At 31.4% G+C, this 72,089-nt stretch overlaps 2 protein-coding genes, 1 non-coding gene and 1 pseudogene across 4 annotated transcripts in view; 1 reads left to right on the top strand and 3 right to left on the bottom strand.

Annotated features, from left to right (window-relative positions):
- Positions 1–16,765: 16,765 nt before the first annotated feature.
- On the bottom strand, positions 16,766–19,090 carry LOC113868084 (annotated as a pseudogene).
- Positions 19,091–35,794: 16,704 nt separating this feature from the next.
- Positions 35,795–58,771, bottom strand: LOC113866902. Its single transcript, XM_027501700.1, has 3 exons — positions 57,749–58,771; positions 57,227–57,616; positions 35,795–35,878 (listed from the first exon to the last, which is right to left on the bottom strand). Exons 1-3 carry the CDS (start codon positions 58,769–58,771, stop codon positions 35,795–35,797), a joined length of 1,497 nt encoding a protein of 498 aa, XP_027357501.1.
- On the top strand, positions 58,278–58,384 carry LOC113868304. Its single transcript, XR_003505325.1, has one exon. It is a non-coding gene; the product is annotated as a small nucleolar RNA R71 (small nucleolar RNA).
- An 11,654-nt stretch (positions 58,772–70,425) lies between the features above and the next one.
- Positions 70,426–72,089, bottom strand: part of LOC113867913 (ethylene-responsive transcription factor ERF113-like) — a 2,327-nt gene continuing 663 nt past the window's right edge. Inside the window, exons 1-2 of one of the 2 annotated variants that reach the window (XM_027503421.1) lie at positions 72,073–72,089; positions 70,589–71,340 (exon numbers count right to left, since the gene is read on the bottom strand). The exon at positions 72,073–72,089 is cut by the window's right edge and continues 663 nt beyond it. In XM_027503421.1, the coding sequence (XP_027359222.1) occupies positions 70,721–71,340; positions 72,073–72,089 (637 nt within the window). In that variant the 3' untranslated portion in view covers positions 70,589–70,720. Of the gene's footprint in view, positions 71,341–72,072 lie in introns of both variants that reach the window. The other variant, XM_027503423.1, reaches the window with a different exon arrangement.

Here is a 72,089-nt window from a genome sequence, read left to right as displayed (position 1 = left end):
AGAATTAATTACATACATCAACCGAATGATATGTAATCAAACAACTGCACAATTATCAATTCAAATGAAGAACTTCAATTCGAAATCATAATTAGCAAAAAGAGAAAGAAGGAAGAGATGAAACTGATTTTGTTGTTGAATAAATTACGAAACCGATCCTCAAGAGTGTCTCAGCCCTTTTTTAATCCTTGGACTAGATAGAAATCTAAGCCTCCATGGATGGAGGGAAACAATTCGTGAAAGGGGAAAAAAAAACGAAAACAGAGAGAGAAGAGAGAAGAAAAGGGGAGAGGAGCCAAATTCAAAATTCAAAAATTTCGTTCGTCACTTTGTTCCTTTTTTTCGGCTATTAAAACGGCCTCTTTTTGGTTCGTGGCCTGAAGGACAATTGTAGCCTTGGACGTTAGCTTCAAAATGCCACTGGAATGGGCTTAATCGGATGTCTGTGGACGGAGATATGGCCCAAATACTGCACCTTACTCAGGATCCGCGACTGCAGCGTTTCGACTTTTTCCAGGCCCAGTTTCAGCTTCTTATCATCAAAATTGGTTTCTGACCTCTCATAGGAATTGTTCACCTTTCTCTTAGCTTTCCTACAAATCAAGAATCATAATAAAATGAGTTCTACAACTCAAGATATGATCTAGAAATCAAAATAGTATCAGAATTTGCCGAATACTGGAAAAATTAAATAAAGTCCAAATAAAATTCAAACATCATAAAATGATCCAATTCAAACCAATTAGGCACAAAAGATGATTAATGAGCTAGGAATGAGAGGAAATAAGGTTATAAAAATCCAATTGATCAAATTTCCCCACACTTAGCTCTTGCATGTCCTCATGTAAGACACAGTCAAGTAAATAGAAACATGTAACCTAAAAATCGCAGAATAATCAATATAAATAAATTTTCCAATGAATCCTTAGAAGTGCTGAACTTAGGAATACAAGATCAAATAAAGCATCAAGAGTTCTACAACAATCAAACATTTAACTCCCAACCTCTCAGAAATGCAAGCCAAGCAATATCATTCAAAGTGTATAGATCAAGCATGAAAGATCTCACAAAATGGTGTATACAACTCAACTCTCAAGTGTATGGTTCAAAGTGTTTCACTCAAGTGACCTCAAAAGACAATGCATTACCATAAGCTTGTTAATCTTCTACTTCTCCACTACTTACAATCATATGCAAACACAAATCAAGAGGGCTTTATTCAATGGTTGTAATGGGGCTAATGTAAGGATAGGGAAATATGAGGATATGACAAGATATAACCGAAGAGAATAGGAATAACATTGGTCCTTAGACAAATCAAGCCATAACACACATTTACTTTCCTTGGACTTTCTTTTCCCTTTATAAAAAATTCTCATTTTCTTTGTAAATTTATTATTATTATTATTATTATTTATTTATCTCTCTTTTTTTTTCTTTTTCTTCATTTTTTTTCTCTTCTTGCATTCTTTCCAAACCCCCACACTTGAAATGCAATAACATTAATGAAACCAATGCACTCCCTATTCCCTAAGGTTAGGTATAACATGATTTTCTACTTAAAGCTTATAATGTGCTAGAAGCCTAATGGTCAATAAGGCTCAAAGGGGCTAAACAAAGGGCAAAATACAAGGTAAGCCATATGGCCAAGTGGGTAAAAATTTGAAAGAAATGCCTCTATTATGTTCATAATTGCATATAAAAATTGTAGCCTCAAAGAAGAATCAAAACAAGTTCTAGAATGACAAAATCTAAGAGGGAAAGCACACAAGAAAGAAAAGAATGGCATGAATTTCAACCATCCAAAAATAAGGCTCAAAAGCTCACAAAGGTAATGTCTAACATACTTAATCATACAAATCAAAATCAATCAATTCACATATATCAAGAGGAAGAAGCAAGAATGAAATCATGTAGGAACTCTATCCTCCTTAATGACTAATGCCTTAACAACTTCCAATTCAACAAAGGAAAACAAAACAAAAACAATGCTAAAAAAAATAAAAATATTTATTTATTTATTTTTTATCAATAACCTATCATTCTCCCTCCCACACTTCAATTTTACATTGTCCTCAATGTAATGTATAATGGAAATGTAAGTAAAATATAGTAAGGGAAGGAAGAGGGGAACTCCCTAATTAAGCATAAGTGGCCGCTAGTAAGCGGACCTCCTCAATGGTCTCCAAGGGTACGTCCTCATGAAATGGCTTTAAGCGGTGGTCATTCACTGTGAGTACTTTATCTGTTCCAAGCTTCAAAATCTGCATAGCAGCATAGGGAAAAATCTTAGTCACGATATAAGGACCAAGTCACCTAAAACGAAGCTTACCAAAAAAGAACTTGAGGCGAGAAACTCAAATGCAAGACCATTATTGAATGCAGAAAATAAATTGAAAACTTCTAAAAGAAAAAAAAATAATTGTGAGTTGTATCTCTAGATATTCCTCCTTTTTCTCATAAATTTGCAGCACTTCATTTAATTGGGAACATGGAAGAAATAGTCGCGGAGGGATTTCCAGCTGCTTCATGAACTTAATAAGCTTCTCTTCATGCTCTTCATGCTGTACCTAGGTTGCTCCCTTGAATATACAATGATGTAATATTTATATTTCAACTGCTCAAGAAATGACTTTAACTCAAATGCAGGAGGCAACTTTAGAGAAGGAGGCAGTGTAAAAATTGGAGCTGAATTTGCCGTGGATGCATCATGATTTACTTTTTCAGAATCTGCAATAGCTACATCAAAATCACCATAAACATATGTATCAATCTCAACACAGATGCTACATTTTGCAGAATCATTACATGCATCACAAGTAAAAGAATTAGGATAATTGGCTAGGTTTGGATAATTAATACAATCTAAAAATTCAGAAAACTTAGCCAAATTATCATCAACTAAATCATTCAACAAATTATCATATAAAACCGAATGAAATGGAAGAGGAACAGATTGCTCAAAATTTTCTTCTGCCTCGGTAGAAGTGGTATGAGCAGTAGGAGCAAATTCTACACTTGCTGGGCTGCAATCACTTGTTGGAGCAGTAGAATTAAGATCTTCATCTATTGGTTGCTGCTCTTGCGAGTCTTGAATGGTCTTTCTTGAACTCAAAGTAACATTCTCTAGTTCAACAACTGGTTGTGCAGAAAGATTACTAGGACCTTGAGACTTCAGCTCGTTTACTGTTGTTGCCAACTGACCAATCTGATTTTTCAAGTTTTGAATGAATGCTTCTGTTTTTAGTTGGAAATTCAGATCGTTAATTGCCATCTCCCTTATCAACTCTTCGAAGGAAGGCTCATTCTTGGAAGGTGCAACATTTTGTGGTGAGGGTTGATATTGTTGCTGCGTAAAATTCTCCCATCCCAAGTTTGGATGACTCATCCAACCTGCAGGCTCATACAATGTCGGACAGAAATCAGTATGATGTACAGGTAAATTACAAATTTCACACAACATTGTAGCCATTTGTGACAATGTCAACTGCTTGATCAAATAAGCTAAATCATCGAGCTTGTTCTCTAGTCTTGTATGATCAGCCATATAAAAAATTCTCTGAGCCATAATATCTAAATAAGAATGAAAAGAAATAATTTTTTTTTTCAAAAACCACCAACCGGCCTCTGACCTATTAGCATTGCATAAATCTCGTTGAGCTATATGAAATGCATATATTACAATAAGAAATAGGAGTTGTATGCAAAAAGTATGTCACTTTTAAGTTTGGACAGAGATCTACACGTTCAGATACACAGCCATGTACTTTTTCGATGAATGCAGAATGCAAAAATGCAGAAACACAACACAGAATACAGAGAAGTGAATGATGTAATACTAAGCAAGGATAGATGACTATCTACTATGTTATTCAAAGGCTACCAAAACAGAATGTAGAGACACAATTATGTTAAAGGAAAAGTGTTAATTATGCAGAATCCTAATTCGATAAAGACTGCTAATTATGCACAATCCTAATTTGACGAAAAACGCTAATTATGCAGAATCCTAATTCGATCAAAAAATGCTACATAGAGCACGCAATGCAATCACACTAACATAGAATTACTGAATCAAATAACATCATCATCCCCGGCAACGGCGCCAAAATTTGATTGCGAGTGTCGCTCTCGGACAAATTAATAAAAATTGAATTGCATAAATATTATGTCGTAAGAGGTGCAATCCGAGTCATCTCCCAACGATGATAACATTATACGATTATAAAATTTTTATAGGGGGTTTGATTTATAGAATAACTAATTAGAATCAAAAGTTAAAAATAATTAAAAAATCTAATTCAAGAATTTAGAAGAACTACGACCACTTTATCACCGGATTCTAAGAAGATGCATCAACCAACAAATTAGTGATTAACATTAAATTCGAATGAAACCTCAATTCAAATTAAGCATTCACACGACAACCCTCATGCATTCGATTAACACACAATTCGCTCAAAGTTCAGAAACCTCTAGAACCTAATCGATTTGTGTTAATTTAATTCACCAGTGCCATTAATCTTAGATCTCAAACCTGAAAATCTAATTCACACTCCTTCAAGAATTAATTACATACATCAACCGAATAATATGTAATCAAACAACTGCACAATTATCAATTCAAATGAAGAACTTTAATTCAAAATCATAATTAGCAAAAGGAGAAAGAAGGAAGAGATGAAACCGATTTTGTTGTTGAATAAATTACGAAACCGATCCTCAAGAGTGTCTCAGCCCTTTTTCAATCCTTGGACTAGATAGAAATCTAAGCTTCCATGGATGGAGGGAAACAATTCGTGAAAGGGGAGAAAAAAAATGAAAACAAAGAGAGAAGAGAGAAGAAAAGAGGAGAGGAGCCAAAAAAATTAAAATTCAAAATTCAAAAATTTCGTTCGTCACTTTGTTCCTTTTTTCGGCTATGGAAACGGCCTCTTTTTGGTTCATGGCCTGAAGGAAAATTGTAGCCTTGGACGTTAGCTTCAAAATCCCACTAGAATGGGCTTAATCAGATGTCTGTGGACGGAGAAATGGCCTAAATACTGCACCTTACTCAGGATCCACGACTGCAGCGTTTCGACTTTTTTCAGGCCTAGTTTCAGCTTCTTATCATCAAAATTGGTTTCTGACCTCTTCATAGGAATTGTGCACCTTTCTCTTAGATTTCCTACAAATCAAGAATCACAATGAAATGAGTTCTACAACTCAAGATATGGTCCAAAAACCAAAACAGTATCAGAATTTGCCGAATACTGGAAAAATTAAATAAAGCCTAAATAAAATTCAAACATCATAAAATGATCCAATTCAAACCAATTAGGCACAAAAGAGGATTAATGAGCTAGGAATGAGAGGAAATAAGGTTATAAAAATCCAATTGATCACTTTACTAAGCATGATCTTTTACCTGAGTAATGAATTTGACACAAAAATGAGCATAGGATAAGTTCAAAGTAATGAAAGGATCTAGTGTGAATAGTTACAAAGATACATTAAGGGCATAGAGTCTAGAGATGATATGGAAATATGGGAAAAACATAGGATGATGAGCGACATTCGTGTATGTGTATACACTCTTTTTGAGAGCATATGCATCACATGACCTCAAACTCGTTTCCTAACTCAACTACTGATTATACCTTTGTTAAGGGGCTCGTTATTGTATATGTTATATTTGTGAACATGGACTAACCGGCGACTATTTGCTTAGCTATGTAAGACCTCAAGAAATATTGGAGGCATCGAGTGTTGATGAATCCATATTTTACTGATATTTTAGCATAATTCTAACTCATTTGATAAGGAAAATTCATGAGAAAAGTAGAAAAACTTAGAAAAATATAATGATTTCAAGTGTTCTTGTAATTGGTAGTTATTTTAGCAATTGTGGAATTTTTTCTTAGAAATTAAGTTTTAATCTTCTTTTTGTAGGAATAATCTGGCTAAGGTTCATGGAATTAGAAACACAATGGAAAGGAAAAGCTAAAGTAGCAAGTCTGGACTCCAAAACATAAGAATAAGGAAATGCAGGCTGGGAGTGATCACTATTGTCAGTGAAAGTGATCACTCCAGAGCTCAAAGAAGAAGTGAAGCCTAGACGTTACCACTTTTATCAGTAAAAGTGAGCGTTCCAGAGAGGCAAAATATCAGGAAAGTTCCGCATAACCACTATTGTCATCGAAAGTGATCGTTCCAGAGAGCCTTCAACTTGGCGAGTTGTACGTAGTCACTTTTATTCATAAGAGTGATCACGTGCAACTATTTGAGCTCTATGGTGACACTTTTATCAGCAAGAGTGATAGTTCCAGAGAGCTCTTAATTCAGCAAAGTTGCGCGTAGCCACTTTTTCTCATAAAAGTGTTAACGCGCAACCAACCAACCTTCTGCTTAGCTACTATTTTTGAGGAAAGTGATAATGCTCAAATCTAGGAATCTTTATAAATACCAGAAGTGCTCAGATTTTCGGAGATTCAGTTTTATTTTTCTATTTTTCTGTTAGATTGTCGTTGAGAGAGAGTGAGAGAGAAGATTGGGGTTAAGTCTTGAAGCTTCCAAAAAGAGGAATCGGATTGGAGCTCTCGGCCATGGCTTCTTGGAGTTTCTTCTTCTTCTTCTTTTTCTTTCTCTTTCTCTTCTTCCATGTCTAAGTAGTTTCTTGTAGTTAGGGATTTATGGAACTGGTATTGATGTATTAATTCAATTTTTACTTCTAAACTTTTGAGTTCTTTGCTTAATTGAGTTGCTAATTCTGCACTTTACATAATCTTTGAATGGGAATTCAATTGATTAATTAATGAGAAACCTTTACCAATGGGAATTGGACTTGTTTTTCTGATATGAATTAGCAATCAGAATTAGGAATCTCTTAGGGATAAGGAAACTTAATTATGCAATCTTCAGTTCTAAGTCTTAATGCAATATGCAATCAAATTTCACCTAAGGGATTAGGGATATTCAGTTTATCGTTAGGGTCATTGATTTAAGGAATTAAACTTGGCTATTGATAAGAGAAACTGATTGGCAATTAACTGAGTGCTTGAATGTTCAGAGGTATTATTGAATTAATATTGATATGCTGGTGAAATAAATTCCTAACTACTTTTCAATCCATTTCTAATCTCACATTTCGTTCATTGATCTATTTTTCTGCAAGCTTTTCTTTACTATTAATTGCTTTGGTTTATTGCTTTTGTATATTACAACTCTCCTCCCAAATTCGTATGGTTCAAATGGTTACAATTTTGTGAATTGATACTTGAAATCTAAATTCCCTGTGGAGACGATATCCTGTTCTTAAAAATTACTCATTACTTGCTGCAATCCTAGTGCACTTGCTAGTGTTTAGATTGTAAACAACAAGTGTCTATGATCACAACGCATTAAGAGTGCATATTTGGAAAGAAAGCGTGATAGAGTATGTACATGTTTGTGTAAGAATTGTTGATGTATTATTTTTGTGATTAATTTGGTTATGTTTCCTTTTATTCCATAATTACAAGTATGTTGTAATATTAATAATGTAATTTTGTTATGTTTGATGACAAGATAGATGCTCATCCTCTAAATATTTTAGGGAACAAGGATGATGGCCCTACAAAGACAAATTAGATTAATGGATTATCTTGTTAGTTATAGAATGAACTATGAATTTGTGGAGTATCAGCGTTTTGTGTACTTTATTTTCAATATGGACTGTGATGATGGACCTAGTAACGTATGGATGTAGAGATAAATTTAAGTTATGATGTTCCGTTTGATTTCCCTGTAAATAGACGTATTCGCTATATCCTTAGTCTTTATTGTCAGGCTTGTGATTTATTATCAAGTAATCTATAATATTTTATACTTGTTAAATGTTAATTGAAGGATTATTTAGTATTGGAATAGATTTAGATGGAGTTTGAAATTTAAAAAAAAAAAAATGTGAACAGTACCATATGAACAGTGTCAATGAACATTAAAACCGCATACAAACCGCGTATGAACAGTAAAAACCGCATATGTATAGTGACTGCTGACGTCATGGCTAATGTCACATACGCGTACAGTGTATGTACAGTATGCGTGCACAATATTTCAGGTATGAATAGTATCCTGAACAGTGTTTTCAGCGTGAAGAGTAAGGTGGTGAACAGTTTTTTCAGTGATGAACAGGGGGCTTCACACAAAATTTTCATTTCTTCACTCCTATTCAAGGTTCTCAAAGGTTCCAAGGCCATATACCACAATTTTCTCTCATATTAAACCCTCTTAAACTTAAATTTCTCGCCAGATATGAGATTCTACTTCTATTCTGAAGGATTTGAAGTAAGTTTCTATAAGTTTGAAGTTAGATTTACCGTTCGTTTCTCTTCTTCTTCTCTTTCTTATAGATAGTTGATGATATCTTAGGAGAAACTTCGTTCTAAAGCCGAATTTTTGGTGAATCTTGCATTAAAACAAGTAATATTTGGTAGATCTGGTGTGAATCATCGTTCTAAGGTAAAGGGAGCTTACTTTAACTTATGAACTACTTTTTGAACGGTTTAGTATGCTATTTCAAGATGTTTTGATATGATTTTGTTAGATCTTTTGAATAAAAGCTATTTTCTAAGCCGTAACTGTTGTTAATTGATTTAAAATGCTGAGATTTTGGCTGGTCTATTATAAACTTGCCTTAGCTGAGCTGTTAAAATAATTTTAGCAGTGTGCATCATGCTGAGATATATGTTTTGCATCATTATAACGCCGAGTTACATATTTAGGTGGGTAGACGTGTAACAGTAAGTTCATGCTGAGCTGTTGTGTTGTACTGTCTAGATCCAGATATCGGAATGGGTCGCTCCCGGACCGGTTCGGTTCCTTCTAGATTACTTAGGCTATGAAACCAGTTAGAAACCGATTTCATGCTGTGCATTAGATGGGCTGGTAATGCATGGGGCTGTTGCTGTGAGTAATGTTTTGTTTTATATATACTATTTTAGTTTTTTTTTTGTAAGCTCACCCTTGCATTTCTTTCTATGTCGTTGTGTGTGTGTGTACTGTGATGATCGTATGGTGGCACGTGAGCAGATGTAGCAATGGAGAAATGTTAGAAGCTAGAGTCGAGTAATTTTGCATCAAAGTCCTTTTTCCTTATATTTTGAGACTTCATGTAGAGGGAGTTACGTAGTATAATTTTGGGTATTTTGAATATTATGAACTAAATGTAATATTATGTTGTTTTATTGGATATTTGTTGTAAGAAACTTTATTTTATATTGAATGAGAAGTAAATTTTATACTTATATTCTCTATAATTTATTTATCTTAAATAAGTATGTGATGTGGAAACAATGTTCTCGGTTCCTTATAAAAGGGGTCATGACATTTATATCTACTGAGCAACAGTTAGGCCCCCAAGAATTGTAAATAATGTCTTTACTTTCCATGATCATGACCTTTTTGGGAGACTCACCCTATAACGTCTTAAAATTTTAACTTTCAAATTACACACTATATTTATATAGAAACAAGATAAATAATATAATTTTCATCTTTAATAGATAATATAAAAATATGAGTAATTAAACTATTCCATGGATAAAACTATTCACAAAGTTTGATAAAGTAATTAAAGAAATATAGATGCTAAACTTTCATTTACATGTAATAAGTACAATAATTTACAACTGTTGTTCACAAAATACTGGACTTAGGATAATAATTACATAACCCAAAATAAACTAAGTCTCAGGGCAGTCATGATCCACATCCAAAATACTGAGAACTCAATGCTAGTCATCACCATGCCATCCCTTTGAAAAATCCTTGGAATCAAGATTCTCATATGATCTGAGATAGAGGTCTCTAGAATCAGTCATGACCTCAACACCTGGAACCCGCTCAAAAGTTACTTGGGTTGACCTTTCGAAATGATTGTGATCATGGTAGGTACACCACATGTCATTGTTGCCAGAGTCCTAATTGTACCTCTATAAATATAAATATACAGGGTGTGGTGGATCATATTATTTACAGGAAAATCTAAGAGAATACTATAATATAATATCATCTCCAAAATATAGATATGGTTGGGTATATTATCACAATTTATAGTCATCTCAAAGTAGAAAATTCTCTTATATTCATTAAATACATAATTTAACCTACATTGCGCAGAACTATCTATTAATCTAATTCGTTCTCGAGGTATGACCATCCTTGTTCCTTGAAAAGTTTCAGTAAGAATGAGCATCTACCTTATCATAAAACATACATTCATATCAAAAGTTAATATCACAACATATTTATAAGCATAAGATATAAGAACACTTAATAAGTTCAACCATAAACAACATAACAACAATCTTCACAAAGTCATAATACATAATTTATCATAAATCCTCAAATCTCTCTCTTAAATATGTACTCCCAGTGTATTGTGATCACAGATATACGATGCCTCCATAATTTCTTGAGGTTTTACTCAACTAGGTAAATAGTTGCCGATTACCCATGCACACGGATACAACCTATACAATAATAGACCCTTAACAAAGGTATAGTCAGAAAAAGAGTGTGAGGCCATATGGTGTGTAATGACTAACCTACTATTATTGCATGCAATGAAGGGAGGACATTTTACCAAGTTAATAAACACAACACATTCTATGAACAAGGGGGTTAACGTGTAAAATATATTATTAGCCATTTTCTAATATCTTTATTATTCAAGAATTTCGGACAGCGAAAAAATAAAAATCAATACCCTCTTGCAAATCAACAATTCTCCCTTATAATTCCTTAGGATCCTTATTTCAACATTTGCGATCATATAATAATCATACGCAAGGCAAAAAGGTTTATCCCTAAAATCAACAAAATATGTACATGCACTCAATTTCACGTCAATTTGTCTGTACTAAAGTTGTTCATTCTCAAAAGAATGCAATTTACAAGGCATAGTAAATTACAAAATTTCAATCTCCTGTGAATAATGGTGGTCATCAACACATACTAGTCACACTTGCCTTCAAGGCATTACACCATCAAATCCGTTGTTCATAAAAAAAGAAGAAGAAAAAAACACTCTCAAGTAAATCTAGTTTCAAGTCTCTACATATTTTATAATAACATAGGGCATCATTTCTAAGTTCAATGTAAGCATATGGAAGAGAGATTAAACACCATGCAAGGAATTATACATTCATACACATAGGTAAACACAAATATATGTATTTACATATTATACTCTAAACATAAATATATCCAAAATATGACCAAACAGTTTACAACAAAAGATAATCCCCTATTACAATGTTCAACATGTTTAAGACAAAATAAAGATCCATACTAAGAGCAGTTCCGATATCCATGACATAAAACAAAAGTTACATAAAATTCTCCAATAGAATAAAATCTTCACTAGGATCAGATTCTATTCCATCAGAAGATGACGACTCATTTTCAACTTGATGTTGAGGAGAAGGTGGCAATTTATCATCACTATCTAACTAGCCAAATAAAGGTGGTGGTGAGCGTAATGCTAGTTGAGGTGGATGGGTGACGTATAAAGGGTCCTGCTTCATCAGAGAGCAAAAAGGGCATTGTCATGGGAAAACGAGCCACTAGTCATATGGATGACTCAACCACCTCTATGTCTTTCCATTCAGGCTCAGGGAGTAGTGTGTGGGTTTGCAGTCATAAGGGCTTTACCAAGATTTCTTCGTGACTGTGGAAGAGATGTTTGGTCTGGGGGTTGCAAAGGAGGAGCAGGTGAAGAAAAAGTGATATGCCACTTCGACTCTGGTAGAGGAATAGATATCTCGGCCAAAATGCTATCATTCCAAAAAGGTTTCCAGCCTTCCTTAGTCACAGGCCCCCACCATCATGGTGATCATTCCCCTGTAGATGCGTCGGTGCTTCTCCGGCTCATACATCCAAACATCCTCTTCACTGGGTAGGACCCATATTTGGGCCTAGTTGGTGCATATTTGACATAGGCATACAAATATAGAACAAGGAAAGGAACAGTCCCAAACCAAAAAGCTAAAGCAAAGGGTGATTCCAAAGATACCAAAAATAATCAACAGGAGAATCAAGGTAAGTACATTACAATAAGAAAATTTCCAACAATCATCATTCATCAAATAAGGAGATATTAACTAAAGTATCATATAACAAGATAAATATACACATGATTTGGATGGATGTAAGATGCATGTCACTCACCTTGTTCTTTTTCTCCTCTTTCTGATTTCATCGTCCTTCCAGTCAAGGCGGTCGGAGGGTCCCATTCTCTACTATAGTGACACAAGTTATAATTGATTTATTCCTTTCTATGCCATGAGGCATTCTTTAGAAATGGGCCTACCATAATCCTAGTAATGGGTGTCCGCGTCAAGAATAGTAAGGGCTTATTGGCGATGTGACCCGATTGCGGTGAGCCACTCTGCACCATTGGGTCATCCCCCTCACTACCCCTAAGGTTTTTCTGTGAACCTAAACATAGGCATTCCACAGTTGTGTCGTTCTATTACCTTGACTCCCTTTCTTTCCTTCTATATGCATGATACATGAGGATTGTTAAAGCAATTTAACATATCTATTCCACAGCATATACTCAATTTTATAGCTACAATCATTGTTAAAAGGAACAGATTTTGTCTAGACCATTTCATCAAAACATTGCATATTTAGGTACATTAGATAATCACTACCCAGAGGTTTATGAATCCTATATCTTGGTTTTGTATTTTCTCACTTCTAGTTAGTCTATCCTGAATCTTAGGGTGTTCATCTTATTAGGTCCACTGTCATATACCACTATACTATCTGATTAGGGAAATGGGGTCAGCTTTATTAAAAGTCCTTTGTTTTGCAATTTCTAAAGTATTCGGTTCCCTTTAAAGCTTAGCAGTTAGTGGCAATTTTATTCCCTCTAATCAAAGTCCAAGGGTGCAGTAAAATATTTATTCACACTTTGCAACCCATCAGGAAAATACACAAATTTCATAATTTAAAGCTTATATTAAAATAATAAAGAAATCACCATCAACATATACTGCATTGAACAAAATGTAAATTGCAAGGAAGATTCTAACTAAAAAGAACTTCCATTATCAACTAAATTCTATGAATATTCTAATAATAGAGTAGACGATCTATAATTATAAAATTTTCTTTGGAATCTAAAGCGGAAATGGTCGCATCATAATTTCCATCGCTGGGAAAATACCAAGTTCTCTTACCAAACATATACCAAAAGCATGAAGAAATATAAGAAAATTTTACCATCTTTCAGGACCTACATATGGAAGTATATTAAAGTCCTATAGCGCAAAACATGGTAATTAGCACATATGTAGTGGTTGGCTAAAAATTAAATAACACAAGTTAAACCTGAGAATTATATCAATAGAACGTGAACTAGAAAGGAGATATTAATGAATTTTATAATATAAGAAGGATGGGGAACATTTTATAGGATATTACAATTTAATGTGTTACGGTACCGTACTGTAAGGTGTTGGTAATTTGGTTCAGTTTTGCTAGAAGATAGATATATGTAGCCTCGAAAATAAATGGCCAAGAGAAGAACAATAGTGCAGAATTTTATAATTAAGAAAAAGTTATAAGGGTGATTGAATTTAAGTTATTATATTTGGACATTCAGTTGGGTTTAGGAAAAAGTTATAAGGGTGATTGAATTAGTGTTTTGCATAAAAAAAATTTGAATATTATTACACTAGTGAATAAGATCATGCAATGTTATTGTAAAACTTGAGTAAGTGCTTTTCTGTTTTTGTATGAAGTGAAAATTTTGGGTAAAATATGATTCCTAACTAATTTCTCTTTGAATTTTAGCTCAGTACTTAATTTCATTCATCTATTTCTAGATTTTCAAGTTTATTCTTTATTTTAAATGTCAACATTATTCGTGATAATTGTGTTTTATGAACTTCTACTTCAATTCTAAAAGGTTTTCTTGCACTATAAGCTAACTTCATTATGTGCTTATATATTTTATTAACACAATCTTCATGTTCTAAGTTTTGGTTTCCAAAGTTGATAAAAGAAATTCCTTTAACATCCTTTCAAAGTTAGTGTTCACTAATATTTATACATATTGCTAAACTGAGAATATAATGATTGGTGCACTTTTCAAATTTGCATTTACCAATACAATTGAATCAATAAAGGACATTCGCTGCATGAAGGTTTGAAGGAACTATAAATTCCATCTGCAACGAGATCATTTGCATCAACATTTGTATATATCTTCGCTGTGTAAATTTATGAGTTGAGTATATATACCAGTGAAAAAAATAATGTAAGCTATTTGGGTGTATTTAGACATTGCAGTTTAAATCAAATATAATCATTTGTATTCTCCACGTTATTTAGATGTCTTTGCATGTGGACATAAGCTATTGAGTTGAACACATTAATTACAAATACTTTCGTCTTATTCCACATCTTACTTTAACAATAACGAAACCTTATATTATATTAGTTAAGTTGATTTTCAATAGAAATTGAGCTTAATAATGGTTATCGACTTTACTATTACAACTTAATATTTTAAACCTTCCACAAATGAATTACGATTGTGCTTATCAATAAAGGCAAAGCTGCAAACGTTAACCCCCTCCTTTATTTATAATTAAAACTAAAGCCTCAAATTTGTTTAAAAGACACTAAGAGTATGTTTATTTTCATTTTTAAAAAAATTAAAAAATAAAATAAAAAATACACTTAATTTTTATTTAAAATAAAAACAAACATACTCTTAGTTAACGCATTTCTTTTAATAGAATATATTTTTTTAATACTCTATCAGTCATGGTGTGAAAAAGAGAAAGATAAAATCAAAATGAAAAATATAAAATAAGAATAAAAGTAAATAATGAGTTTACATAGAATGTAAAAAAAAAGAAAAAAGTCATCCTTAACCATAAAAAATATCACATTACTCTATAAAAAGAAATATAAATTTCATTATTGATATGAGTCCTTTAAAACACATTAGTTTTTAAAAAAGAATATAATATTCGTTGTTCTTTCATACTAGTGAAATAAAAAATTGCTACTGTACACTATTTCGAATATATTCTTCAACACATCTTTTCTTTTTAATTTTTTTTAAAAAAATAACATTTACCTCATAAATTAATATTTTTTAAATTACTTTTACTTCTTAAAAAATTCACCAATCAAATAAAGTATTTTAATGAGTGTGTATAAAAGAATGTATTACTATGATTCCTTGTGGTGAAATTATGCATCTTCAATGGACTAATATTTTCAACTTTTATTTGCTTGAGATTTTCCAGCATCCTTTCTTATTACAAAGCCAATGTCTTCAGTAGAAACGCTTTCTTGTTAGCAATCTGAAATGTTAAATCTCTGTTCCCCTACATCTTTTCAGAATTATTTAAGTTTTTGGTAGTAGTTATTTTCCAGGCAGGGAAGAAGCACCTTTTTGCACTGGTATCAGCTTGTCAAGTGAGGCCTTCGTGCTTGCCATAACCATAACCATCCCAGATGTTGGCAATAACTGGCTGAAGTCCATTGGCATCAGGGATGACACTGAAAATTTACATTACACTTCATTTTCTTTTTTATTATGGTTATTGTGATTTTGTTTCAAGGGAGGTTTACCTACGAGAATTATTATTGTATTGTTGTTATGCTGATTCTGAGTGAAAATGATGGTTGCGGATGATGGAACCTTGTCAGAGATCATTGTTCAAGGAAATGATCAAGAAGAGCAAGTGAGGAAGGAACTCAAGCTGAGTGAGAAAGTCATGGTATATATTAAAGGCATCTTTGAAAGATGACCTATTTCATGAGGGAGTAGAATTAGAGTGTTAAAATTATTATAATAAATATATTTTCTATTTTAAAAAGAAAAGTTTATCCAAGAGTAAAAAATTATATAAGTTCATTTTCTATTGAAGAAGACTTTTAACCAAAAGAAACACAAATGAAACATAAAACTATCTCAACTAGTCTTTCCATTAGAACCAATGCCTTGACCTTCAAAGTATATTTAACTAGTCAATTCATAGTTTTTTATCTTTTAAAATTTTTAACATCTAAAAGTTAATTTTAACTCTAACTACTTTTAGTCTAAAAAAATGAATGCATAAAGCTTTGTTTGAAAATTTAGAGATTAAAAAAATAAAAGCGTTTGAAGAGTAAGAGAAAAGAGCCGAAAAAAAAGTTAATATAAAATTCTTCAAGTTAGGGGAATTTAAAAACATGAGATTAAGAGGATTTTAGAAGATTTATAAACCCTCATCTCCTTCTCTAAAAATTCTCAAATAAAGATAATGATAACAAAATTGTTCCCCTTCCATTCCTTTCCCCTAAAAAATCAACTCTTTGAACAAAGCCTAAGAAAAACTCACACATTGCTACACAGACCAACATATATTAGTTCTAGCTGACAATTTTGTGATGCTCCACAGTTTACATCATTTAACTAACTACACTAGTTCTAAGTGTTCAAGAAGTATGTAACCTGGTCACCAGATACTAAGCTAAATTTGAAAATGTTGTACATGATGCAAAATTAATATACCTGAAGTCAGCAGAACCATGATGAGTAGAATCTAGGCCATTATTGATATAATTCTTGCCAAAAGGCATTAGTTACAATTTCCAAGAAATAAACCATTTACTAAAACACAGCCAATAAGGACTTGAAGGTAAAATAGTCCAAAGGCACATTATAAGATTATCCAAATAAATTAAAGAAATTGTAAACTCATCTCACTAGTATGCAGAACCATCATTTTCAACCAATCAATAACTTGTTTTCATCCAAGAAGGTATAAGTAGGAACCTCCAGATTGTATGGTGCTGGTCCCTTCCTAATTCTGCCAGATATATCATAATGTGATCCATGGCATGGGCAAAACCATCCACCAAAATCACCAGCATTTGGCAATGGAATGCAACCCAAATGTGTGCAAACTCCAATCACAATGAGCCATTCGGGGTCCTTCACTCTATCGGAATCTGGTTGGGGATCACGAAGGGATCCAACATCAACACTGTTTGCCAGCTTAATATCATCGTCTGTTCGGCGGATGAATACTGGCTTTCCACGCCACTTAACAGTCACCGTAGTGGCGGGTTCAATGCTAGAGAGATCAACCTCAAGGGAAGCCAGAGCAAGAACATCCTTACTTGCAGACATGCTAAGTACAAACTTGAGTATAAGGAGACGGACCAGTGAGGCATAAGCAAACCTACCACCTGTAAGGACAAAGTAAGCAAATGCACTCTTGCTTGGGTCGCCTGGGGGAAATCGTTCATGTTGTGCTCATCATACCTAATTTTAGAAGTAGGATTCTTAATAGCAGTAGTAGTTGCTGGAATCTCAGGAATAATGCTGTTTTCTTTGGCGTGCATCAGTGATTCAGAGGCATAACCTATACAAAATCATGTTACATCAATACCTAGAGTTTCTTTAGTTGAATTAAAACTAATATATCAATTGTTGGACAAAGAAAAATGCTTCAACCTAATTGAAGAACCCAAAGACTAGGCACAAGCATAATTAAAAACTACAAATCTGAACCCCCGGAGTAAAATAACAAGTGAATAATATTTTGTCCTTTTTACCGTAAAAAAGTTGGTCCAGCAGAATTCAAAGGCCTTACTAATGAATAACAGAATTATTCAACAGATGATTGGTTATCCCATTGATATTGATGAGAGGCAGCTTAAAATAATGGCAGAAAAAGATACCACACATTTGGCAGTCCCAAACTCTGACCACATTAAGGCAAACAAATATGTTCAGCCTTCCTCCAAATAAACATTTTAATTAACAAAAGAGAGTAAAAGATATAAGAAAGAAAACAAATATGTGATTCACAAACTATTCAAATCACAACACCCATTTATCAAAGTAAAAGAGTTATTCAACATTTTGATTTGAAGTTGAACTACACCATTCCATGCTATGTTTATTACAACAAAATCCACACGACCATTACTATTGTGCCAGGCTTGACCCTGTATGGTGCATTCTCCTCCTACCAAGAGACTATCTCAGAAAGGACAAAATTTATGTGTGGTTCTTTAAGTGCAATTTATCAAATAAAACTAACGTTTTATTTTAATAAAATATTTGTATTTGATGTTGGTTGGAGTTCTAGGAACACACTCTTTTCAATATATTCTCAACTTTTAATTACAAGTTATTGAAAAACACAAAGGGTGTAACTAACATGTTTATTGTTTTAATAAATTTTAGCATATAATTTGGCGTTTCTTTAACATTACTGTAGATTACTAGGGATAAGAATGATAAAAAAGCCAGACTTAAGTTTTGAAGAAAACCTTTCAGGCCAATTAAATAATTATAATATTTTATAATTTATATTTATTTATTTGTAACAATTTATGTAATAGGCAAGGCCCATTTAACCTTCAAGTGGATTACCATGGTAAAACTCCAATTTTAATTACAAACAATACTAAAAATACAAAAAATTTGTACTTCTGGAAAACTACCAAAATAAATTTCACATGTTGCGAGTCTGTGACACACGTTTCAATGTAAAACCTATGGTTGAAATTAATTTGGACATACATTTAAATCGCTCAAAGTCAATTGTATCAAAATTTAAAATAAAAAGACAATAAGTGTAGGTTTAAATAAAAGAAAAGGAAATGAAGTTATTTTATCAGCAAATCTTCCTCTTTCCTCAGAGTTTATAAAAGTGGGGAAGAAAACAAGAGAATAATCATACGATCATCCAAATAAAAAATCCTCACTTTAATGAACATTCAAAGTAGACGATTTTAAACATACGAAGAGAATGAAAAGTGTTATCTTCTTTTCCTTCCCTCTCAACATGCAAACACACCCTTAAAAATTCATTATTTTACTTATATATATCATCAGCAGAATACCTTCCATCCAAAACTTGAATGAAAAGAGGGACAAAAGAGTAAAACTCTAACCTCTGAAGGGAAGAAAGAAAGCAGCGGATTTGTTGCCATGGACGACAACGTCGTTTCGAGAAAGGTACGTAGAAGCGGCGGAGTTGGCTCGCCACTGAGAGGAGGAGAGAGAAGAGAGCCTCCTAACTGCGACCCTCATCATGTCGTTTTTTGTGTTCTTTTACTGCAGAAAAAATGGAAGTGGTAAAGTATAAGAATACAAAATTGCGTGTTCTGATGTGCCTCTTTTCTAATTACAATTCATCAGTCATCATCGTCGGCTAGTGATTTGTGTCTGATTTTGACAACTAAAAACAAAAAGAGCCACTGAAATAGACAAGGCTAACGAAATCGACACTTCCTTTTTGACATTGTGAAGGACCCATCCATTAACTTTCTTTTAAGGTTTGATTATAAATGAACCGACACGATAAAAAGAATTAATTTACTGGTTACTGGATTAGTAGACGGTAAATTCTCCTCTATCCCTTCATTATTAAAAGAGTACACTACTCTTTCTAAATTTATTAATTTTAATTTTATATTTAAAGGGTTTAAAAAAATTTATTTACTAATTAATCTTTTAAAATATTTAGTTATTATTATTATTAAATGATCCTTTCTTTTAATTTAAGATTTAAACATTGACAAAAATTTCAGTTAACTTATTCTTTTTCTTCTATTTTTATTCTTATTTACAAATTTTAATCATTATTCATTTTCAGTTTCCTTACATTAAACTTCAATATATTTTATTATTATAAATTGAATAAATTTTACTCTTATTTTTAATTATTGTTATAGATTGAACAAATTTTTGTATTTTATTTGTGAAGCTCTCTTGCTTAAGTAATTTGTGAACGTGTTATTTCAGTCTACCATTTATATAGTTAATAGATTTTATTTATTGGTATAAATTCAGATTGTTACTAGTTTTTTTTTTTGCAATTAATGTATCGTGATTTAGGTTGACTTCTTCAAAATTCTTTTTCTATTAGTGAGCTTTTCTTTAAAACCATCTCGGAATAGTTTTAAGGAAGTAGTTGCTCTAACTTTAGGAATTCACAAATTTTTAATATCCTCGTGCGGTTTCTTTTTCTAAGTTTGTGGGAGAAAGAATCATGCACTCATACCTTTTAATTTATACATACATCTATAAAGAATCGAAGAAAGGATTGGCCCTCAGAGATGCCTATTTCTCTTTGATGAATGTGGTCTCTTTTTCTAAGCTTGTAGGAAAAAGAATCATGTACTCATATCCCTTAGTTTATACTTAGACAAATTTATTATAATATTGTAAATTAAAAAATAATTTATCATTTTATAGTAAATCTGAAACAATTTCTTAATCTGTGATTTTTTTTGCCACGTGGATCAATTTTTCGCCATAATGGCTGGCGAAAGTAATTAATTTTTAAATTTTTTAATCTTTATTTCGCCACAAAAAGTACGAAATAAATAAGATAATAGCACGTGTCAAACACATATTAGTTTCACAACCTGATTGGCAAAATAATTTCTAAGTTTCGCCACAGCCAAAGCGCAATTAATTGCATGTTGACACGTGTCTCAAACGACTATTATTTCGCCATTTGAATAGCGAAAGTAAATAAAATTAAAAATAAATAATAAAAATGAATTTAAAATGGACGGCTGGAGAGATTTTGATACACGTGGCAACATCTGAGATGATTCGCGCTGCTACTGGCAAAAGTTTATTTAGTCCTGCAGTTGGCGAAACCGTTCAGGCATTGACACGTGGCCAATTGTTCAGTAACTTTGACCGACGTCCTTCTTCCTCCTCCGTGACAGTCCTCCTTCGTTTCCATTTTGCTTTTCTCCATCTCTGCTCATCCATCATCGTCCAAGCTGAAGTTTCAAAATTTGTTTTGATTTGTAGTGTAAAGGGTCAAATACTGTTACTAATTTAAGAGGTATGGAGTTATAATATGCATATATATATATATATTATTTTTAGTTTGATTTTGTTAATTGAAAAATCTGATAATAATATTGTAATTTTTTTAAACTGTATGTATGCAGGTGATTTGGTAATTAAGTGGGGGTGAGTGAAAAATTTGCTGAAAGTTTATTAAAGGTTAGTAAAAAGGAATTTAAAATTTAAATATTTTTTTATTTATTTGTATATAGATTAATATGTTTTTAGAAAAAATGAAATGTGATATAGTTAATTAAAATGTAAAATTATAATTAATTGTTAAGAAGAAAGGTTAAATTAAGATTTATAAAATTTGTTTGCAGGAATTATTATAGATATTTATTAAAATATAGAATAATAAAAATTGAGTTAAATAAAATAATTATATAAAACTAAATATAATAATTTATACTTAGTTTGATTGTAATAAATAATTTTTACACCTATATTATAAAAGAAGTAAAATTTTAAATGCAGTAATCATAATTTATATGAAATGTATGTATAAAATTTGTATGTAAATAATAAAATTTTTTACTTTTAAAAACGTAATATTATTTATATAATTATAAACTAAAAGTAATTTATGTAGATTTAAATTGAAAAAATAAAAAAATAAAAAAATAATTTAATTTTATGCTAGTAATTAGAGTTTTGTATTTATATAAAATTTATGTAGATTTAAATTAGAAATATAAAAAAAATGTAATTTAATTTTATACAGTAAGTAGAGTTTTGTATTTAAATAAAATTTGTATGTAAATAATAATATTTTTTACTTTAAAAAATGTAATAAATGCGTCAGTTTGGTATGGTTCAACACATACCAAGGACTCCTTACCAGCCTAACCAGCTACATGACCTTACCCTCAGAGGGAAGACTGGAGAAGATTGGTCAGCCAAGTTCAGTGCTATGTTAGAAATTTGGGAGAGTAGACGACTTTGGGTATTGACTAATGAGCCACAGTATGGTTTACTTAGCTCAAATTCAGAGTACATGCGATGGTATGTTAGTCATACTCGTCGTTGGATGACCAGGGAGGCAGCAGTATCAGCTTTGTCGATATGTTTACAGAAATATATACTTTTTTCACTATAACTTTCTGTTTTATATACAAAATTACAGTAATGGTTACTTTTGACTATTTTTAGGGTGATGTGATGGAGAGATTGCATTACTTGAGCACTGATGGACAAGATTCTTTTACCTTTAATGAATTAAAGGACTTGTCTGAGACTCTTCTGTCACTGAAGAAGGAGCAAGATCGCATATTAGAGCCTGTTTCATTCTCAGATCCTCTAGTACAAAGTGGTAATCCCGTCGATCCAGACTTACACATAGATCAGCTGCATCAACGAAGAGAAGGAAGAGGCTTGGCACGTCGACAGAGACAAGTGCAGGTAGCAGAGTGGGCTGTCCTGATTATGCCAGAGCGACCTGATGGTGTCTTCCCAATACCATCACAGTTTCCTTTTCAACCATCTAGTTTGATGACAACCTCGACTTATTTCCATTCATCACAAGGTACAACCATCCATCACAACACCCATCATCACCTTTTACAGGAATAGAAGATTACATCCCACGACCTGATTTCTTTTTCACACCTCCTCACGAGCACCATTCGCTTTTGACTCCAGGTGCCCCATACAGTCAAGTTGACCCTATACCATCAGACATACATCCTATAGAGTCAGGTATTGATCTTAATGCCGAATTTAGTGCAGTTGCTGATTTAGGATATGTTCATCGGAACCCTCATCGAGGAGCTCGAGATAGACAGAGGCAATGCATATTGACACCAGAGGATCATCATCACCAGGCACACATGGGGGGACATCAATGACATGTTTTTATGTAGCAACTTATTTTAGTTAACATATATTACTGTTCGTGACTTTAATGCTTACTCTAATTATTAATTTGTTTGTGCCTTTACTTGATATAGCATTAATGGTTTCATTACAATAATTAATGACAATTACGATAAATAACAATATCACAAGATAAAAAAAAATACAAACACCAACATTGTATGATTTGGTTAACCAACATTGTTTTGTTGAGGACAATGACGTCGATTATGACCTACTTCGTTACACTTGGAACACCTTTGTCTAGTTTGTGATTCAACCCAGTCCATTTCATTCCTAATGCGAGTTGATTTTGGTCGGCCTTTACCTCTTGCTCTGTCAACATCAGGCACTAATTTCCATTCGCAGTTTGTAAGGATGTTGCATTCATTTCCCAGAGGATTGTACTATGGGGAGTATGCATTTACAACATATTGCATTGAATAAACAGGATCCACATATTGCCAAAAATCGATACTCACGGCTATACAAGCGGCTATCACATGTGAACAAGGAAATTGATAAGACTGAAATCTTCCACATTCGCAGAATCTTCTATCCAATATAACTGTCCATTTGTGTCCACCCCTTTGTGTTATTGGATTAAAAGCTTCTTCAACCTCAAAACTTTTTCTTTGTATGTCATACTGACGAACTTGGTGTGATGAAGCTTCTTGTTGATTTTTTTGAATTTGCAACATAACTTTACGACAAAACATGCTTCCATTGTGAAGGTTAGACATGGCCTCTTCTCCACGCTTCACAAAATATTCAACTAATCGTCCATAGGTAGCTTTAACTAGTGCACATATGGGTAGGTTTCTAGCACCTTTCAACACTTTATTTACTGATTCTGAAAGATTTGTAGTCATGTGTCCATAACGCCGTCCTTCATCATCATAAGATAATGCCCATTTCTCTTTTGATATACTGTCAATCCACTTTTCTATATCTTTAGATTCATTGCGAAATCTAGTTAACTTTTGCTGAAAAATGACCTTCAATGGTGTATAACCTACATATACAACATTCAAAACATTAAAAGATCTATCCACAGATTCGATGGATATCTAAATAATTTAACAATAATCTAGATAAGAAAATAAAATATACCCAATTTGATGAGCTCTTTCTTCAATGCTATATTCTTAAATCGGTGATTAAAGTTGCTGGCAATATGACGAATGCAATATACATGATACGCATTTAGAGGTTGCCACCCAATGTGTGGATTTGACACAGCCCCTTTTATACTTTGATGTCTATCTGATATCAAACAAATTCCTGCTCTATTGGTAACATGCAAACGAATCAATGCCAAAAACCATTCCCATGCTGACAATGTTTCTCCTTCAACAATTGCAAAAGCTACTGGAAGAACACAATTGTTTCCATCTTGAGTTTTTGCAATGAGCAACGTATGACGATACTTACCATATAAGAACGTCCCATCCACTTGTAATATAGGTTTGCAGAATTTAAAAGCCTCATGACATTGTTCGAATGACCAGAATAGTCGTTCAAATACTCTACACCTGTTATTCACTTGATGACCAACCACATACTCTTTTGTTTCAAGTTTATAAACAGATCCAAGAGAATGTAATTGCATGTATTCTAACCAATGAGGCAAGGTAGCATATGATTCATCCCAATCACCAAATACTTTTACAATGGCTTTTTGCTTCGCCTTCCAAGCTTTTTTATATGAAATTTTATATCCAAACTGAGCACATATTCGCTCTTGTATCAATGAAATATGTACTGACGGTTGCTCATTCACCATTCCTACATAAAATAAATTTTCTCAAGTTAATAACAATGTCATTGTAAAAATAAAATAAAAAACTTGATATTTTACTTACCAAGAATGCATGAACAAATTAACTCAGAATCTAACTTTTGATGATCTTGAGAAATTCTCATGAACCACCCCACCTAGTAATTTTTCACTTGTTTGAATTCTTCAACAATGAAGCCCTCACTCTCCATGGACAACCAGAGGTATGATTTAAGCATTTAACGTACAAACATGTTGGTTTAGACTCAGCCACAAAATAACTTTAATGAATCTTCATTGCGTAATATTTTAATGCATTCTTCACATCTTCTTTACTGTCAAAATATAAGCCAACAAATAAAGGATCTCCCTTAACCCATGAATTGACTTCTTGAAGATGTTCTTCATTCATTTCTTGATCAGGATATTCCCAATTAATATACTTATACTTTGGAGTAACATTCCAAAAAGGAATTACAGTATCTCGTGCATTATATTTTATCATTAATATATAAATAAATAACCACAAAAAACAAATTCTTTATAATTGTTTCACATTACCTCCTACATTTTCAGTTACTTGTATATGTAAGTTGGAATTAAACTCGCCTTCAACATCAGTAGAAGAAGAACTGCCTAACGAAATTTCTGCTTCATCATCTCCATCAGTGTAACTCTCATAATCTGAGTGTTCATTATCTTCATCAGCATCATTCCTAACTCCTTTATTGCAACAAATTTATCAGTTTTAATTCAATCAATTACATATATTACTTAAAAGATATTAGAACAAAAATAATTTTACCTTCATTATAATCACGACTCACAAGGGTCCTATCATTTTGTTGTGAAAGTGATAAATTTAAATTCATCGTCTGTAAGGACATTGATGAACTTCCACCAATAGCAATATCTACGTATAACTCAATAATGTTTCTACTAGATTGTTGTTGAAATGCACTTATCATGCAATCAATATCTTCATCATCACATATATCCAAAGTTGTATACTGTCTAATATTTTCATCAATTAAAAAACAAGAAACTAATCTACAAATCACTTGATTATGATTAAGATTGAGTTTCACATGAATTTTTCTTTTCAATGTTTCATAACTTATTCCTCATTTTATTTGAATTACTTTTTTACTTCCTTCAAAACTTACTCCTTCATTTCCTTCATAGATTCTACCATTCCAATATATAATAATAACAATCCCACTCATCCTGCATTTTGTACAAATATACTTTATTTAATATTTAAACTTTACAATATTAACATAAATAAAATAAACAATACTCATTAATTAAATATAACTAAATTCATACATTCAAAATTAAATAATAAAATTATTAAATAACACATACCTGATTTTCTTCTAATGTGCCCTTCTGTGGTGAAAATGAGAGGAGGGTTGGGGTATATATAGTGTTCAAATTTCGCAATTCGAGTGTGTAAGTTTCGCAATATTGTGGGTGATTTTTTGATAATTTCGCCACTAAAATGGGAAATTTAGACAACCTGTTGACACGTGTCGGTTTCTTATTTGTTTCGCCAGTCCAGTGGTGAAATTAATTTAAAAATATATTAAAAAAAATTTTCGCCATCAAATATGCGAAACTATGTCAAATTCTTATACATTTTGCAATTTGGTTGGCGAAATTAATTTAAAAATATATTAAAAAAAAATTTCGCCGTCAAATATGCGAAACTTTACTTTACGTGACACGTGTCAAATTCTTATATATTTCGTAATTCGGTTGGCGAAATTCAAAACAATATTATAATTAAAAATTACAATCGCCAACGATTTGCCGAAACTTGTCGACACGTCACCCCAAAATCCCCAAAGTGGGAAATTGTTTCAAATCAGCCATAAAGTGATAATTTGTTTTGTAGATTACAATATTCAAATAAATTACCCGTGATAGACTTATGGAAGTTTGCCTCAAAAACTCAAAATATATTTATTTTTTTAAATGACAGCTCAAACTTAACTCATGTGTAGTGGGCTTATGAGATTCAATTTATATAATTATAATTTACAAGGAAGAAAATAACAATGAATAATTTTAAAAAAATATTAATAATTTAAAGGAATGAATTTTGAAAAAAAAATACACTAAGGATTTTGAATTTTGATTTGAGAATATTATTTTTAACATAGAGTGAGAATAAGAAGAATTTGATTCTAAACAAATCTATTTTATGAAAAATTTAATTATTTTGTCCACGCTATAATTATCTATTCCAGTATACAGTTTTTATTCATACTTTACTTCATTTTTTATTTTGTGATATGTATTATATAACACCTTAATTTAATTTTTAAATAAATAAATTTTACAAAAATAAAAATAATAATTTTTTTATTTAAACGGTTCCCAATGCATATTTTCAGTAAAGTATTTTAAAATGAGACAGGGTTACAAATTGCATTAAATGAATGCTCCACAACCAAATCAAATACATCACAAATTTCAAAGATAAATTTCCTAAGTTTTATAGCAATTTCATCCCTTTCCTTCACTGAGTCTAGTGCTGATCGTCTTGGTCACCTGAAAAATAAATGTAAGAGTGAGTACCGTACACTATTACACACAAGCACAGAGCCTCATCTCACACAAGACACCCATTTATTAACATAATTCAAAACATGCATTAGACAAACGCGAAATAACACTTTCCAACATTTCATTCAAAATTCACATACAGTTGCGCTCATTGTACCATCAAATAATCCACATACACGTGTGCTCATTGTACGTAGTCATGCTCACTGTGGCACTGTGATCACAGATTCCTGATGCTCTCAACCTCAGGGACTTACTCAGTTTTACACCATGAATGGTCGTCGGATAGCTCCTACTCCACAATTACAACGTGTGCGGTATTGAGCTCCCAAGCAAAAGCGTTAGTCAGAAGCTGAGTTAAGAGGAGAGTGTGTGGCCTGTGGTGCACCAATGCTCACTGTTGGTGTCACTATCACCCTCTCTTCCCCAAGGTAGTTTCTACAGCTCCATCTTCCATACCCCCAATTTATCGCTGAATCATTCATACACTACAAGAAAAAGATAGTTTACCCATGATTTTATATGACATTAACGTTATCGCGGTTATAAAATCTCTATTAATTAACAACAGTTTTGGACAACTGCAGGTAATTTTTGCATTGCCTGCAGTTATCTAACCCCCATTAAATACTTGCATTTTAATTGCCTGTGATTGCGTAACCCCCACTAAATACATGCACTAAATTATAAAATTTTTATAATTAAAAAATTGAGCTTAATTTTTTTAATTCACCTATATATCATAAAATTTTTACATAAAAATTATATAGTTTATCTTTAATTGATAAAGATAACAAAATTTAAAAACCACAACATCAAGACATTTATATAAAATCAAAAGTCATACATGAAGATTTGTCATAATACACTTTTATAACAAAGTTGTAATTAAAATAAAACATGTTATGTCTTTAAGAGCATAGTTAAACTACTACTATAATCTTCAAAAGAACTACTCTTCAATTGGAGAATTTGAAGAAGAATGTTCAGTCATATTAGTTGGTTGTGCACTTCCTTGATCAGACACCTGAGATGTAAAAATTAAGAACAAGTTAAAAATATAAAGTGTCATCAAATCAGCTATGTAATATTAATAAAACAATTCAATTTAAAAAGATTACCAATGAAGTTTGAAACATAGCTAAGTCTGGAGGTAGCTGACATTGAAAGTTTTGAATGAAAAAATTCATCATTACGTCAAATTTTTTATTTTGTTCATCAATCTGTGACTTCAAAATAGTTACTTGATTTTGTAATTCCCTATAAGAAGGAAAAGATAGGGATATTCCATTATATGAACGTGAAGGATATCCAAAGACTTGAGATAGACAAGGACCCAATCCCAAACCCCAGACACGACCACAATGCTCTTTACTTCCGAAAACATGAGCAAGTGAATCTTGAGTAGATATTTCTTGGGATAAAGATGTGCTTGATTCATATTCTTGAATTTTTTCTACAAAAGCACCATTAAAATAGTTAAGGTTCCAAGATCAGGAAAAACACTAATAGTCCACATCACTGCTACATGCATGTTAATCACTTCATTGCTATATGAATCAAAAGTTCTAACACCAATATTCCGTAAATCTTTCAATTCTTCTATTAATGGTTGAAGATATACATCAATATCATTTCCCGGTGCTTGCTTACCAGGAATGATCATCGACAGAATAAATGAACTCTGTCTCATGCACATCCAAGGAGGAAGGTTGTACGGTATAAGCATAACTGGCCAAATACAATAACTTGTGCTTAAATTGCCAAAAGGATTAAAGCCATCAGTAGCCAACCCAAGGCGTACATTTCGAGGGTCTGAAGCAAATTGAGGATACATTAAGTCAAAATTCTTCCATGCTTCATAGTCTTTTGGATGCCTTAATATGCCCTCAGTAGTGCTTTCCAATCCATGCTATCGCATATGCTTTGCAGTTTTTGAAGACATAAACAACCTCTGCAAACGTGGCTTTAAAGGAAAATATCTCAAAAGTTTTGCAGGCACCTTTTTTGTTTATCAGTGATGAATTCACTTTTTATTATATTTTTACTTGCCTTTTTGGTGCTCCTTAATAGAAGAAATGGACTTAGATAGTGCAAATAATATAGAAATCACATTTTGAGTAAATATCATAGGTTTATTAATTTTTGGTTAATTTGCATTTAATTACATAGATATAGATTACAATTTTAATTATCTTGATGATTTTACAGAATGCCCAAGTTAAATTTGAGAAATCTTGGTCCTTGGATGAAAGTTGCCCCCAAAGTAGCCACTTTTGGGAGCAAAAGTGGCAACTACAGCAAGTCTGGGCATTAAAAGTTCCAAAGTAGCCACTTTCAAGACCAAAAGTGGCAACTCCAGAAGCTCCAGGGACGCTAAATTGGAAGCATGATGCGCGTGGCTACTATTGGCTCTCAAAGTAACCAGCGCACCAAAGTAGCTACTATCAAGCCCAAAAGTGACAACTCCAGAAGCTCCAGGGACGCTAATTTTCAAGCCTTCCTGCGCGTGGCTACTATTGGCTCTCAAAGTAACCACGCGCACCAAAGTAGCTACTTTCAGCACAAATAGTGGCAACTCCAGAGAAGCGGCAATCCTTCCATCCTGCGCGTGGACACTTTCAAGGCCCAAAGTGGACACTTTCAAAGGCAAAAGTGGACACTTTGGTGACATGTCATCCACTATAAATAGATTTTAGGAATTAAGGTACGAGACTTTTGACACTTTACACAATTTTCTTTGTCAAATTGGGATAATTTCTTACGACATTGGAGTCTTGGGTGACAGCCAAGGGTCCTCTATAGGTTTTAATTTCCAATTTCTCTTTTGTTTTTTGTTGAATTTGCACTAATGGTGTTTACGTTCTTGCATTTCTTTCTCTCTTTTGTGAAACCCATCCACATGGAGGGCTAAACTTCCTTGTAATTCCTAGTCAATGCACATGAATCTTGAATTCTTGGGATTAATTGCAATACAAATCTTTCTTTCCTTGAATTTATTAACCCTAATCTCTGAATGAAATGGAATGGAATTTGCATGAAGGGAACATTGCTTAATGAACCCTAATTTACCTAACGAAATTCTAATTCAAAATTGCTTAATTTTGATTAATCCTTGAGGTTGCTTAATCTTAGGGATAGAGATTGGAGCCTATTAAGATGCTTAATTTTAATTGGGATGTTAAAGTTAGTCTTCGCTTGTTAGATTAACTTAATTCAAGGGAAAGAAAGGGGATTATTGAATCATTTGAAAGAATAATGATGGAACTCATTGCTTGACTAGGGATTACTCATTTTAATTGATTGAATTTCATTAATTTACATTTCGTTCTTGATTAAAATCCGGAAATTGACAAACCTCCCCCCCAATTTACTTGCTTTAAAATACATGTTTACACTTGTTCGATGTATGTTCCCAACTAAAAATTCCTTAGAGACGACCTAGGATAACACCCTAGCATTGCATTCATTTCTTTGCATATTTGATGAGGATTAACGACAATCTTTTGCATGACGAATAGCCCAAATATCGTTTCATCAATCAGTAGTACTAGTATTTGCACCCTTATCTTTTGACTTCTACCTAGATCGTTTGCATGTCTTACAAGTATCCCTATTTGCATCCTCTCTAAAGTATAACATACAATCCCTCGGATAGGCATGAATTTTGGTGTAATTAAGGCCAAGTTTGGTAATAATTTTTAAGATGGAAAATTAGCATGTTCAAAAGCATCATCCAACAGCTCTAGGATCATTGACATTGCCTTGTCACTTACTTTACAAAGACATTTAATGTGATACAACTTGACCAATAATGAAAGTTTTGAATATTTATTACATCCTTCGTACAAACTTTGTTGACCATACCTAATTAACTCCAAAAATTCTGCATTGTTATCAGGCAAGGCTTGGTTTGATTGTGGACACATATCATCATTTTCCTGTATATCATCATCACTTATATGATTTCTAAATACATCACTGACCATGTCGCATAGTAATAACTCTATCTTCAACCTCCTGAGACATTAAAGGTGTTTCAACTGTAGTATATGTATTGATTATCTCTTCGTGTCTTAACCAAACTATATACCCTTTTGGAAAAGGTTTTACAATCAAATGGTTGTATACTTCTTCTCTAACTTTCCATCTATTAAACTTGCATTTAGGACATGGACATATTATCCTACCTTCAACACCCTTATTGGCAAATGCAAAATTTAAAAAATTATTCAATCCTTCAATATATTGTGGTGTATTCCGAGGCATGTTAATCCATGACATCCATTATTTCTGAAAAGCAAATAAAATGACTAAATTGAGTTTCAATAATACTAAGTATAAGCACCCATAAATAAGAGAGAATCAATTTATAAGAAAACATTCCTAAATAGATCAATTACTCCCTTATCTATATATATATGTAGGTCACTTGAAAACATGTTACATTCCTAACTACATGAAAAATAGCAAATAAATAGTATTCCTAAAAGTGGTAAAGATACACAAGTTATGGTTGCCAGCCATTATCACAAGTTAACCTCAAAATAGAACTTGAAAAATTGCTAACTTTGCAATGTAGCTAATGTAACTCACCAAGATGGAAAATTTTCTAACTTTGAAATGTCCTTGTTGTAAATAGAAACTCAACAAACAATATTGATCATCAAGGCACCAAAGGAGGGAAATTAGCTTGCAAAAATTGAATTATGACAATGAATAAGCTTAAATACTTTTAGAGGTTATTAAAATTGAGAGAAAATAATATAAAGACAAATAAAGTTAAGGAGATCATTCATAACTTCAAGCATTACATTATGCAGATAAATAGCAGAATAAATTCAACTTCAAATTTCCCCCACCCCCTTCCTTCTTTCACTTTTATGAAAGTAGCTGACTAGATAGTTTTGTATAGAAAGCATGATCTTGACATTTGGATTAAATCTTGTATATATTTTTTATCTGAAAGTCTAAGGGATCTTATATAAAAAGAAAACTGAAATTGTTAAGAATTAGGAGAATAGATGAAAATTTGGGAGCCTTAATTAACAAAGACTTCAAAAGAGTTAAAGACCAAACCCCTTTCATCTCATAGGACAAGGGACAAACAGAAAAAAGCAAACCAAGAACCAGGTTTTGGTTCAACAATAGGTTTTCGTGAATAGACAATGCAGAGGACAAACAATAATGATGAGGAAGTCACTAAGACAAATTTCCAATGACTTGAGGAAGTTAAATAATTTGCAGCCCTCACAATCCATTCATTCTCAAGAAAATAATGTTTGCTCTGAATAACATGATATACAATACTAAATTACATGATGCCACCTATTCAAATTGTCATGTTTTCAAGGCAAGTGAAAAAAAAAAATCAGTAACTACTATGATCTAGCACTTTCTACTTTACTTTAGTCTAGAGAGTATTCAAGCATTGAAATCAAACCTTAAAACATAACATCTCAAGTTTTAACACTAAGAATAAAATATCACATGCCCAAGAAACAAGGAAGTAACTTCTCCACTTTTTGAATCAAATGTTTACTAAAAGAAAGATCCAAATATTCACTATTACACAAGAAACATTATTCAAGGAAAGGACTTGTATAAAAACCATTTTGGAAACCAACAAAGATGAAATTCATAAATATTTGTTCCTTGAAGATTAAAAGTAGTATGATTCTAAAATATAACAAGTAGTCTGACTTTTTTTAATTGTTTGTTAATTTCCTTAACAAAGTTATAAATACAAAAAATTAGAAGAATGGATACAAGAGATGGATGTTTTCCACATACTGAAAGATGACCATTATTGTTCACTGACAACCACGTCGTAATGGTTTCAAACAAAACTAGATTTCTCATATAAGCATGCAATATAGGGAGTAAACCTAGGTCATCTTACAAGGACACAAATTCATTCTATTTCTAATTTTAAACATGCAACAGCGATTAATTTGGAGGTTTGTGATTTAACGATGAATTAAAAATGAAAGTAATTCAAATGAAAGTGGATCAAGATAATAAAAACGAATCTAAAAATAAATTTTAAAAACGAATTTGAATTTAAAATTTAAAAACAAATCTAAAAAATAAATCTAGAACCGAATTTGAATTTAAAATTTAAAAACAAATCTAAAAATAAATCTGAAAACGAATTTGAATTTAAATTTGAATTTAAAATTTGAAAAGAAATCTGAAAAAAATAATTGAGAACAAAAATTGAAAAATGAAAATTAAAAACAAAAATTGAAACAAGAACAATTAAAACTAACACGAATTAAACCCACGAACCACAGACGCAAACTAGGATTACTATACCGAATTTATCCAAAACTCAAATGCAATAGAAAACAATCGATCGATATTACATTCAAGAACAAAAACCAAATTCAATCAAATTATGTATGCACAAATCTTAATCAAGAATTGCGAGAAGGTAAAAAGACAAACTCGGAGCACTCAATCGATCTAGTAATCCACGCTTGAGAGAAGATGATTCGCAACACCAAATAATTAAGAACACAGTAGGATCTGAAGAGACGCAAGCGAATGGAACGATACAAATTTACTCTTAAAAATGGAAAAGTGTCTTTACAGAAAAATGAAATTATTAAAAGGATAAGAAGAAGTGTCCAAAATCAACCTTTTGACCCCTATATATACTAGTCTTAAATGAAAACAAAAATAAATGGGCCAAGGTCACACCGCAAGTAAATAAAATTAAAAGCCCTAAATAAAAACCCTAAATATAAAAGATATGTTTTAAGTCTGATCTTCAAAAATTAATAAAAAAAATAGGTTCGAGCTCCAAAAAGCATGATCCATATGTCCAAATTGAAGCCCAGGAAATGAGGAATCATTGCAAAAAGAATTAGCCAAAAAAGAGATCTACAGAAAAAGTTATGACCAAAATAGTGGACAAAGGTCAGAATAGCAAAACTATGAAATATAAGGTAAAAATAATAAGTATTTATGAAAACTCTAATTTAATGCAAGAAATGCAAAAACATGCTAAATGAAATAAATAAAAAAAAAAAGATATTTTGAAAGATGCAATAAGGCTATAAATGTTACTACAAAATATGAGTCATCATTCACTCTTCAAGAAAGAAACATTATTCTACCCTACCCTTTCCATAATTAATTTTGAATATAGACCCTACATCAGGTGTGTGGCATAACTTTCCTTGGTCTATTAAGAGAGACTGTCCCTATAGCTACAGAGAAGTACTAATATACCCTTCATGTTACATATTACACATATTTATATCATGGTTCTGCACCAAATCTACTTAAATTATGGTATATCTCAACGTTATGGGTTATAATTTTTATATTGAAATATGATTAAATGTAATTTTATTAAATTTCTAAACATGTATTTTAATATAAAAACTCTATTAATTACAAATATATTATATAAACAAACTTAAATACGATGATCAACTTAAAATTTTAAAACTATTGAATTAAGAGTTCTTATATGTTACTCATCTTCATCTTCTTCATTTTTATCCAACGTATAGTTGACTGCCATGAAGTTTTGTAGATGAAGTTCTAATTTGGATTGTGGAAGTTCATATTCAACAAAGGAATGTTTGACAGAAATCCAGTTAGACACAGTTTACATACACATCAATTCAATCATGTGTAGATAACAGGCATTGATTGATTTACAGATAACAACACATAAAATTCACTTAATATATGCCTTTGCTATGTACAGTTTATTATGCATTAACCATGCAGAAACATAATGTCGTATTCAATGACTCATTTCTATATTACTAGTAATTTGGACATCAATTCAAATTCTCTTTATAGCGGAAAAAACACATTCATTACATTTAACAATGTGATACAACATGAATAATTAGACAAACAAGTTTAGATGTATTTGACCATTTAATTAGTATGGATATTTTAAACTTGATAAGATACTCGAATTGAATGCTCAGAATTACAGACTGTTTCAGTATAATAAATGAATTGATATCATAACTTGAATATAATATTTTTATTTAAATTGGATTATATATATTTTTTAAAATTTCAAGAAGTTAATCTAATAACGATGGCAAACCAGTATAAATGTTAACCATATTTAAAAAATAAATAAAATTTAATAAAATTGTAAGCAGTTTATAAAACATTTTATTTTACTTGATATATTTTAGTATTTTATAACTTTTTTTTTTTTGAAAAAAATGATCCTATTTACGTACCATGTTATACTGTTCCCATAGATAAGGGAAATTACATCCAAGGAAAGGACTTGTATAAAAACCATTTTGGAAACCAATGAAGATGAAATTCAGAACTATTTTTCCTTGAAGATGAAAAGTAGCATGATTCTAGAATATAACAAACAGTCTAACTTTTTTTTATTGTTTGGTAATTTACTTAGCAGCGTTATAAATACAAAATGCTAAAAGAATGGATACAAGAGATGGATGTTTTCCACATAATGAAAGATGACTATTAGTGTTCACTCTTCAAGAAAGAAACATTATTCTATCCTACCATAAGCAACAAAAGACTAAAATAAACTTCCTTTCACTTAGGAAAGACATATAAACTTATGTCATGCAATTAATTAAAGGAAGTAAAAGAAGCCAATAATTTAAAATATCCTTAATGGTAAATAATCAAAATGATTAGAAAGAAACTTTGAGCATGTTACTCTAACTAAGAATTGGATACTCTTATAGAAAGATCAGCTAAAGAATGCAAATGAGCATATCCAAAACTAGCATCATGGTCATGGTCTCCATGGTTACCGTGAGAATGGGAGTGTTCTCCACCTACAGTAAAAGAATTTAGTTATGTCACAGAATAACCATGCTTTTAGAAAAAGAAACATTATTAGAAAGAAAAAAGGGACAGCAAAATTAGGGAAATGATAAGATATTCTCTGTATTGTAACAAAGAAAAAGGTACAACAAATAAGGAAATGGAGAGAATCAACTCAATCAATAATACAACTAGCTTTTGCCGTCTCTGCAAATTATAAATGGAAATTTGCTTCTAAAGTAAGGGGCACAACAAGTTATGCTCTAAAGTAAATAACATCTAATATCGCAAATCCTTAGTCCCCTTTCTAACCAAAATATAAAAGAGCACGAGAAGTAGCTTTAAATAGAAGTGAGCACCTAATTTTCATCAAACACAACTTTTTAACCCTAAAATGTAAATGAATAAACACATGAAAAAAACTTCTTGAAAGGAAAGCAACTGCATGACATTGTAAAAGTAAGCTGCTCACTGTTTCTGAACTTCATCTACACAACATAACTTTCTGCATTTGGGGTCAAGTTTTCATAATAAATAATCATTTTAATTTCTTTATTTCAGAAAATTAGGTAATTTAAAAAATAAATCAAATAGAAGAACACAGTTTGTAACCAAGGGTGTTCGGGTAGTGCACAACAAATGGAATCCCCCTTTAGTGAAACTTGAAAAGGAACCAAGTATTGACTTTGCTTATTTGGTCACGATTACAAGTGTTACAACTTTTAAATGCACTATAGCAATGTTGCTTGGCAACAACGATGACAACGCAGCTTAATATTGTAAGAACCACTCTTGGATAATCAACGATAATGCAGCCCAAACACAAACTCAAATGTAAAACCCCAAACGTAAAACAAAAATATACCTGATTAGGAGACAATAGGAAGATTGAATCCAACCTTTACACAACTGAAAGAGCACAAGATCGATTCAGTCAAAAGAGAAGTTGAGAAAGGGCATGAACCTTGGGCAATACAATAGGGTTATCTTTTTGGGTTAGGAGAGAAGGTATCTACGCACACGAGCAAGCTATCATAATAAACTAGTACAAAAATATTTTAATAATTAACTGGGGTTTTCTGTAACTGTCGTTAATTAACCATGGTTATTATAATAAACCATAAAAAATATTTAAATTTAACTACGGCTATTTAAACCGCGAGCAATATTCAAAATTAACAACGGTTATATAAACCGTGGGTAAAAAGCTGTGGAAAAAATGAAATTTTGTAGTAATGATAGTTTCTAATCATTCCAAACATTATCACAATCACATCCAACATGCTATTCATACACATTTCTAACCATTCAAATTTTTAATATTAATCGATGGCATGTTAACATACACATTCACTCACATCCTCAATCAAGGACATGTCAACCCATGTTCAACCACATTATATTCAACTACAAAATTTGTATCCTAATTTCACCACAATCAAGTCAATTCATCATGCATTATACACAACATCAATCATATTTACATTCCACACAAGGTTCTTAGTACAACCCAATTACAATCAAGCAATTTACTCACACGTAATATCAACTGACTTTTAATACGTCATGTCCAGTATGAAAATCCATCAAAACACACATGTTCCTACGTTCTATCTCAACAACATTATAACATATAGCAAATAATTGGATTTCCAAGCAAAATGAGATAGGATAGAGGCCTCCCTTACCTCTAAATGAAGACCTAACATGAGATAATAGCAGAAAACGTCCCCCACATAGATTTTCATCTTAAACACATGGAAAACTCCATGAGAAACTGAGAAATCAAGAAGAGGAATGAGAAACCGAAACCTTAAGTCTTAAAACTTGCCTCCAAGCGCCCAAACATGGTTTCAACCTTCAATCGTAAACCCAAATGACTTTGGAGGCAGTTTAAATGGTTAAATAGGGTTGGGAGTCGAGAGAATCAAAGAGATTTCAAATAGAGGAATGAGAAATGAATTTTCCAAATCCTAAACCTTTCAAATACCCTTCTGGTTGCTATATTCTTGCTACAACGAGACATCCCTCGCTGTAGTGACATCCTCTCTCGCTACAACAAAAATATTAGAAGAAACTGTACTCTGGTTTTTGTAGAATCTCGCTACAGCGAGACTGCACCCAGAATTGCACCCTCCTTTGTTACCCTTTCGCTACAGCGGGGAGACTTTCGCTGCAGTGAGAATGTAACAGTTTCATGCTTTACCCCTAAATAGCGAGAATGCTCCTACATCACACTTTTTTACCTATTTCTCAATCAATATTCATATATGTCCACGTCATCACACATATATACGTACATTCACATCATCATACTCATCAAATACACATTCAATAGGACTTCACAATTTATATTAATAATCAAAATAATATTACAAAATTTGGGGTATTACATATTAGCTATATAAATAATAGAAAATTTGTTTCATTACTTTGTTTATATTAATAATTTTTGTTATTTAACTCAAATTACAATCAGTGAAGACAATACTTTATTCTCATTTTATAGTACACATGTTAGTACTTCATTTAACAAGTTTTTTAACAAATGATAAATAAACTCTGTAATAGGATTAGACGTTAAAATTACCTGGAACTGTCAGGCTTCTATTTTATATATATGTGTGTGAGAGAGAGAGTTGTATAGTTGCCAAGTATAGAGCTAATGCAAGTTGTATGAATTGGATATTTTTTGTTGGTGTAAAATTGTAGGATATTTCGTTGTAGTGAGAATAAGTCGTCCAGAACGAGACACTCTAGATCTCTCTCGCTGTAGCGAGAAGTAGATAAAATTAACCCAACTACCCTTTTATTGTAGCAAGAGATGCTCGTTGTAGTGAGAAGATCATGAGTTTGGGGTATTTAAAGGGTTTTAAGTTGAAAATCTTCATTTTCTACACAAAACCATCTTCCTTTCACGATTTTCTCTATTCTTTCACCCTTCTCTTTTCGAGAAAAACCTTCTAAAAAATAAACTTCTTCCCGATCCAAGTAAGAACGCCTACTTCATACAAGATCTAGGTGAGTTTTCAGAGGTTAGTTCTCCATCTTTACTCCTTATTTTCTTTATTTCTCTTCTCAAGAGCTTTATATTTTGTAATGATAAGAAGATCTGAGTTCTTTAGGCGCTATATACCTTTTTGGGGCTTACGAAAGGAGTGATATAGGAAAACATCAATTATTCTAAGTTATTATGATTACCCATATAAATATTTGTATACAAATCTTAATATGCTGAGAATAAATCAATTTATAGGTAAACCTTAGTGTAGAATACCGAGTATCTATGTGATTGATTGTGAAAGTTTAATTGTTGTGCTAAGACATGTTATGTTGAAATATTTAATAAAGGCTGTGAAATGCTTAACATGTACTGTAAACCCTGTATGCTGGAATAAATGGGTAAGTGTTGATATGATGCTATAACAAAAAGTTGTAAATGTTGAACAATTGTTGTGACTGAGCTGTATTATCATGAAATATTATAATTTTATAGCCTAGTTCATGTTTAAGTAGGGAAGACATGTATTGATTAGATAACATGTTGAGTTGTATTATGTTGTATATTTGGATCCAGAAACCGGGATGGATCGCTCTCAGACTGGCAAATTGTAGGTTCTTTCTGGATTAATTAAGCTGTGAAACCAGTTAGAACTGAGCTGTTGAATTTGCATTAGATGGGCTAGGAATTAGTTAAAATTGTTGTAATGTTTGTTGAGAATTATGAAAGACTTATATTTTATTTTCATATCTTGTGGTCATGATTGTTGATTTCTTAAGTTCACCCACCCTTGCTGTCAGGCCCGTGTTATGTGTATGCTTATTTACTTTTAAAATTGATATTATAACCAATTATTTATGAAGTCTTTGTATTTTGAATGCGTTGTTGTATGTTGATAATGGAATGAAATGATTGGAATTCATGTATATATGAGTTGTATGGTTGTTGAGTAAAAAGCTTATGCATGTTGTGTGAGTTTGGTGGGTTTTAGGTTGATGTAGAATTGCAGAATATCTCGCTATAGTGAGAATAAGTCGTCAAGAATGAGGCTTTTTGGAGCTCTCTCACTATAACAAGAAGTGGATAAGGTTCACCTAACTAACACTCTCGCTGGAGTGAGGGGCTTTTTACTGTAGCGAAAATGATAGATAACAGAAAGGTTCAATTATCTGCTATATCTCGCTGTAGCGAGAAGACCACGAGCTGAGAGGTATTTAAGAAATTTTTGAGCTGAAAATTGTCATTTCTCACAAAACTACTATTCCTTCTCACCTTTCCTTTGTTCTCTCACATCCCTTTCTTTGAGAAAACCTTCTCAAGGCTAATTTTCTTTTAGATTCAAGCGAGAACCCCTACTTAATGCAGATCTAGGGAGATTTGAGAATCTTGGACTTATTTTCTCTCTTGGGAACTCAAGAAGCGTTCAATCTAAGAAAATCTGATCCAGGTAATGGGAGCTTATCTTAGATGGCCTTTATTGTTCTTTAGCTGTTGAAATACCATATGTGGATTTTATTTTAACTGAGAGTGAGTTGGTGTATGAACGAACCTTAGGATAAAACCCAGATTAAACATGGTTGAGTGGGTTGACCATTGTTAATGAAGGTAATAATGCCTAATTTGTGTGATGAGATTTTCTGTTATCTTGTGAAATTGCTCGTTTAAAATGCTATAGTAAAATGTGCCAAAATTAGTTGGTAAATGCTAATATTGGTTGAGTAAATACCTAAAGCTGCTATATAAGTGTTGAGATAATTTACTAGATGTTGAAACACTGGATTGAAGTTGTGCGTTGCTTGGCTTTGTTGCTGAGACTGGATATATATATATATATATATATATATATATATATGTATGTATAGGTAGGTAGGGTAGACATGTATCGATTAGATAACATGCTGAGATGTAATATGTTGTATATCTGGATTCAGGTACTAGGATCGGTCGCTCTCAAATCGAAAAATTATAGGTTCCTTCTGGATTACTAGGATTGTGAAACCAGTTGGAACTGAACTATTGCATTTTGCATAAGATGGACTGCAAGCTCACCTTTGCATTTTGTCTATGTTAGTGTGTTTATGTTTTGCAATGATCGTACGATAGTACTGAGTAGATGTGATAGGTAATACGTTTGTTTCTCAAGCTGGAAGGTGTAGTTGAGCAATTTTGGAGTCATGCAGCCTTTTTTGAAAGATTATACCTTTATGTATTTTGTTAGTCTAGGTCTTAGCGATAGGTTTAGACTATTTAGTTACAATTTTTAGGAAATGTAATTATTGTTTATAAGTTAGCATTTTGAGCTCCATGTAGAGCAATTGTTGTAAATATGTACATTATACAATTTTTGGGATTATATGAAAATGCCCTTAGGTCTTTGTTACTATGTTGTTGAGATGTTGAAGTTTAATTCTTTAAAATTATATTTCCTGTACTATATAGGTTTTGTCTCATAAATGAATTTGAATTAAGAGCAATAATGCAAGATGTCATTGATCTTTATAAAAAAGGATTGTGACACTTGCATTTTCTGTTTGTGTTGGTATGTCGTGTGCGTTGCGATGATTGTACAGTGGTATGTGAGCAAGCGTGACAGGTAATGCTTCCACTTCACATATTAAGGGATAAACTGAGAAGAGATAGGAGTGGAGTGACATTCTTTTTGGATTGGTAGTTTTCTTTGAAAATTTTGTAATCTGGGCCTCAACTGTAAGACTGAACTACTTAATTATAGATTTGAATGAGTTGTAAATATTTGAAAATATGGTAAATTTGTACTTTTAGCTCCATATTGAGGAGTTTTTGTATATACTTATGAATTGTCAATAGATGATTATGATTATTAATTTTATGAAAATGCTCCTGAGGCTTTACTCTGCCATTGAGGTGTTAAGCATTAATTTTTCTATAATTCATATTAAATTGAATATTTTGATTGACTTTATTTCACTAGATAAATTTGTATAGGAAACGCACACACACACATTTAGAAAGTGGTCATAACAGGAACGATTGAGATTGATGAGTCCAAGATTAAGTGTTTTTCTTGATTAATGAGAGAAAACAAAAAATAGTGAGAAAACTCCTCCTATCACCCTTTTAGATTTTTTACGTACACTGTCTCAATGGGACAACAATCACGACTGTGGTTAGGAACAAAGGTCTCTCTAATTAATAACAGGATGGGTTAAACCAATCCATAATGACTCAACCTAATAACAATAATAATAAAACTATATTCACTAGTAATAAAGTTATCACAAATAAGTCAAATAATAATAATAAATTAAAATATGGACTAAACAATATAGTTGAATATTTTGACATCTAAAATTAAATTAAAGTTATAACAAAAATTAATTTATTTCGATGTATACATAAATTATTCAACATGTAAGGGATTTGTTGAATTTCGTAGCCATCAATGAAAACATAGGAGTTATTAGTTTAAACATTATTTTTTCTTATTTTCTTAATTTTGTATTTTTGTGTTATGTTTTTGTTTGTTGTTTCTGCTTTTCATTTTTGCATTGTTCTATTTTGCTTCTATTTTTAATTTTATCCCTTGTATATGCAAGGTCCTAATGTAGAGTTGCTACTATTTGAATTTGAAATTAAAAGATTAATTAGCAAAAACAAATGCAACGTTAGAAAATGAAAGAAAGAAAGATGAACTCAAATAGTTCCACAAAATCAAGGTGAACAAAAGGTGACAGTCAAGTCTAGATGTATCAGTACCAATTATGGAGAATAATAACAACAAATGTGAGTAGGACTTTGAGAGTTTATTCTATGTCTAATGCTAATGCACATATACATAGGGATGGCAACGGGTAAAGTACCCGATGGGCACCCGCAAAATTTACCCACAATGGGTAGGGTATTTACCCGCTTTATGGGTACGGGTATGGGTGTGGGTAAAAACCCGCAAATTTTAACGGGGATGGGTGCGGGTATGGGTATCTAAGTACCCACCCCGCCCCATACCCGCATATATATATATATATGTTTGAACTTTGCTCTACAATTATGCATTGAATTTTTGTATTATTATATTACATGTGAAGTTATAAAAGATTAATATAAAAATATATTTAATAATAAAGTAAACCAAAAAATTTATTTACTATTTTATATTATTTAATTAGGCTAATACAATTTAATTATTATATAGTTGATATGAGATTGATTTTTTTAAAAAAATATTATTTATATATGACACACATAAATTTTTTTTATATTATTTAATTAGGCTATACAATTTAATTATTATATAGTTGATATGAGATTGATTTTTTTTTAAAATATTATTTATATATGACATACATAAAATTTTTTTTACACAAATATTTTTGTTAATAAAATCATATTCATATTTAAATCATAAAGTAAATGACAAATAATAAACACATTGTAAATATTTTATAAATTTTACAATCACCTACTATTATCGTAAATTTATTATTTATTGATAATATTTAAATTTTATTTTTATATTTTAATTTAAAATAATATTTTTCTATGCAACATATGTATAATAAGCACAAATATAATCTATTGAATCTAAATAATATTATTTTTACTATTTATTTATGTTCAAAAATTTTTTAAAAAAAATATAAAATATAAAAAATTATTGTTAATTTTTATTTGTTAATTTCTTCTTCAGATAAAAAAGTATAATTTGTTTATATACACATATATTTCTTTATTATAAAATTTTATGGTGACCATTTATCTTTTATTCAAATTCTTTCTTTTAAAATTTATATACATTAAATAAATATTTAATTCATTAAAATAAATTTTTAAAAATTTATATTTTTGGCAAAATACTTTATGTAGTATATGAGTTAAAAATACTATTATTAATATATATATATATATATTAATTATATTATATTATTTTAATTAAATCTATTATTTTTCTTACAATTTTAAATTCAAAAGTCAAAAAATTATTTTATATATCCACTTTTCTTTGTTAGTACTTGAACTGACCCTAACTTTATTCTTATTCTCAATGTTTGTCTCATTAAAACATAACAACTATGAAACGTTATTCATTAGAGTTAGTTGTCAATGTTGCCACAAGATGTCACCAAGTAATCTCACACGAAAGGTCACACATTGTGCAGATCTATTTCACTGTCTTTCTGACGTTGCTGATTGATCGAATCTCACACAAGATAGGGTTATCGCCAACAAATAACTTCTGCATTTAGCTTCGCTTATTATTTCTAAGAATTTTAGTTTAGAAAATTATTATATTAAGATACATTTAGCACTTGTGATATTTGAATATTTACTTTTTCATCTATGATTGTACCTTATTCGACAACTACATATTAAATTTTTATATTATTATACTATTTATGTGAAATTATATAAACATATTTTTCTTTATAAATATTTTTTTCTCAAACAAGCGCGGGTAATGGGTAAAAGATGGGTATGCGGGTACCCAGAGAGTACGGGTACGGGGATTAATGTTCATACCTACGCAGGTATGGGGCTGGGTACGGGTATTTTTTTAAAATGTGGGTATGGGGATGGGTACTATAGTACCCTACCCATACCCTACCCATTGCCATCCCTACATATACATACTATTGTGAGACTTCCTATATAAGCTATAAATGTTTTTAGCAAAATTAATTCTGTGCTGGAGATTTTGAAGATCTAAATATGCAGTTAGAAACATTTGTGATACATTACATGTTGATGGAGTTAGAGAAGAAGTTGTTCGTCTATGGCTTATTCCATTTTGATTGAGAGACAAAAGCAAAAAGTTAGGTTAACTATGTGTGAGAATTTGACTATTGAATTTTTGAACAAATATTTCCTTTCCACAAAGCTAGCCAATATAAGGAAAGGGATCACATCCTTTGTGCTACAACAGTATAAGACTTTACACGATCCATGAGAAATATATAAGAAGCTATTTGGGAATATGTCTTTATCATGGGCAGATAAAATAGTTACAAGCTCAAATATTTTACAATATATTGAAAGTAAATTAGAAACTGATGATTGATGCAAAAGTGAAAATATATTTGAATTGAAAGCACCTGAAGTGTTGCTAAAAAATATGGTAACCGGCATATAACATCAATATCCAATATTGTGAATATCTAATTTTACCCAAAACTCTTTAATTTTATATTTATGTCATTTAACTTAATTCTTTTAAAAATAAAATTAACAATTTTTATTTTATTTCTTTAGTTTACCTTTTGTAATTAGTATATAATTTTATGTAAATTTCATATTAGTTTAAAGTCTTGTAACAACTTTAAAATAAATAGAGATAATATTTGAAATATACCTTGGCTTCCTTACTTAGATTAAAAGTAAGTTGCAGTGCAAGTTGGACTACAAAAGCATCAGATCATAATGATAAAAGGAAAAGAAGATAGAACACAGAACCTTCATTGTGAAAAAAGAACAGAAACCTTTTTGCAAACTCAAGTAACGTTTTCACTTCTCTTTGTATATGAATACAGTGTGTACTGTTACAGAGCAAAAACGTGCAGGTCTTGATGATTATTTGTGCTGCATTCATAATGAAACTAAGTGTTTTCACTTTCATAAGTGTTTCACCTGCAATGAAACATCTTACAACATTTTAAAAAAAAAGAAGCAAGAACTGGGGAAGAAAACTTAGTGTAATATCACAATGAATTATAAAATAACTTGTAACATATAGATTATTCTCAACCATGTTTGTCACTCCAAACAACACCATTTTTGTTGATTCCAAGGGTAGTGCCCTCTTTCTTCAAAAAAAGAGTCAAACAAAACTTGTAAATCTGACTTCAAATGTGTCACCACATCGAAACAGTAGAACAAGATCAGCAATCAACCACCACCATGTCTAACCCAGAACTGGTGAACACAAAACTACTATATGAGGTTATTAGCGACACTAGATCAAGATTCAAGACCCCCATTCTCATGTACCCAAAGCTCCATCCCTTCCCTCCGCGCCCGTATGTCCAGATTCCGGCGTGAACTCAAATTCAACATTTTGATTATTTTGTTTTAACAATATAAAAGAAGGAAGTGAATGAGTTCAACATGATCTCACAACCTTGAAAAGAGAAACTATTTCTGGAATTATTTGAACCATGAATTAAGTGAAATTGGACTCTTCTACCTTTAATACTTGTATCCTGTTTATAAACAATTTAGCCAATGAATCCCAGTGTTTACTCGAGCATAAGTGAAAAATTAGGAAGTTTTGACTTGTAAATTAAATTTTTATGTAATATAGTTAGTTTCTTTTCAGTTCCACTTTTATCTTTCGACATAAAATGATTCTTTAAAATGTTTTATTCCTTTTTATTCACGTGTAATCTTTTTTAATAACAATAATAATAATAATAGTAATAATAATAATAATAATAATAATAACAAATAACGAAGGTAAGCAAATATAATGAATTAAAATGTAATATTAAATTTATCTTCACTTTTTTAATAATTATTGTTATTATTTTTAATATTATCAAATATGTCATGCAAATATTTATTTTTATTCAATATATTATGTTTTTATATTTTTATATGTATTTATTTAATTTTTATATTTTGTCTCTCAAAATGTATTAAATAAGTTTAATTATAAATTCTATGCAACAATTTGTAATGGCAATGTATAACTTTTTTACTTGTATTAGATATAGGATTTAACTTTTCTACTTTTATGTGACATAGAATCGTAGGGGTTTATATATACTTATGTTATGTTAGACTTCGTGTAATATGATTTTTTAAAAATAATTACAAATTAAAATATATACATATGTGTAATTAATAAAAAAAAATAACTTATTAATTAACAAATTTCTCATGCACTAATTTATAGTGTTTATGTGTAGTTTTCTTATCTTTATGTATTATAAGTTCGTAGTAGTCTATTTGTATTTATGTAATTTTATATCTTAGGATACTTTAAATTTGTTATATAATAAAATGTTACTTTAATCAACACATTTCATAACTCTTAAACTTTAACTATGTAACTTTAATTTTCTCATTACACCAAAGATATGTAACAGTGGAAACCAGACTTGTCAAATTAAAATAAAATTATAAATAATTTTTTTCTTTCTTTTTAAGATATTAAGTAATATTTCTTGCAAATAAAATTTTATTTTTTATTTTTTAAAAAAATTAAGATAATAAAATTATTATTTTGAGATAATATAAATATTTTTAAAATTATGAAATTCGTACAATCAATTTAAGGTATCTATTTTTTTAATGAACATTATAAGGTGTTAAAATCTGCAAGTACCTCTCTTTCCATAATCTTTCATTCGACAGCCACGCACTTCTTCATTGCAGATGCATGTATGAGGAAGCTAGAGTTACCTTTGAGTGACTTAAGGTGTGATTTGGTGGTGGCGACACCCACTTTGAGTTGGACGATGACTCTGACTATATGTGTTGGGTGTTCAACAGTGGTTGAGGAATGACGGTAAATCTTATTAGTATTCTTATGACGGGCTTATTTATAATCTTAGGCATGAATTGATTGACTGCCAATCATGTCTTGATGGATTGTGCTCAATAATGCTTAATTTTTCCTGAGCAGCAAGGTTTAGTGGAAGTGATCTCTACATGCTGGGTAGAGACATCTTTGAATGAGGGAGCTTCCTGCTTCACCCTTTTGGCAGTTATGAATGTAGAGCGGCAGTAAGAACTTCAATCAATACCAGTGGTATGGTAATTCTCTAAGATCTTTCTATAGGATATTCTTGGAATACCCTCACCTAGAAACGTAGAGTTTAGTATATCTTTGATTCCTGCGGCTAAGCCAGTATCAGTAGCACCTTACCAGATGGCGCCAAGGGAGTTGTTGGAGCTGAATGATCAGATTGAGGACCTAATGTAGAAAAGAATAATTAGACTAAGTGTGTCACCTTGGGGAGCACCAGTTCTTCAGGTAAAGAAGAAGGACGGAAGATCTAGACTTCGTGTTGATTACTGTCAGTTGAATAAGTTGACCATAAAAAATAAATACATGTTACCAAGGATTGATTATCTGATGGATCAGTTGAAAGGTACTAAGATCTTCTCCAAGATTGACCTGAAATATGGGTATCATTAGATTCGGGTTAGGGACGAGGACATTCTGAAGATAACTTTCCGCACTTAGTATGGCCATTATAAGTATGTTGTGATGCCTTTTGGAGTCACCAACACTCCAACAGTATTCATGGATTACATGAACTGAATCTTTAGACCTTTTTTGGATTAGTTTGTAGTGGTCTTCATTGATGATATTCTCATCTATTCCAATACATAAGAGGAGCATGAAAAACACTTAAGGATTATTATGGAGATTTTGAAGGAAAATTAGTTGTATGTCAAATTATTCAAGTGTGATTTTGGCTTGAGGAAGTGAAGTTCCTTAGCCACATAAACTCCACCAGGGGATTTGCTATTGACCCTTCGAAAGTGGAGTCATTGCTACAATGGGAAAGACTAAGAACAGTAGAAGAGATTCATAGTTTTGTGGGCTTAGCAGGTTATTAATGAAAGTTCATAGAGGGATTTGCAAACATTGTTTCAACTTTGACATAGTTGACTCATCGAGACCAACCTTTTGTATGGACAAAGGACTGTGAGCAGAGATGCAGTGAATTAAAGTAGAGGTTGACGACCTCTCTAGACACAAGCATTCCACAACATGCTGACTGTCACCTCGACTCTCCTTCATATTCTATGTAGATTATGTATGTAATAGGATTATATCATGTGATGATTAAGCTCTACTAGATAGCTAACATGTATATGTAGTATCATCAACACAATCCGCACACTTTCTTAATTATTACAATCAAATCCAAACAAAAGTAAATAATATATCCATAGTATTATCAAACAGCATACACACTTTTGATATTACAATCAAACCCAAACAAAAGTAAATTTACATAGTCATTCTATCCATTCACGTAGAGTGTCAATACAGTGGCTATTGGATTTAACAAAATCATACTCGAGTATATAGAATATTTGATTTCATTCAATGTATGCCATTCAAATTAACGTTTAGACCACTAACAAGCCAACTTTAGTTTTATAATTGATGTACTCATTTATCATCCTTTTCAGTGCAGTAATATCTAGTCTAAATTAAACTTATAGTATAACGAGAATCTGGTATACTGTCCCTATACAGTTCCATTCCTAATTCAACATCATTTAACTAAAGTGGTCTAAATTTTAAAGAGTAGTTGCTCTCAACTGCAGTTTAGCCGACCAGAGACATATAATATTTGATATCTAACTCCTTCATTGTCTGTACTGGATTCTGACTAATGAATCCTCTATGGACTCGTGAAATTTCTACAATAAAAGATCGTGCTTAGTAAAGCACTTCTAGGCTAAGTTCCCAACACTTATACTATCAAAATATATCATTAACACCCAAAATCAACCAAACATACTTTCAGAAAAATCCAATGTCAATCAATCATAAAAATCATATAAGAACACATACACAAAGTACTCTCATGGGTACAAAATATTTATTATGCTTAAAATGGCAAAATAGATTATCCTTACCTTGAAATGAAATTTTGAAGAAAGATTTATGGGAGTTTTTTGTGAAAGGTCCTCGCTTTTTCTAGATATAACAAAAGAGAGCATTTTGAGAAGGGATATACATAGAAAACAAACAAAATGAGATAACTAAGCTCCAAGAATTTACTTGGAGTTGATTGGGTGAACTTCCAAGCCCAGATCTAGAGGAAAGTCAAAGTTTAGGAAAGATTTCTGAGAAGAGAGGATTAGAGATCAAAGAGGACAGGGGAGAGCTCGAAACATGGATTGTAATCCAAGTTTTACAAGTTGAAAACCCTTAAATACCCCTTAACTCGTGATATTCTCGCTATAGCAAGTTGTCTCTCACTACATCGAGCCCTTCTCTCACTATAGCAAAAAAATCAGACAAAATTTTCCTTTGTTGTCTATCATTCTAGCTACAGCTAGAGCTCATCGTTACAGCGAGAGAGTGTTAGAGAGCCTGATTTTAGACTCTTTCTCGCCTCAACAAGAGATATCTGGCTACAGCGAGATATCCTGCAACTTACATCATTTAAACTCTCTAAAATTCAAATAACTACACACATACAACCAATGTTTAATACTAAAATAATAAATATAAATATAAATATAGGGATGTTAAACTTCTCCTCTTGTTCTGCACCCTAAACCAAGTGATGTCTACGAAAGAATGATCCTTCTTCATGCCTGAGCTCTTCAAATTTAGGATATTTAATGAATTCTCGCTCAAGTGAAAACCACACAAAGGTGCCTTTCAGTTCCAAATGATCTCGCTCGGGAGACCTCTCTACTCCCTCAGGCGACATTCTCGCTCAAGTGAGAATGAGGCAAAATAGACATCCTGCAACTCAAGATTTGCATGCTTTATGGAATTTCTTCACTTCTTTTCACTCTTCATTCCATCATGCTTTGCCCTTACTATTTAACATAAAAGAAGTCAAATAAGTGCTAATTAATGATTTAATGTGATGGTGGTTAAATATAAAATATAGAGTCATTGAAGGTATAATTGTAAATACAATTATAAGGAAACTCTCTCCTCTCCCTTCATATAAATTAAAGAGCGGTTACCAAATGAGAGTTACAGCATTCTCTATTTGTTCACTTTCACAGTCTCGGAGTGAGCTCACGGTAAACAAAAGAAAGGAACTTTCTCTCAACCATCCGAGAGGAGCTGAAAGAGGAAGGAAGAGTTGGAAAAAATACCAAGGGATCAACGACATCAAAGAGAGAGGTAATATCAAGGAACAATGGATTCAGGTTATTGCTCTTTAAACCCTTAATTGTATGAGAACCAAATATTGTGTTGTGAAAGCAACGTAATTTAAGATCTCTAAGGGAAAAGGTAATTTCATAATAGTAATTGCATAATGGAAATTACGGATTAAAGAAAATTCTAACAGTTTGTATCAGAGCGAGGTTGTGAATTTTATTGATTCTCCATAAGAGATTGGTTCTCCATTAAAGTTTCCCCAAATTACATGAACCTTAGATATATTATATGATGGATTGACATAATTTTGATGTTAAATAATTGTTTTGGATTCAATAATTGAAAACCCTAAGGATTTGGAAGATAGAAACATTGGATTTTGAATCTGTAATATGAGCAAGGTCGTATATCAGTGAGCAGGGCCATGCATCAGGGAGCAGGGCCACGCATCAAGAACAAGCACGACCATGCTTCATCGAAGCACAACCTTGCATAATGGAAGCACGGCCTTACATATTGTAAGCACGGCCATGCATCAGTTATAAGCACGACCATGCTTCAGGAAGCAGGGGCATGCATCAGAAATGAGCATGGCCTTGCTTCATTGAAGCACGACCATGCATTAAGTAAAAGCACGACCGTGCATAGGAATTTTACAGCAGAATAAGGAATATAATTCATAAAATATATAGATAATTTTATAATTACATCAAAGTGAATTTTACTCACCAAAGTGATTAAATTCTCAAGTTAATTAATTCTAAATTACATTATCATTATGAGAACTTCACAATTTAGTGCTTAATTTTAAAGGTAGCTTGTTAGTCACCAAAGTGGCCTAGTTTTAAAAGTTCTTTAACCATTTAATTGTGTGTTATAAATTGTTCAAAATTGTTTGATGCTATATGGAAACAAAGAGTGAACAATTTAGCTCATTAATTATAACTCTAGGAGATCGCCCAAAGGTGGATCATTGGATATGATTAATGACATCAAGGAGACATGTAAGCACTTCATAATATGTTTGTATATCCAAAGATGACTTGCATATTGGTTTGAGCGACTGGTTGTCAATTAAAGTTGTTTATTAGCATCATTATAGATAAATTGTGTATTTAGGCTTTACCCAAAGGTAAACTTAGATGCATAATTGATGACAGTTGACTGTCCGAATCCATTAAGTTTATTCAAAGCATAAATGTATAAGCATGTGTTAAATATTTCACTCTCTATGAATGCGTATGACATGAGCAATGACGTAGTCAAGTTCAATGGGCTTAATTATGATGATTGGGCTGAACAAGTTCGATTCCAGCTAGGTGTTATGGACTTAGACCTAGCAATCATTATGGAACAAGAGCCTGCAGCCATCACATAGACCAGTATTGAAGATGAAAGAACTCTTCGTGAGGCTTGGGAAAGGTCAAATAGGCTGAGCTGGAGCTTGCTGAAGATGACTATGGCTAAAAATGTGAAACCATCAATGCCAAAGACTAAAAATGCTAGGAAATTTAGCAAAGGTGAAAGAGTATGCACAATCAGACATTACTGACAAGTCCATTACAGGCACCCTGTTGACTGAGCTAACTACTAAAAAGTTTGATTGGTCACGGGCCATTCATGACCATATGACTGACATGATCAATCAAACGACAAAGTTGAAATCAATGGGCATGGAGGTAAAAGAATTCTTTCTAGTACAGTTCATTTTAAACTCACTCTCTCCTGAGTTTGGTCAATTCCAGGTGAATTACAACACCATTAAGGATAAATGGAACATACAGGAAATTAAGGCCATGCTAGTTCAGGAGGAAGGGAGGTTGAAAAAGGTGAAAGAACACTCCGTCCATCTCACATTTCATGAAGGGGCTAGTAGTAGCAAGCCTAAGCTAGATAAGAAGGACAACAAGGACAATAAGGATAAGGCCTTATTAAAGGTTCGTGAAGGCCGAATCCAAAAGGGCCAGAGGTGTTTCTTCTGCAAGAAGACTGGTCACTTTAAGAAAGATTGTCCGAAGAGAAAGGTTTGGTTTGAAAGGAAAGGTATATATTATGTTTTAGTATGCTTTGAATCAAATCTTATTAAGGTACCTAAAAATACCTAGTGGTTAGATTTTGGTGCAACTACTCATGTGTCATATGTAATGCAAGGATTTCTTTCGATCCAGGCCATAAGCGGACTGAAAATTTCTTGTACATAGGGAACAGAATGAAGGCACAGATAAAAGGAATAGGGACTTATAGATTGATCTTGCATACTGGTTGCTGCATAGATCTAGAAAAGTGCCTTTATGTTCCTGAATGTGCTAGAAATTTGGTTTCTGTTACAAAGTTGGACGAATTTGGTTTTAATTTTAAGATTAGAAACGGAATTTTTTCTTTGTATAAACACTCGTATTATTTTGGATCTGGTACATTAATTGATGGTTTATATCGTTTCAATCTTAATATTAAATTGGCTGAATCTCTGTTTCATGTTGAGAATGTTGTTAGTAGTAATTTGAATGTGCGTAATGAATGCTCTGCTTTCTTGTGACATCAAAGGTTAGGTCACATATCCAAAGAAAGGATTATGAGGTTAATGAAAAGTGAAATTTTACCTCAATTGGATTTTGTTGACTAGGATGTATGTGTGGATTGTATTAAAGGAAAATAAACTAAACACACATCAAAGAATCCAGCCACAAGAAGCAGTCAACTCTTAGAGTTGATACACATTAATATTTGTAGTCCGTTTGACATCCCATCTTGGGGTGGTGAAAGATATTTCATTACCTTCATTGATAACTACTCACGTTATTGTTATCTGTATGTGTTGCATGAAAAATCTCAATCAGTGGATGTCTTACAAGTGTTCATTGATGAGGTGGAAACTGGATAGAAAGGTAACGGTTGTGAGCTCAGATAGAGGTGGTAAATATTATGAAAAATCTGATGAAAGTGGACAATGTCTAGGTCCATTTGCGAAACTTCTGGAAAGTTGAGGCATATGTTCACAGTATACTATGCCTGGTATCCATAACAAAATAGTGTGGCTGAAAGGCGGAATCGTACTATCATAGAAATGGTTAGGAGTATGTTGAGTTACAGTTCTGTACCTATGTCTTTGTGGATGTACGCATTAAAGACCGCTGCATATCTGCTTAATAGAGTTCCTAGTAAGGCAGTTCCAAAGACTCCTTGGTGTGTAAAAACTGATTACTGGGCAAGTGTACCCGTTGTCAGAGTAATATTATGAAAAATAGAGTACCAAGTGTCGTATACACAGGGATTGTTATTAAAAATTACTTCCTTAATTATGCAATTGTTAATGAATATGAGAAATAAATTGTTGTTGATAAAATTACTAAAAATAGAAGAATAATAAATTAAAAGGAACAAATTTCTTATGATAATGAATTATAGAAAAGTATGACTAAAGGTATTCAAGGAGAAAAGACGAGTATCTAGACTATAAATCCTCCTAAATGTCCAAATAACTAAAATTCTTCTTCAACTGCTTAGTTCCAAACCCTTATCGCTGCAGAAAATTCTGAATTAAATCAATACCTTTTTCAAGGATAATGATTCCTAACCCTCGGTTGATCAATCGGAATCTCTTCCTTAATTAATACCCCTAGTTGCATTAAGTTCATTATGAATTCCATAATTAGGGTTAATCCTAATACAGAAAACTTACGTCTTTCTATCTCTAGAAATACATCCAAGTCTTTTTAATTGAGCAATGTTAATTTCATGCAGGAATTTTACTCAAATTTAAACAAGAAAACAAGATGGAAGACAATTGATATTACTCAATTAAACCCAAGAGAAAAGAACATGAAATACCATTAGAAGAATTCCAGAAAATTTGGTCAATTAGGATTCATTACGTCTAGATACTCAAAGAAAAATTGGAACCTAAACATCTTCAAACTAAAATTACAAAAGAGATGAATAAAAGTGCTTGATCCCTTCCTCCAGCCGTCTCTGAGTCTTTTTTTCTCCTCAAAACCGTGTCCCCTAGGTTTCTATGCCAAGTTCTCTTTTATATGAGTGGCCCAAGGGCTCATCTTCTCGCAGAAATTTAAATTCTAACGCACGTTAAAAGTACACGGCCATGTACTTTGGCCGTGTACATCTTTGGTCTCAAAAATTGCACTTCACAGCTTTCTTGAAAAGTACACGCCCATGTATACGGCCATGTATTTTGACCGTGTACATCTCTGGTTTTGATGATACACTTCAATTAACGTGACCAGTGAGATACACGCTCATATACACGGGCGTGTACTTGCCCATGTATATCTCTGGTTCTTTGTGTGTTTCAATTTCCAATATCTTTTAAGCTCTTTTTTTTCTGAAATATGAATAAAATGAAATTAATAATAGTAAATTTTCTCAATGAATAGCTTAAAACTCTCAATTATCATTCATGAATTATAATGTAGGATCAAGTATAGAAAGTATTTATCAAATACCCCCGAACCTGAACGATTGCTTGTCCCCAAGCAAAGAAATGGATCAATTTTACCCTTGACAACAAAGAATCAAATTCCTGAATTTTTTATTATTGTTATTTTTATTTTATTTTTCAAATTTTTAGAGGGACAGTAATTCTTAAACATCAAATTATGCCTTCTTTTTGCTCTCAACCTTTGTAACTTCAGACAGAACTGAATAAGGACCTCTCTACCATTAGCTCTTAAAATTCAATTCAAAACTTTGAATCCTTCCACAAGGTGTTGTTTAATTCTCTTCACTTTGAGCTATGATCGACTAACAGGGTGCGTTTTATGCTCTATCCCAGTTAGCACAAGGTATTAATGGAAATTTCACCCATTGCTTTCTACATCAGTACCTCAAAAAATTTCGGGGTTCTACGATGTGGTATTCGGACGTTGCCTACAATCCATATTCAACTAGATATGCTTCTATGGCATGCTCTTTTTTTATTTTTGAGCAGAGCCCCAATTTTTTTCAAATTTTCCTGGTTTTATTAATTTCAAACATTTTAAAACAATTTGGCATAGATTCAAGGTCCTCAATTTAGAAAAGTCTAATGATACTTCAATCGAGAAACAATTAAAAACACAATTCAAATAACCAGAATAACTGCATGTGATGTTTATTTATTTATTATATTTTCAGGAATATCATCTCTAATGCAACAGTAAAATTGACTCAATATTGCTCGAGAATAAAACTACAATTCAGTTCAAACATCTATAATTATCCACCCCACATTGTAAGATTTGCATTTTCCTCAATCAAATATAAAAATTAAAGTGCAACTGAAACTTCCCTGAAAAGTAAAAAATAAGCAAAGAGTCGTGGGAAGCAAAGCTAATCTGGGATTCAATTGGAGAGAAAACCTGATTAAAATTGATTTATAAGGAGATTTAACTCAGTTTAGAATGACAAGAGGAGTAGAATGATCAAAATAATGCGATAAAGAAACAGAAGCAATAAACAGAGAAAAACAATTTAAATCCTAAAAATAACATAAGTAAAAAAATTCAACAACTAAAACTATCCTAATTGCAGACTAAACTGCTGCACTAACATCATCTGAGTCTTCATCATCTATACTAAGAAAGTGGTCAGAAGGAAATGGGGTTCATGCTGGGGGCGAGGACGCTTATTCAAAATATAAATAAATGATCAAATAAATAACTAAATTAAAACAAACTAAACCTACCTAACCGGAACTATTCAATGTAATTCAACATGGAGGAGTTTAAACTCCTCATTTGCATAAGTTTGCAGTTGACCCCCCTGGTATAGTTTCAGCCTATGTTCATTCACCTTAAAATTTCCTTTTTTTGCATGAGTTAATTCAATTATACCACAAGGAAATACCTTATGCACAATAAATGGTCCAAAGCAACGGGATTTGAGTTTAACTGGGAATAATTTGAGGTGAGAGTTGTACAACAGTACTACTAAATCACCTTTTTGAAATAGTTTACCTCAATTTTTTTATGATGGTAGACCTTCAATTTTTCATCTGGTGGTTCATTAATGGATGGGTTGGGTTGCTTCTTTGATTTACACTCCAAAACTTCAAAGTCCCTCTTTCTCCATAATGGCTTAGTGGCTTCTAAATGACACCACTGTTCTTAAGTTAGCAAGCTCATACCATATTTTCCTCCTTCATGAACTAAGCTTCTTTTCAATGGGTTTGAAATAAAAAATTCTTGTGCACAATCAGAAACATAATCATCAATTACATTAATAAAGTAGCAAGAATCATCTTGTTTCAAAGACTTTTTCATCACATCAGGAATTTTGAAAGTGACTTTTTCATCTCCAACTCTCAAAATTAACTTTCCATCCCTCACATCAATTATAGCCCCTGCAGTAGCTAAAAATGGACGACCTAAGATCAAGGGGACATCAGTGTCCTCGTCCATATCAAGAATCACAAAATCAACAGGAAAAATAAATTTGTGAATTGATACTTGAAATCTAAATTCCCTGTGGAAACGATATCCTGATTTTAAAAATTACTCATTACTTGCTGCAATACTAGTGCACTTGCTAGTGTTTAGATTGCTAACAACAACATTCTTCATTCAGAGTTACTGTAGCCAACTCCTCCAATTTCTTCTTGTTGGACAGTAGATCCTTCAGAAATTTAGCGTACTTGGGCATCTGTGCCAAGGCATCAAAAAACGGTAAATTAATATGAAGTTGACGAAATAAGGATAGAAATTTACCAAATTGTTCATCATCCTTGTCTTTCTTCAATCTTGCTGGGTAGGGAAGTGGGGGTATGAATTCTTTCACTACAAGGGGCTTTTCCACAGTCTCCTCTTGACATTTATCCTCCTCTTCAACTGCATCTTTTTCTGTTTCTTGCTTCCCCTTCTCTTGTAATGTTCTGCCACTCCTTAATGTTACTGCATTAACCTGCTCCCTAGGATTAGTCTCAGTATTGTAGGCAAGCTTCCTTAGGGTCTTTCTGAGAGAAGTCTAGAAATTTGACCCAACTGAATTTCTAGATTATGGATAGAGGCTTGTTGATTTCTTAGTACTGTCTCGGTAGATTGGAACCGAGATTCTGAAGTTTGAATGAATTTGGTCATCAACTCCTCAAGGTTTGACTTTTTTTTCAGCTAGGGGTGGTAGTTGATGTGGGGCTTGTTGATATCCTGAGGGTGTGTTGTTCCGCGTTGGCTGTTGGTTGTTGTTCCATAGTGGGTTTGTATAGTTCCTCCAGCCCGGTTCATTCATGCCATTATAATTTTGGTACGGTGGTTTGTTTCCTATCACATTGGCATGTTCTTCCTGAGTAGCTCGACACTCATGACTAGGGTGGCTTCCTCCACAAATATCACATCTCATCACCGGAGCAACTAGGTGGTTAATAGATAAACCATCAATCTTCTTCCGTAAAGCTTCAACTTGCATTGCCAAGGATGTTACTGCATCAAGACTATAAATTCCAGCAGATTTCGCAGGTTTGGATCGTGTGAAGCTCCATTGATAGCTGTTCATTGCCATTTCTTCAAACAGTTCTTGTGCAACCCTTAGTGTCTTGCTATTCAAAGTGCCCCCAGCTGCAGCATCTATCATTTGTCTTATGGCTGGGTTCAACTTATTGTAGAAGGTTTGCACTTGAAGCCAGTCCAAAATCCCATGATGTGGGCACTTCCGTAGTAATTCCTTAAACCTCTCCCATGTATCATATAAAGTTTCTAACTCCAATTGGTAGAAGGAAGAGATATCATTCCTCATCTTGGCAGTTTTTGCAGGAGGAAAATATTTCGTCAAGAATTTTTCTGCCATAGCCTCCCATGAAGTGATAGATCCTCGTGGGAGAGAGTTCAACCACTGTTTTGCTCTGCTCCTGAGAGAAAATGGGAATAGCCTCAAGCGGATTGCATTATCAGTAGCTCCATTAATCTTGAAAGTATCACAAATCTCCAGAAAATTTGCAATGTGAGCATTGGGGTCTTCATCTTGTAACCCATCAAATTGGACAAATTGCTGAACCATCTGAATAACATTGGGTTTTATTTCAAAATTTCCCTGCACATCCGGACGGACAATGCTAGATTTTGTTTTAGTTAATGATGGACGAGCATAATTAAACATGGTCCTTGGTTGATCTTCATTGTTCGCCATTCCTTCCATGTGGTTTTGTGTGTTTTCCTTCTGTACTAGCAGTCGTCTCTCTTTCCAAATTTTTCGCAAAGTTCTCTCTATTTCTGGATCAAGTTCGAATAATATAACAGGGTTCTGGTCATGCACCAGAAAAATCAGCTCCTAAAAAATAATAAAAGCAAAAATAAAATAAAATAATAATAACAATAATAATAATAATAATAATAAATAAAAATAGAAAAGTTAATTTAAGATTGAAGAAATAAAGAAAATTAGTAAAGATGTAATCAAAGAAATCCTAAATGACTAGTCCCTGGCAACGGCGCCAAAAACTTGGTGTGTAAAAACTGATTACTTGGCAAGTGTACCCATTGTCAGAGTAATATTATGAAAAATAGAGTACCAAGTGTCGTATCCACAAGGACTGTTATTAATAACTACTTCCTTAATTACGCAATTGTTAATGAATATGAGAAATAAATTGTTGTTGATAAAATTACTAAAAATAGAAGAATAATAAATTAAAAGGAACAGATTTCTTATGATAATAAATTATAGAAAAGTATGACTAAAGGTATTCAAGGGGAAAAGACGAGTATCTAGACTATAAATCCTCCTAAGTGTCCAAATAACTAAAATTCTTCTTCAACTACTTAGTTCCAAACCCTTATCGCTGCAAAAAATTCTAAATTAAATCAATACCTTTCTCAAGGATAATGATTCCTAACCCTCGGTTGATCAATCAGAATCTCTTCCTTAATTAATACCCCTAGGTTGCATTAAGTTCATTATGAATTCCATAATTAGGGTTAATCCTAATACAGAAAACTTACATCTTTCTATCTCTAGAAATACATTCAAGTCCTTTTAATTGAGCAATGTTAATTTCATGCAGGAATTTTACTCAAATTCAAACAAGAAAACAAGATGGAAGACAATTGATACTACTCAATTAAACCCAAGAGAAAAGAACATGAAATACCATTAGAAGAACTCCAGAAAATTTGGTCAATTAAGATTCATTACGTCTAGATACTCAAAGAAAAATTGGAACCTAAACATCTTCAAACTAAAAGTACAAAAGAGATGAATAAAAGTGCTTGATCCCTTCCTCCAGCCGTCTCTGAGTCTTTTTTTCTCCTCAAAACCGTGTCCCCTAGGTTTCTATGCCAAGTTCTCTTTTATATGAGTAGCCCAAGGGCTCATCTTCTCGCAGAAATTTAAATTCTAACGCACGTTAAAAGTACACGGCCATGTACTTTGGCTGCGTACATCTCTGATCTCTAAAAATTGTACTTCACAGCTTTCTTGAAAAGTATACGCCCATGTACACGACCATGTACTTTAACTGTGTACATCTCTGATTTTAATGATACACTTCAATTGACGTGACCAGTGAGATACACGCTCATATACACGGGCGTGTACTTGCCCATGTATATCTCTGGTTCTTTGTGTGTTTCAATTCCTAATATCTTTTAAGCTCTTTTTTTCTGAAATATGAATAAAATGAAATTAATAATAGTAAATTTTCTCAATGAATAGCTTAAAACTCTCAATTATCATTCATGAATTACAATGTAGGATCAAGTATAGAAAGCATTTATCACTCCTTATGAACTGTGGACAGGAAAGAAACCCAGTTTAAGACATCTTCATGTCTGGGGTTGTCCAGCAGAAGTAAGAGTGTATACATGAAAAGAAGCTTGATGCTAGAACCATAAGTGGTTATTTCATCGGCTATCCTGAAAAATCAAAGGGGTACAGATTCTACTATCCTAACCATAGTATGAGAATAGTTGAGTCTGGAAATGCAAGGTTCATTGAAAATGGTCAGTTTAGTGGGAGTGGTGAAACACGAAAGGTGGAAATTAAAGAGACACATGCAGAAACTCCTGTAGTTGGTGTCTCTTCTCCAGTTGTTGTTCCTCTTGTTGTATCACGGTCACACAACATAAGGAGACAACAAGTTAATGTTCCAAACCCACAAGAACAACATATAGAGGATGAACCAGCTGAAAATGCGCAAGTTACAAGTGAGCAAGAGGAAGGTGAACCACAAGAGATAGTATTAAGGAGGTCTGTAAGGTAGAAAAGACCGGCTATTTTGAATGACTATGTGGTTTACTCACTTGAGCATGAATGTGACTTGAGTATTGATGAGGATCCAGTCTCATTTAAGCAAGCCATGGAATGTTACAATTTTGAAAAGTGGTTGAATGCCATGAAAGAAGAGTTAAAATCAATGAGTGACAACAAGGTATGGGATCTGGTCGAGCTGCCTGAAGGTTCAAAACGAGTCAGTTGCAAGTGGGTCTTTAAGACCAAACGTGACTCAAAAGGCAACGTTGAGAGATACAAGGCTACACTTGTTGCTAAAGGATGCACTCAAAAGGATGGCATAAACTATAAAGAGACATTTTATCTAGTTTCAAAGAAGGACTCTTTAAGAATTGTTATGACTTTGGTGGCTCATTATGACTTAGAGCTCCACCAAATGGATGTAAAGACCGCCTTTCTGAATGGTGACTTGGAAGAGGAAGTTTATATGAATCAGTCAGATGGCTTCTTGACCACAGGTAAAGAAAGTATGGTGTGTAAGTTAAAAAAATCAATATATGGGTTGAAACAGGCTTCCAGACAATGGTATCTTAAGTTCAACGATACCATCACTTCATATGGTTTTGTAGAGAACACTGTTTACCGGTGTATCTATATGAAGGTCAGTGGGAGTAAGTTCATCATTTTAGTCCTGTATATTGATGACATTCTTCTTGCTAGTAATGATGTTGGGCTGTTGCATGATGTAAAAGAATTTCTCTCTAAGAACTTTGAGATGAAAGATATGGTTAAGATTTCCTATGTGATAGGAATAGAAATATTCCATAATAGATCACAAGGATTACTGGGATTGTCTCAGAAAGTCTACATCAACAAAGTATTAGAAAGATTCAAAATGGAAAAGTGCTCATCAGGGGTAGTTCCAATTCAAAAGGGAAACAAGTTTAGTGAAATGCAATGTCTGAAGAATGAGTTGGAGCAGAAAGCAATGGAATCTATTCCCTATGCATCAGTGGTCAGGAGTTTAATGTATGCTTAGACATGCACTCAGCCTGATATCAGTTTTGCTGTTGGAATGTTAGGCCAATATCAAAGTAATCCCGAAATGGACCACTGGAAGGCTGCAAAGAAAGTCCTTAGGTTTTTACAAGGCACCAAGGACTACATGCTTACTTATAGGAGATCTAGTCAACTGGAAGTGGTTGGCTACTCAGATTCAGACTATGCTGGATGTGTAGACTCAAGGAAATCGACCTTTGGCTACATCTTCTTGTTAGCTGGAGGTGCGATTTTATGGAAGAGCGGAAAGGTGTCCATTATTGCTACGTCTACCATGGAAGCGAAATTTGTAGCATGCTTTGAGGCCACTATTCATGCTTTGTGGCTGCGGAACTTTGTCTTAGGGCTTGGTATTGTTGATAATATAGAAAAGTAGCTGAGAATGTACTGTGATAATTCCGCAGCCTTCTTCTCTAAGAATGATAAGTATTCAAAGGGAGCAAAGCATATGAACTTAAAATACTTATCAGTGAAAGAAGAAGTGTGGAAACAGAAAGTGTCTATTGAGCATATTGGTACTAATTTAATGATAGTGGATCCGCTAACTAAGGGATTGCCCCCTAAAACATTTTCTAGCCATGTTGGTAGAATGGGCATTATAGACAAGTCTTTATTAGCATGATTGTGTGATTCATATATATGTGTATAGATTGTTTTCCTCATGTTATTGTAGATATTTTGGAAATTCAATAAAAGTATTATTTCTGCTTGTTTGCTTGTTATCTGAATTGTGTTAATGTACATGTATGGTTTGAGTTTGATAACAGATTGAGTGTTAAAAACACATCAGAGTTACAATCTGTAGTATGACTGATTAAAGCTGTTTTGATTTGAGTTGGTTTTGTGATACTTGAAAGGAATCATGTCGTCAAATGACTTGTGACCGCCATGATCCGATTAACTTAAATCATTAAAAGATGATGACTTGATATTATCAATGATATGCGCACTTAAAGTTCATTGAATCTTCAAGTCGTCACATAGGCCAAGTGAGAGATTGTTAGATTATTTTAATAATCTTATTATAGTGGCCTATGTAACTTATAGCATGACTCTAATTAATAATTTAATGTGATGGTGGTTAAATATAGAGGAAGGAAGAGTTAGGAAAAATACCAAGGGATCAACGACATCAAAGAGAGAGGTAACATCAAGGAACAATAGATTCAGGTTAGTGCTCTCTAAACCATTAATTGTATGAGAACCAAATATTGTGTTGTGAAAGCAACGTAATTTAAAATCTCTAAAAAAAAAGATAATTTCATAACAATCATTACATAATGAAAATTACATAATAAATTAAAAAAAATTCTAACATAATGTGATAATTTCTTTACTTAAAATTTGTTTGTTTAGTATTTTATCAATCATCGTTCATACATACATATATAGTATTATATTTCTAACTTTCTACTTTTTCTTTTCGTTAAATATAATGTTTGAATAATTAAACTAATATCAAATGAATTACCTTTTCTTATGTAAATTTTAATTATTTTATTAAATGTATGCTTAATTAAATAAAACATATTAAATATTGTTAATAATAAAATGTGAATAACAAATAATTAATAATATAAAATATAAAATATAAAATATAAAATATAAATTATAAATATCAGAACGGGACATAAAATTAAAGCGTGTTACAAAATGAAGATGGGGATGAAGATTGTATTGTAGGAAGCGAAGGGTGCATGAAAGTGGACGAGACAGAGAGAATAATGGCCGCAAAGGTTGACGTATGGGATGATGCAGCCGAAAGCGTATAATAATATCATTTTCAGCAATCAAGTGATTCAGAATAGGCCATACATATATTAATCACATCTCGTGTCGCCTATTGGCATCTTATCCCACGCATGCAAATAATCGCAAGCTTCAAACCTTTTTCAGCGCTGCAACGTGCTACGAACCTTCATTTCCGCACCTTCAGTCTCTCCTTGGTCGGCACCTATTTTTGTTCTTATCTTCCATTATTCAAATCATTTTTAAAACAAATTTAAGACTCTTTTAAAATCTCTATAGATCACCTCTACTACTTTTACTCTTTTAGATTAATATTTTTGCATTAATATTTTTGCATTAATAGTATATGTTAATCTTTTAGATTAATAAAATTGTTTATTAGTATATCACACTGTTAGTACAAATAAAAATACATATACTAATAACTTAATCTTTATTAAAAATTATACCAACAAAGAATAATCCAACATCAAATCGTTAATGAATGCTAATTTTTTATAATGAAACTCTTGTACTCAAATAATTAATATATTATTTTTTTAACAATAGCGATCAAGTTCTTCATTTTTTTTAATTACGACAATCAAGACTCCCGTTGATTTATTTTTAACCTAAACCTTTTGATTTCTTTTTTTTCTCTAATTTTTATTTAATTGAATTCATTTAATTATTTTAGAAATAGTTTTTAGATCTCCTCCTTAAACTTTATTATTATTTTTTATAAATAAGTCATTTATAGTTATTTCAATTGATCCTTAAATTCTGTAACCTTTGCATTTAAAGATTCTAAACTTTAATTTTTGTTCAGATTATTTAACTTCATTAATTTTGTAAATAGATATTTAAGTTGTAAATCTTAAATTTTATGTTTTTTATAAAGTCGTGAAAATTTGTTACTTTAAGATCATTTTCAGACCAAACAAACAATAATGTTAGGCAGTGACATGCAAGAACTAATGTCACTACTCGAAAAACAATCAATTGTAAGACATACATTTCCAACTAAATGAAGTGTAGAAAGAGCAATTTTCACTTCTCAAATAAGCTCCTCATCAAATTCAAGAGTGTATATAATTTAATTAAGAGTTGAAATAAATTTTGATAAAAGAAACTCATTTTTCTTTTAGAACTTACACTTTCACAATATTAGATTTCGAATATATTAAAAGATCATTTTCAATAGCATTCAAACCATTTTTTTATGGCTACAATCCCTAAAATCTCCTTATAGAAATCAACATTCAAGGAATAGAAAAAATTCTACCATTCCTAAAATTATCAATCATAAAAACAAGGATGAAGATCAAATATGTATATGTGAATAAATAATTATAATTACATTGACTAATTATAATTACGTTGATGACGTGCTCATTTTTTCTTAAAATATATAAATAATTTTGTCAATAGAAATGATCTTCTGGTCTTCCAATAAAAAAAATCAGTCCTTTTTAAACAAAAATTAGTTTCTCAATTCATTAAAAAATAATTACTTCAATTAATAGATATATAAAATTTGTTGATAATGTTGTAAATCAAATTATCGATAAAAATTAATTGCAAAGATTCTTAAGATGCTTTACTTATATTCTTTTTTGGACTGATTTTTATATAAACATTGTCAAATAAATCAAACTTCATGCAAAAAAACTTTCATGTCTTTATTTCCTAGTTCCTCAAGCCTTCAAACTTATTGAAATAGATGCCTCTAGTGACATTGTCAAATAAATACTATATAATAAAAAAAAATATTATTGCATATAATTCTAAGCATTGAAATCTTGCACAACAAAAATATTTCACTATTATAGAAGATTTAGCAATTGTTCATTATGTTTTAAAATTTCAACCAAATTTACTAAATTCAAAGTTTTATTTTATCCATGTTGATTGTAAAGAAGCAAAAAATATATTACAAAAAAATGCTTAAAATTTAATATTAAAAAAGTTTACAAGATAACAAGTTATTTAAGTATTTTTTTTATTTTAAAATTAAATATCTCAAATTTAATATTAAAATTATACTCACGCACATCTAGATTTTCAAAGTGCTCAGTCCAGCACATTTTGATAAAAATCTTGTAATATCTTTCGAATCCGCGTGGGAGGAAGTCTGGTATTAAAAACTTTTGAAGTCACATATATATGTAATTGATTGATCGTATACATACAAGTCGTATATAATTCATTTTCAAAAATAGTTTTTTTTTAAAATAAAAAATAATTTTTAAAAAAAACCCTTTTTAAAATTAGAAATAAACATACTCGACCATCCTTAAAATTGTAAATTTGTATTCTTTTCTTTTTAATTATCCAAAAATAAAGTATAGTTTCATTTTTGTAGTTAACAGCAAAATATAATTTTCAGAAAGGTTGTTTTAAGCTAAGCGAGAAGAAATATATATAAAAAAGGATTATAGTCAATCTTGGCTTTTAATAGATTTGACTATTTGAGTTTCTCCACAATAACCTAGAGCCGCCAATCTTAAAATAGTCTTACTTACAATATATAGCAAATACCTTTCAGAAGAAGAAAGAGTCGTGTAAGACTTGACACTTTTGTATGATTCATAACTGTATATAAATATTTTTTTTTTCAACTGTTGAATTATAATTACTTATTATTTATGTTAAATATTTAAAAATCAAATGATCATAAAAATATCATTAAATAAATTTTTATGTTTATATTTTTAAAATGAAACATTGACATATATCCATAAAATACCAAGACTTTTAAATTAATACTAAAGTAACTTATTTGATATTTAGTAATGTAAGCGATCACACGCGACTTTAAAAATTTGAAGTAGAAAAAAACCATTCTTTATTTTTATTAGAAATAAAAATCTATTATTTAAGAAATAAATTATTCTTAGAGTTAATTTTATTTCACATCTAGCTACACATATATTTTTAAATTAATTTTTTTTAAAAATAATATGTGAATTACATTTTTTTGCTATAATGATTTTACTTTTTATTCATATTTTTTTATTTCGTTTTAAATTTTAGAAATTAAAATTGTCATTTAATTTTTTTATACTTTGTATAAATTTTTATGTTTTTTTTGTAAATCTCTGTTTTATGTTTATAAAATCATATTAATATTTTTATTTTTAATTTAAAATTTATTCTTAAGAGTCTTTTCTCTTAAATGTATGATTATTAAAATATTTTAATTATTAATATTTAATTTATAAATTTTGTAAAATTAAACGATAAAAGTATTATTTTAAAATAAATTATATTTAAAAATTATTTAATTTTATTAAAATTATATTATTTAAATACATAATATTTGTAGCTATAGAATTAAGTTACAATAATATTTTTAAAATAATTTAAAAATATTATTGAATTATTGTTTAAAATAATTTTACTATATATATATAATTACTTTTAAAAAGATATATTTTTAATTATTAAATTATATATATTTATTTTACAATAAAATATCTTTATATTTCACAACTACCAAACTAGTTTAACTAAAAAAGAGATTATGAGCTCTAGATATTTTCATATAACATATTCTTCCGGCTTCATATATCAACCCATATATTATACTGGTATTTTCAACTGAGGATTATTCAATGACGAATGTTAATACTATACGTTTTCTAATGTATTTTTGCACATGCTTTTTTAATTAGTTAAATTTTAAAAAGTATTTAAAGCAATTTTTAAAAAAAATAATCAATTTATAAAATAAACATTTTAAATCTTTAAAAATAAACTATTCATAAATAATATGGCTAATATTTTTTCAAATTTAATATAGAAGAATGAGGTCAGTACGCCTTGACTTCTCAAATTCAATTTTTGGATCATCACCAATCTTTTGAAAAATGTCTCGTGTCAACGTGAAGAATGCACACTCTTCATATGACCAAAGAATGGTAATCTGGATTGACGTCAATATAACTGACTACAAAACTGTTATTATAATTAACCACACGCTAACAACAACAACAATAATAATAATATTATTAATTATTGATTTTTAAGCCAAAAGGTAACTTTTAGCAAGTGATAATTTCAATTAACTTTTTAATTTTAGTAAAAAGTAAGGCCTTTATATTAGGATCAAAATAACTTCATATTTGGTTATGGACTTATGGTTTACAAATTGATTATCCAAAAAATAATTTTATTGATACCGCTGTTATATGACTCTATACACAAGCTATTATTTGAAATAACATGGAAGTACGTACAAGTCAAAGTAATAAAATTTAATAATTCTTTAAAGGGTTAAAATGAATTTTGAAAGAAGGAGGAGAAGGAAATAATAATAACAATAATAAAGAGATATAAATATAAACACTTTACTTACAGGTCTCAGAATTTTACCAGTGTATTTGACTCTACAAAAAGTTTAAGTGAAAAGTATGGTCTTTGTTGAAGATCCTGGTTGAAGATGCTCTTAAACCATGCCAAAAAATGATTTGTTAGGAGGTCATGTCCACTCGATTCTTGGGCTATGATAAATTGTTTGGTATACTACATACATATTGAGAAAATCAAACCCTAATTTCAGGATGAAATCAAGTTTAAGGCCTTAAAAGGAGGCTATAAGAGTAGTTGTGTATTAATATATTTTGGTTTACTTTTTCCCGATGACACATTTTTCTTTATTAGACTACAATACTAGGGGTTACCGAAAGTGGCACCCCTCCCTTTTCTTTCCTTTCCTGGAGCTTTTGTTTTATAATTTTTGTTTTAAATTTTTCCTTTATTACACTACAATCAGCCAGTTATCAAATTTTTAAAATTTCAATTGATTTTAATTTCAATTTTAATTAGTTTTAAACATTACTTTTTCTTATGATAGAAATTGAGATAAAATTATTTTAAAATGGAGTTGCAAATAATTTCATTTCTATTTTAATCAACCATATTTTATTTTAAAATTTACATATTAAAAAAAGGAAAGAAAGCTCATAATAACTAGGCTAAACAAGTTCTTGTATCTTGTTTCTTTTACGTGGTAAGACTTTGATTTTCTTTTTTCATGGTATTTTTTATCAGTTTTTTTCCCTTTTCTTCTTAGTTTTTGTTCAGAGTTTAGTATCTATTTTGAAAGAACACTAAATCACTCAATACACTCTTCAATAAGTGTAAACTACATTTACTTTAAATCTTATGCATGCACTATCGTTGTTTTTACTTTATAAGCGGAGACAAATATTGATTTTCTTTCTCATAAGAAAAACGATGACATTTTGGATGTATAACATATGATATGATATATTGGGAATATGAGGTTGCATAGTTAGCACGCATGCAGTGTGGTGTTGTCGCGCGTATTGATGGCCTTAAACTATAACAAGGAATTATAGGGTGAGCTGAGCAAGCTTTCAAAGATCATTTCATTCATACTCTTGCGAGGAATCATGCCGATATGAATAATATTATTTCAATAAAAGAATCCACCAAAATAGACAATATCACACATATATAATTGTCACATTACGAGTAATAATGATTCGTAAGAAATTTATTTTTTATTAAAAACAGAATCAGGTTGCCAAGGTTACAGAATAAAATCACTTGTCTTCATTTTTTTACCTTTAATTTTATATTTCTCTTGTAAAAGAATGACATGTTATCAAAAATTAAATTATCACTTTGATGTACTATTTTTGTTCTATTTTATCTGTTTACTTTATCAATTTTTTCCAGTTTATTTATTGATTTACAAAATTGAAATCACGTTAAGTATAACTTTCTCAATTATATTCTTAATCACCTAGTAACTCTTAAACAGTAATAATTTACTATCACACTAGAACGAGAAATAAGAGTAAAATATATAAAGAGGACAAAAGAAAATTTATAAATAATTTTACAGAAAATAAGAATGTTATTACCCTTTTGTTTCTTTATCTATCATTTTTGAACAAATTTTATTTTATTTATCTGTCAAACTTTTAAAATTTTAAAATAATATTATTTATTTTATTATTTATATCCTTAAAATAAAAATAAAAAAGGTAAATATTTAACAATAGAGATAATTAAAGGGTATAATAAGAATTGAGATGATAACTTTAATAAAAATGAGAAAATTAAATTTATTTTTTTATTTGTGTCAAAATTTTAAAGTGACAGATAAAAATAAATATAGGGAGTATTTATTATTTGTCCAAGAAGGCAAAATACATACAAATTAAGAAATATAGCTAATATTTTTATTTTTGTGAAAATTATTCTTAACCTTTTCCTATTATACATTTCAGGTATATTACATCATTTTTCTTAACAGTAGAACACTTATTAACGCATGAGAATTAACATAAGGGTATAACAAAGAAACACATAATTATTATTTCTTTAGACTTATAGGTCAATAAATAAATAAAAATAATTGTAATGTTCTAAATTTTATTTATATTGTTTCTTTCTTATTTTATATTTTATTTGAATAGTTTTGTTTCTCTCAAATTATATATTTATTGTAGAATATCAAGAAAGCACTAATTTATTTATTTTTACTAATACCCTTATAAATTAAAGAGTAGTTCTTATCAATTAACTAATATAATAATTTTAAATTTTTATTAGTCCTAAATTTTAATATTAAGGTTGAGCAACTAAAATTTTTTTAGTAAAAGTTAAATAAATATATTTTCTACATTGAGAATATAAAACCATAATAAATATGTTTTTTAATAAAATGTTTTTTCTTTAAATACTAAAAATTAGCCGTAGGAACTAAAGCTAATAAAATTATAACTTCAATAATATTACTTTATAAATAATTTTTACCGATTAACTGTTATAATTTTTTTTTGGTAGAGGGATTAACTATTATAATCACTCCAGTGCTTTTATTATAATAATTAAAAAAAATAAATTATCTTGAGATGCATGTGTTAATATTGACTACCATTTAAAATAACTTAGAAAGAGTAATACCCTACAAAAATAAAAAGAAATAAAAGCAGTATTATTAATTTTTAGCTGAGGTATTACTCTTTAATTGGATAAATATAATTTTAAAAAAAAAAGACGGGTGATTTGAACATCCAAGAATGGCAAAATACTAGCCTGCTTCTCAACTGCATGCAAGTGCTCAGAATTCAGAGATGAAAACTATGATCCCCTCCTATTACTCTCATCAAAACCACTGCCCCCTTGATCAAAAACCCAAGAAGAATCATGACCTCCATCAACCCATTGATCATCAGGCACAACAGTCTTAGAGGTTGACATTGGCATCGCTGATGACGATGAAGACAAGAAAAAAGGTGGTTGTGAGGACCCATAAAGAAAGGGCTCATTGTGATGATGATGATGATAGTAAAGACCCGAAGCAGCACGTTGAAGATCATCATCATCCCTACTACACAGCACTTGTGCATACTGCATCAGGTTTGGGAACCCTTCTTCTGACAATGGCATTGGAAGAGTAGCAGGTTGTTGACTTTGATCACCAACATGCGGTGGAAGAGAAGCAGATTGTGAAGAAACAGAAGCATTAATAGCGGTTGATGAATCCGTTGGTAAAGCTGCGAGTTCAGGAAAATTGAGCTTGGCTTTGTTTCCTTTGAACTTCAATGCAGCCGCATCATAAGCAGCAGCTGCAGCTTCTGCCGTGTCAAACGTGCCAAGCCACACTCTTGCCGCTTTTTTAGGGTCTCTTATTTCTGCTGCCCATTTGCCCCATGGTCTTTGTCTAACTCCTCTATAGTGTTTTTTCCTTTCATTGTTACCTTCAAATTTGAAATATTAATGCTTCAGGTTAGCATATATAGACTACATATACAGTATAAACTATTTTATTTTGGTTGAGCTTATTTTAAAGAAATAATAATTTATATTTTTAGTAGTTTTTTAAAAGAATTTTTAAAAAAAATTTGAAACATGAAATTTGTCTAAGTTGTAAATAAACACATTTGCAAAACTAGTGTGTAGAGATAAGGCCAATTGTTTCAATTGCACACTGAATGTGGTAAATTGATGTATAGTCAACATCGTCAACAAGATAGACAAAAATATTAACAATACAAAATTGAGACGGTACCTGACAACAAATAACGATAATATTGAGGGCAGACAATGGAAATGTGTCATTTCAAATCGGATTGGCAGATCGAGAATTCGAGATAATTGTGCATATGCACCAACAAGTGCAGATTTTTGTGAGGAAAAAAACAAATATGATAGAAACTAACTTTTTGCTGCTTTTCTTTACTTTCCCATTAAGAAAGAAGATGTATCACGCTAGTTGCACTCAGGTTATTGGTGAAAATATCTTTATGACTATGTTCGAATAGAAACACAGTGGTGAACCTTTATTCAGACACCTTATATTTGAATTTAAAAAAATGAATAAAATTAAATTTCTGAGATCCTAATTCAAGATATATAATTGAGAGGAATATAGAGTAGCATAGTTGGTGATAATAAAAATTAAGAATAATAGGAAGGGGATGAGAATCAACCTGGTAATAATAGTTTA

This window comes from Abrus precatorius, unplaced genomic scaffold (assembly GCF_003935025.1).
Source record: "Abrus precatorius isolate BTA unplaced genomic scaffold, Abrus_2018 Scaffold5, whole genome shotgun sequence".
Classification (NCBI taxonomy): domain Eukaryota; kingdom Viridiplantae; phylum Streptophyta; class Magnoliopsida; order Fabales; family Fabaceae; genus Abrus; species Abrus precatorius.
Note: the sequence above shows the minus strand (reverse complement) of the source record. Positions and strands in the feature narration are given on the sequence as shown.

What these genes read in the sequence shown, in the direction of transcription:
- LOC113866902 (XM_027501700.1), bottom strand. Translation starts at nt 58,771, where the DNA reads ATGGCGAACAATGAAGATCAACCAAGGACCATGTTTAATTATGCTCGT. An exon ending in CACCCCTAGCTGAAAAAAAA is followed by an intron (nt 57,617 to 57,748) that starts GTCAAACCTTGA and finishes TCAAATTTCTAG; the next exon opens with ACTTCTCTCAGAAAGACCCT. An exon ending in AATTGGAGGAGTTGGCTACA is followed by an intron (nt 35,879 to 57,226) that starts GTAACTCTGAAT and finishes CTTTTACTGTAG; the next exon opens with GTGGAGAACACTCCCATTCT.